This window comes from Nesoenas mayeri (assembly GCF_963082525.1).
Source record: "Nesoenas mayeri genome assembly, chromosome: Z".
In the NCBI taxonomy this organism is placed as follows: Eukaryota; Metazoa; Chordata; class Aves; order Columbiformes; family Columbidae; genus Nesoenas; species Nesoenas mayeri.
Window position 1 is genome coordinate 74,836,934 of NC_137542.1, and position 60,948 is coordinate 74,897,881.

General features: G+C 41.5%; 1 protein-coding gene across 1 annotated transcript; it reads left to right on the plus strand.

Annotated features, from left to right (window-relative positions):
• The first annotated feature begins 9,605 nt into the window (after nt 1–9,605).
• Nucleotides 9,606–54,790, plus strand: ARK2N (arkadia (RNF111) N-terminal like PKA signaling regulator 2N). The gene is made up of 5 exons (XM_080363147.1): nt 9,606–9,772; nt 24,848–25,664; nt 43,573–43,755; nt 48,215–48,341; nt 52,830–54,790. The coding sequence occupies exons 2-5, from the start codon at nt 24,941–24,943 to the stop codon at nt 53,017–53,019; spliced, it is 1,224 nt and encodes a 407-aa protein (XP_080219273.1). The 5' UTR covers nt 9,606–9,772; nt 24,848–24,940; the 3' UTR covers nt 53,020–54,790.
• Nucleotides 54,791–60,948: the final 6,158 nt, after the last annotated feature.

Genomic DNA, 60,948 nt, shown 5'->3' on the forward strand with positions numbered 1-60,948 from the left:
TCCTCACTGTGTAACCTTCTTCACCTTGTTTCTTTTACCATGATGAGTGAGAACTGATGAACATCCAGAGACTCTGTTGAGACTCTGCCTCATCTTCCACACTCTGGAGGGAGTCGCTGTTTAGGTTCAGGGTTTTAAACTGAGATGTTAGGAAAGGGTTAGTTGCCTTAGTTTCACAGCTATTTATCTTGATTTCGTTCTGGGCTAGAAATTAAGATGGCAAAAGCGAGTGGAAAAGACATTTTGTACACATGAGCTAAACTGGCTAAGGGGAAACTACCTCACAGGTAACTGATGTGAAATCAAGAGCAGGGATGACTATAGGTACAGCAACTGCTTACCAAAAAAAAACCCATCAAAACAAGGCGATGGAATAGTCTGAATCTGTGAAGAGCAAGAGCATAATTTGATCTTTCCTATTGAGATAGGGGAGGGAAATCATAGCCTTGACAGGCATCAGAACATAGCCGAGCAGACATCAGAGAACAATTCAACAAGAAAGCCATTGTCAGGCACTGGAGGTCATGACCTGACAATTAAGGAATCTTAATCACTGGAGGCTTTTCAGAACAGATCAGAAATGCTTTGCTTAAGTATTTATAATGCGAGGGAGCGTTGATCGTGCTTTGGGATAGGAAGACGGATTAGATGAGAGTCTGTGGATGGAACCAGCGCTGCCTTTCAAGGATAGCCTCAAGGATTACTCAGACAACATTAGATTAAGGCTTTTTATCGTCTGCGTGTAACCATGACTCAAGGCCTGGGAGAACCTGGGGCCGTGGCTCTCCCTCAGCACCGCATTGTCATGCAACATCACCCTGGTTGTGAAACCTGGGGGTTCTTGTCCCTCTGCACCCATCGAGCAGCTGCACGGCTCCCTGTAACCGCATCTGCTGCGTCCCGTTCCTCGGCAGAGAGCCGGGACGCAGACAGCGGCGGGGCCGGGCTCCGACTCCAGAGCCGTACAAAGATCGCCACGTGTCGCCCCCCAGCCCTGGAAACGCGAGGAGGTAAAAACGCGCAGCAGCTGCGCACGAGCCGTGTGCCGCAGCTGAACCATCCGCGCCACGCGCGGCGTAAATCAGCGGCCAGTTGTCGGGCCCGACAGTTCAGCTTTTGATGGAAATGAGGAAAGCTGAATAAATGAGATGGATGCAGCCAGTGGAGCGCCTGTAAGATTTCTCAGCTCTTCAGTTACGCATTTGTGCAGGCAGAGCGGAGGTGTCCTTCCTCCCCACTGATGGTGACCTCAGTAATGTTTATAAATATGTAGAGGGTGAGTGACACACAGAATCCCAGAATGTCAGGGGTTGAAGGCCCCTGGAAAGCTCATCCAGTGCAATCCCCCCATGGAGCAGGAACACCCAGATGAGGTTACACAGGAAGGTGTCCAGGCGGGTTGGAATGTCTGCACAGAAGGAGACTCCACAGCCCCCCTGGGCAGCCTGGGCCAGGCTCTGCCACCCTCACCGGGAACAAGTTTCTTCTCAGATTTAAGTGGAACTTCCTGTGTTCCAGTTTATACCCACTGCTCCTTGTCCTACCATTGGTTGTCACCGAGAAGAGCCTGGCTCCATCCTCCTGACACTCACCCTTTACATATTGATAACCATGAGGCCACCCCTCAGTCTCCTCCAAATATATAAAAGGTGAGTGTCATGAGGATGGAGCCAGGCTCTCCGTGACAACCAATTATAGGACAAGGAGTAGTGGGTACAAACTGGAACACAGGAGGTTCCATTTAAATTTGAGAAGAAACTTCTTCATGGTGAGGGTGTCAGAGCCTGGCCCAGGCTGCCCAGGGGGGTTGTGGAGTCTCCTTCTGTGCAGACATTCCAACCCGCCTGGACACCTTCCTGTGTAACCTCATCTGGGTGTTCCTGCTCCATGGGGGGATTGCACTGCATGAGCTTTCCAGGTCCCTTCCAATCCCTGACATTCTGGGATTCTATGTTTTGGGGAGCTCCAGCTTTTCCAGCGCAGGGATGGGGATTGACAACTCGCAGAGATCCTGATGACACAGGAGTGCGCCAGCCCAAGCACTTGGCTGAGAAAACGTTTGGTTTTGGCTTCACCCCCTGGCCTGGCAGCTGCTGAGTGTTTCCTGGGGGGTCACGGCGGGTGGTGAGGACCTGCGGCGGCTCGGACCAGCTGGACCCCTCGGCTGTTGTGTATTATGAAATAATCGAACAACTGAGAATGACACAAATGCCTGGTGAGGTCTCCACCGCTTCAGCCTCACTTCAGATTACATCAGCTGCTCCGCTCTGGGCTCCCAGCCTGGTTTTTGGAGACACTCGTCTATTGACACCTGTGAGCTGAGCGCAGTTGTGCTCGCTGGGAGCTCGATTCCTCCCCCTGGAAAATGTGAGGATCCAAATTCCACCTGAGAGAGGAAAACAGTAAAGAATTATGCACTAGACATGAAAAACAGTGTTCAGCCTCAAGTGTGAACTTGTTAAAGTTTTAACACAGTGATACACTGTTCTAATCAGGCCAACATGCAAAACAATAATTGCTTGAGAAAAAGTTAATCCCCAGATTAGCTAAGTGATAGCTAAGTGATCTTTCGAGGTACCTTCCAACTCCTGACATCCTGTGATTCTGTGGTTTATTACATATAAATAATTCAGTTACTAAAACTAGAAAAATAAAAATAAAATCCTAGAGAAATACAGAATATAAGAGACAAAATTAAAGCTACTGAGCTGAAATACGTATCTATTTACTTAAAATACATGGGATCAAAGATGTGGATAGAATCTCTTGTCTATATGTCTATACTACAGAAATACTCACCGCTTTAGAAACTTCTTTCATTTTCTTATACACTCACTTCATTAAAAAAATTCGGTAGCAGGCTGGAAGGATTTCTGCTTCTTCAATTCAGAAATATTTATTCTGGAAAAAAAAAAGATAACCACAAGCACATAAGCAGAGGCTTTAACAATAAGTGTGTGTTTAAAGTAAAACTTACGGTTCCTTCTGTCTTCACTGGGTACCAACTGCGTGCGAGGATCACAGAACCCCAGATTGTGAGGGGCTGGAAGGGACCTGGAAAGCTCATCTAGTGCAACCCCCCCATGGAGCAGGAACACCCAGATGAGGTTACACAGGAAGGTGTCCAGGCGGGTTGGAATGTCTGCACAGAAGGAGACTCCACAACCTCCCTGGGCAGCCTGGGCCAGGCTCTGCCACCCTCACCCCCAACAAGTTTCTTCTCATATTTAAATGCAACCTCCTGTGTTTCAGTTTGAATCCATTGCCCCTTGTCCTATCATTGGTTGTCACCTAGAAGAGCCTGGCTCCATCCTCCTGACTCTCACCCTTTATATATCTGTAAACATGAATGAGTCCCCCCTCAGTGTCCTCTTGTCCAGCTCCAGAGCCCCAGCTCCCTCAGCCTTTCCTCACACGGGAGATGCTCCACTCCCTGCAGCATCTTGGTGGCTGCGCTGGACTCTCTCCAGCAGTTCCCTGTCCTGCTGGAACTGAGGGGCCACAACTGGACACAAGATTCCAGGTGTGGTCTCCCCAGGGCAGAGCAGAGGGGCAGGAGAACCTCTCGGACCTACTGACCACCCCCTTCTAACCCACCCCAGGTACCATTGGCTTCCTGGCCACAAGGGCCCAGTGCTGGCTCATGGTCACCCTGCTGTCCCCAAGACCCCCAGGTCCCTTTCCCCTACGCTGCTCTCCAATAGGTCGTTTCCCAACTTACACTGAACCTGGGGTTTTTTCTGCCCAGATTCAAGACTCTACACTTGCCCTTGTTGTATTGTTAAGTTTTTCCCCGCCCAACTCTCCAGCCTGCCCAGGTCTCTGATGGCAGCACAGCTTCCAGTGTCAGCCACTCCTCCCAGCTTGGTGTCACCAGCAAACTTGCTGACAGTCACTCTATTCCCTCGTCCAAATAATTGATGAATATATTGAATAATACTAGCCGTAGCACTGCCCCTGAGGCACTGCACTAGATCCAGGCCTCAACTGGACTCTGCCCCATTGACCACGACTCTCTGGCTTCTTCCGTTCAGCCAGTTCACATTCCACCTCACTACCCGATCATCCAGTCCACACTTCCTCAGTTTAGCAGCGAGGATGCTGTGGGAGACTCTGTCAAATGCTTTACTGAAATCAAGACAGACCACATCCACTGCTTTGCCATCATCTGTCCACCTGGTTATGTCCTCATAAAAGGCTGAGGTTGGTCAAGCATGACTTCCCCTTGGTGAAGCCATGTTGACTGCCTCTAATGACCCTCTTATCCCTGATATGCCTTGAGATGGCACCAAGGATAAGTTGTTCCATCAGCTTTCCAGGGATGGAGGTGAGGCTGACTGGTCTATAGTTACCCAGGTCCTCCTTGTTGCCCTTTTTGAAGACTGGAGTGACATTTGCTTTCCTCCACTCCTCAGGCACCTCTTCTGTTTCCCAAGACTTGGCAAAGATGATGGAGAGTGACCAGCAATGACCTCAGCCAGCTCCCTCAGCACCTGCGGGTGCATCCCATCCAGACCCATGGATTTATGGATGTCCAGATGGCTTAATTGCTCCCTAACCCAGTCCTCATCAACCGAGGCAAACTCCTCCATTGTCCTGACTTCCTCTGGGGGTGGGTGAATCCCTGGGTGTCCTGCTCACCTTCTGGCCACCACTGGTGGCTGTGGAGGAGCTGGGGTGGCTTCGAGAAGGAGTGGGAGTGCAGCAAGGGGGCGGCTTGACTGGGTTTCAGCCTCGCATTTGCGATTTCGGATGCTTGGCAGCCCAGCCTGGAAACTGGGTGTTGTTTAAATGTCGCTGGGAAGGTGAAGTTTCTATATATTCCTCCTGCAGGGGGTGCTTGGTAATGTTCCTATAGACGCTGCTGTCGGGGAGGGGCTTTGAAAAGTCGTTTTCCTGCTCTGGAGCTGGAAACTGTGGCCTGGGGCTGGGGCAGAGATGGGAGCAGGGATGGAGTAGCCAAGAGCTGGGTGAGGTAGCCAAGCCTAGAAGCACTTAGGAGCCAAAATGCTCTCACAACCAGTTTTTATTTTGGGACAGGAGCGTGGATCAGGGTCGCTCCGACCATCTGCTCCAGCGCAGATGCCCATTTCTCAACCGCATTTCTCCGTGGCCGAGTTCTTATCACTCCCTCATGGAGGTAACTAACGCCGAAATCATCTCACTCTTGGCAAAAGCGGTCGAAGAATGATAAAACGGAGCCAAAGGAGAGTAGAAGAGGCGCTGGGTTGTACTCCCTAAATTCCTGGAGCCAGCACCACCTCTTGCCTTTCCTCCTCCCTTCCTAATCTTTCAGCCCATCTCCCTGAAAACTCAGAATGAGTCCCCTGGTATTTCTCCTAATCTGGCGTTTAAAATCTCAGGCAATAAAGCTTTCACCACTTCCCTTAGGGAGACAATTTTCCAGCCTACAGTTCTCCATTCAACAGCTTTCCACCCTGATTCTCAGCTTAAACATGCCCTCCCTTAATTCCACCCCATTAAAATCATGAACATATCACCAGCCTTATCCCTTTGTGCCACTTCATTCAAATATTTACAGATCACTGATGTCTCCCTGCTTAGTTTACTAATTCTGTTGTACCTATGATCGTCAGAATTTCTTGGTTTTTGTCTTTCGTAATGCTTCTAGCCTAACAATTCCTTCAGTCGTGGCTCTTCGAGCTCCTTCCCATTTATCGGTCTCCTTGCAAACCGAAGGCAGATGCTCGCCGCCCTCGCCTGTGCCGTGATGCTTTTCTGTACGCCGTCCAAAACCTCGTTGCCTGTTCCTAACGCCTGTGCAACCACGTGCCGTCCTCCGGGTGTCTTCCAGGAGCCGTTCCTCCAAATCACATCCTTCCCTGAAAATACCGATTCTGCGTTATTTTCCCCGAAGCAGCCGGGCCAGGTTGTGGGGGTTGTTTTTAGTTGTTGGGGGAGGCTTGAGGGAAATCAGAGCTGGTTCTGGATCGCAGGCCCAGCCGTCCCACACAGGGCAGGTTTTATCTTTTCTCAAGCACAGATTTGTGTTCGCACCCTGTTTGTGCCCGCACCCTGTTTGTGCCCACTTGTGGATGCACCGGCGAGGCTGCTGCTCTCGCAAAGGAAGTGTTTTTAAATGTTTGGTGACAAGTATCTTGGTTTTAAAAGAGAATCGTGAATTCTTGAATATGTATCTCTACACATACCCGAATCTCTCTCTTACTTCTCCTCAATATGATAAATTCTCCTGAGAATCACAGAATCCCAGAATGTCAGGGGTTGGAAGGGCCCTGGAAAGCTCATCCAGTGCAATCCCCCCATGGAGCAGGAACACCCAGATGAGGTTACACAGGAAGGTGTCCAGGCGGGTTGGAATGTCTGCAGAGAAGGAGACTCCACAACCCCCCTGGGCAGCCTGGGCCAGGCTCTGCCACCCTCACTGAGAAGTTTCTTCTCATATTTAAGTGGAACCTCTTGTGTTCCAGTTGGTACCCATTGCCCCTTGTCCTATCATTGGTTGTCACCCAGAAGAGCCTGGCTCCATCCTCCTGACACTCACCCTTTACATATTGATAACCATGAATAAGGTCACCCCTCAGTCTCCTCCTCTCCAAATATATAAAAGTGAGTGTCATGAGGATGAAGCCAGGCTCTTTGTGACAACCAGTGATCGGACAAGGGGTTATGAGTGCAAACTGGAACATAGGAGGTTCCATTCAAATATAATGTAATTGGTTGTCACCGAGAAGAGCCTGGCTCCATCCTCCTGACACTCACCCTTTATATATCTGTAAACATGAATGAGTCCCCCCTCAGTGTCCTCTTGTCCAGCTCCAGAGCCCCAGCTCCCTCAGCCTTTCCTCACATGGGAGATGCTCCACTCCCTTCAGCATCTTGGTGGCTGCGCTGGACTCTCTCCAGCAGTTCCCTGTCCTGCTGGAACTGAGGGGCCACAACTGGACACAAGATTCCAGGTGTGGTCTCCCCAGGGCAGAGCAGAGGGGCAGGAGAACCTCTCGGACCTACTGACCACCCCCTTCTAACCCACCCCAGGTCCCATTGGCTTCCTGGCCACAAGGGCCCAGTGCTGGCTCATGGTCACCCTGCTGTCCCCAGAACCCCCAGGTCCCTTTCCCCTACGCTGCTCTCTAACAGCTCATTCCCCAACTTACACTGGAACCCGGGGTTTTTTCTGCCCAGAATCAAGACTACACTTGCCTTTGTTCAATTTCATTGAATTTTTCCCCACCCAACTCTCCAGCCTGTCCAGGTCTCTGGATGGCAGCACAACCTTCTTGCAGAAGCCACAAACAGTTATTAAGAAGCTCAAAAAGGAATAAATGCAGGGCAGAGATATTCAGAAAATGGTTCGAATCCAGCACGAGAGCATGCAGAGAATTCGAGTGAAAATGCGGGCAGCAGAAGTGAGGGCTTCTTGTGTGTTTGTACCTGGTGCAATAAATGAAGAGGAACAGGGCTGGTCTCTAACAGATCGTTCCCCAACTTATACTGGAGCCTGGGGTTGTTCCTACCCAGATGCAAGACTCTACACTTGATGTGATGTCTGTCTTTGTTTCCCAAGTCCACATACGTGATTTTGGGGGAGGGGTGGTTAGATGCCTACACACATTTCTGTCCTATCAAGCCTATAACTGATTCTGCACCACGAGCAGTGGCAGCGGAGGAGCAAGACCACCCAAGGGTGCCTCTGCTGTATGACGAGTGTTTAACACTTATATTTCCCAGGCATTTGTAGGCCCTGATCAGGATTTAGGGACTGCGCTGAAACGTGTATTAGAATGCGCAGCTGCACATATTAGAATTGCAGAGCACCACCTACGATTTCTTGTGCAGCACACACACCCCGGGGCTGCAAAGCTAAACGCTCTGATTAAGAAACATTGAAAGAGTGTTTAATGTATGCATTATAACGTCACCCTAATTGCTCACCGGGCCTCTCGCACCCAGCCCGCAGGTCTCTGATCAACGTGCGGAGGAGACGCCATTGAGCCCTAGCGTTAACACAACTTTGCCACTAACCCATGAGCCTCATCTGGAAAATCAGGCCACCGATCCAGAGTAAAAGCTAAAAAGGGAAATGGGAAGGGCCAAGTTATTAACTTCATATATATTCAGAGCTTGAAACAATTTCACAGAATGGATTTCAGAGCCTCTTGACATCTGCACAGGTTTTACCACCCAATTCAAGAGCTGCAAAGCAAACCCTCACTTTGGAACTCCAAAACATGAATGCTATGGATGTGTCCCACCAATTAGATGGATTACTGAACTCCCCAAACATGTGCTGGGGCAGCCCCAGACATTTCAAAGCACAACTTTTACTCTAGTTGCTTATAGCAAAGAATAACCAGTCTGGGAGGTCATAAAATATGCTGTATGTTGTATTTCCTGGTACTTTGGGGTCTCAGAGTGTTTCGTTAGAATACATATTTCTCTTCCAGACTCCAAGGGATACAAACACACATTATATACCCCAGCCTGCTGCAAAACGAGTCAAAGAGAAGCAAAGGGATGTTCTCAAGAATGTCAGGAACTGGTGGAAGATGCAACAATGCAAAGCAGATTCTATAGCTCTCAGGTCTTCTCTTAGATTTTTGGAATATACTTAAGCTCAAAGGAAGTGTCCTCACTTGGTTGGTTCAAATGTCAGGGAATTGAACTCCGCTTAATATTGTGAATTTCCTCGTTTCACTGACAGAATTTGTATTCTTATTTTTATTAGGAGAATCTTATTCTCTTTTCTTTGTTGTATTGATTCATAGGAGAGGTCAGCCATACCTTGGTCATGAGCACATTCTAGCCCCTGAGCACTGTCATTTTAAAGCTGCCACACTGGGAACTTTTGCCACTTTGCTTGCGTTATTCTTCATCTAAACTACACACTGTATGGTTAAATTAGTAATAACCATAGCAAATGAAATCTATTGCTAGCAAATAGTTATATTTCCACAGAATCCCAGAATGTCAGGGGTTGGAAGGACCTGGAAAGCTCATCCAGTGCAATCCCCCCATGGAGCAGGAACACCCGGGTGAGGTTACACAGGAAGGTGTCCAGGCGGGTTGGAATGTCTGCACAGAAGGAGACTCCACAACCCCCTGGGCAGCCTGGGCCAGGCTTTGACACCCTCACCATGAAGAAGTTTCTTCTCAAATTTAAGTGGAACCTTTTGTTTTCCAGTTTGTACCCATTGCCCCTTGTCCTGTCACTGGTTGTCACCGAGAAGAGCCTGGCTCCATCCTCCTGACACTCACCCTTTATATATCTGTAACCATGAATGAGTTCCCCCTCAGTGTCCTCTTGTCCAGCTCCAGAGCCCCAGCTCCCTCAGCCTTTCCTCACACGGGAGATGCTCCACTCCCTGCAGCATCTTTGTTGCCCTAATGATAACCATTAATGAGGTCAACACAGTGACTCTTCCAGGTTCCTTGTTCTGAACCACTTGTAATCACACAGAAGCGGCACAAACTGGGTTAAGTCGTTGTTTTGTAACTTGAGGTGTTCCCATCCAGAGCCAGACTCCCCCCGCTGCCGCACCGCCCCCTCAGGGTGGCGCTGCCGAGTGGCGGAGCGCTGCCGCTCTGCGCCGCCGCTCGTCTGCTCCGGAGGGGCGGAAGTGACGGCACAGCAGCGGAGCCCCGCGGCCTCCGGTGACATTTTCTCTGGCGTCGGGGTCCGGAGCGGCGGGGACGGGGCAGCGTCGCGGCGGACACCCGGCTCCTCCCGGCTGCCCATGCCCCAGCTGCTGCTCCCCGCGGGGGAGGCCAGGAGGGGCGCAGCGTCGCTCAGGTGAGGGCTCCGCAGGGCCGGGCCTCAGCCCGTGGCCGTTACCCCGCCGGGGGCGGGCGGGACTGAGGGGAACGCGGGGCCCGGGGGGGGTTTGTCCCAACTCGGCGGGTCAAACCTTTGCCACAGCGCCTTCTGTTCTTCTGTAATATACCGTGGGGCCGCCCTAGAGAAAAACCCTCGAAAAACAAGGCATGTAACGCTAGTTTTATGCTGCTTCAGCGGTTTTTTTTTTTCCTTCTTAATTCTTTACCTTGGGCGATGTGGGGATATGTATTTTATGTGGGAAAAAAGTTTGTAGGAAACAATTATTTCCTTATCAATCTATTTCAGATATAGATTCCTGGTACTTTGGCTACCTTTCCCCCTAAATTAACTTGTAAGTACAGGTATCAGTATACATACAGGTATCAGTACATATTTTGGGAACAGACTGTGTTTTACCTTAAGGATTCATAGTCCTGTAGGAAACAATTACTTTACAAATATAATAGGCTCAGGCAGGACCTCTCAGCAAAGCAGTTTTTTTAATAACGATATAGCAACTCTGGGTGTTCTACCTGGAGGTGGGCACATGTAATAGGGCAAAAAGCCCCCGCTTATATCCCCCCAAAATCCTGGCTGCAGTTTCCCTCCCCAGTTCCACATTGGTTGGGTACTGCAGGGTTTACAGACCACCCGACGCTGCCTCGATTCATATACAATACCCTTCCCCTTATCAATCTATTTAAAATATGGATTCCTTGTTCTTTGGCTACCCTTCCCCCGAAATTAGCTTGTAAATACAGGTATCAGTATGCATACAGGTATCAGTATATATTCCGGGAAGAGACTGTTTTTCACATCAATGATTCATAGTCCGATGTCTCTGGGGTCAGGCGACAGGTCCTCAGTTATGTGAAAACAACAGTTCTTCGTTAAACGTTCTTTACAAGTTCAAGTTGTTCGATGCTTATCTGGCCTGAGTTCCCCTTGAGCTCTGACATCTAATGTGTTGCAGATGTGGCTTTGAGTGGCACCGGCATCCGAGGAAAATATAACATTTAACTGCGCTACTTGTTCTTCTTTAAAAGGGGAAAAGCAGGCTGAGCAGACTTGTAATATTTTAACTGTTTCCCCCCATTCTGGTATTGTAACTTTCTTTTCATTGAGGTTGTCAAACAACTACTTAAAAAGGCTGCTTTTTGAAAGACTTGGTGCTTTGTTTTGAGGTTATCATTGTGTAGTTGGTCGGGAGAGCTTCCACCTTTTAGGACTGTCTAATTCCATTTATGTCTTAGTTTATTAATAGTGGAACTAGGCTACTTCTATTAAAGTTTGTGGGTACCTTTATAAGTCCTTAACTGCAACAACTTAGTTAAACAAGGTCTTGGCTGTAACTAGTTACATACTTTATACTAGCACAAAGTACCTATCAGCATTTCAAAGACTGTATGTAGAGATGCTGTGACATAAGTGTAAATCCTTTTTATTTGGGGGTGGGTGTTTTTTTTTTTTTTTAAATGGGAATTTTAGCTTTTAAAAATGAATGAGAAGCAAATCTTTGAACCCTTGAGCATCTCTTTAAAAACGTAAAATTTATCTTAATTCCCCTGCCCACCCTCCAAATAGGTTCTGTTTACGACTTCTCTGGTACTTGTCATTCGCAAGACCAAATAAAAGTTTAACTTACAGGCAAATACGAGCCTTTTTCCAGTTTTGAAGCCAAAATGTTACGTGCTAACAGTAATAGCTTTCCCCTTAGAAGAGCAAACATGTTAAATGTAAATCGTTTCTCTTAAAGTATCCTACATTGCTTAAATCTATTAAAAAAACGTAATGTTTGACCTTGAGGTGGAAACTGGGCACGGTGCTCTATTGAGGTCTCATCGTGTGGTGCTCCTGCCCTAGTTACCACCTGTAATTGCTGTTTCTGTGATAGGAGAGCTGACAGGCAGGCAGTCACACCAGTGCAGCTTCCCCATTGACTTTGTGAACAGGTTTGTAACAAGCTCTGAGGAGAACAGTAAGTTGCTTGTCATGTGTTTGCTAAACACAAACATCTCCCCTATATACATGTACAGTAGAAAAACAGTGAGATAATGTCCAGAGAACTCAGCTGTCCAACAGCAATAATTTTTAAGCATTACTTACCGAGTATTTTTCACGTCTAGTGGTCTAGACGAGTCTTGTCCTGGCAAAAGACGCTCCAAATGGGGTGATTGTGTGACTACTAAAAGCTAATAATACTGCTTTCTGTGTTTCTGGTATACCAGTAACACAGGTGTCTTGTCTAAGGGATTAGGAGGAGGGACAGTGACGATGATGGAAGGTAGTACGTGAGTTTGGACAGCTGGTATTTGTGCTCAAGTATGAGGATAACAGTTCTGACTCATTTTGAAACACTTGAATTTTTAATTATAACATGTCAACTATTTCTGTTTGCTCTTCAGCCTAATTGCTAGTTGGCATCATGAAGAGTTGCGATGAGAAATTCCTGAGAAATCAGGAAGAGGAAAAGACTGTGGTCTTACACGTTCAAGCATACGATGTGTATTGCAGGTCAGCTTGGCCATCTCTGCTTGTGCTCTGTAAGCACGCGAAGGCTGCCTGCTCCGTAGAAATTAAAGTGCACAAACAAGTTGGGAAATGAGTGGATGCATTAAACGAGGTACTGCGAAGGGAGAAGAAAAGGGAAGGAACCTGAAGGCAACCACAAGGCAGTTGAGAGTGGTTGATGCTCTCACAAACCAAGCAGTGCTCCAGCTGATAAGAGAGAGGTAGGAAGGATGTTTGTGTGCGCTTGACAAATGGGCAGATCACACTGGCAGCTCACGGTGTGAAGGAGGTGGGGATTAATGAGGTAAGATAAGATCAGATGAGCAAGAAGTAAGTATAGAGAATAATGAGGGGCTTTGAACACTAAGCATTAGGTAGATAAGTTGGTGTAACTTGATCGGAGCAATGAGAAATAATTACCTTGGTTGTCCTGATCCCACTTCTCCTTGCTGAGTATTTACTTTTAAAATGCAGGCTTCTTTGCCTTACTTTGATTTTGTTCACTTTCTTCGCTATCTCTTGTATATTATCACACGAACTGCCTGCTCCACCAAGGATGTGTGTGCCATCTGTGACCCACACCTGTATATCAATGTCTCACTTATAAACATCTGCTAAGGAGGTGGGAGTTCCCATGTACCACACTGTGAAAGCGGCTGCAGACCGACCGTTCGCAACTGTCTGGTTAGCCTCTGACCGAAAGGTCACCACTAGATACGTTAAAGCTTTGGAAACTCTGCAAATCAGTAAACCTATATTTGATTTTCTATAACATTTCAAAGTTAGTGTGTTGGTGGTACTTCTTGACAGAATTTTGTCTATGGTCAGTCTCAGCTTTTGTGTTTTTATCTGCAGTTGACTAATTACTTACAAAACCGTGAACATTGTCAGAAGCTGAGCAGCAGATTTAATAACACATTTACTAGATCAGAGTGAAAGATTTCATTAGCATTGTTGTAAGCATATAACTTGCACTCTGGAAAAGAAGTACCAAAACTTGAAAAATCTTTGTTCTCTTGAGCATTATTAGTTGCAATGGGGAACAAAAAATGAAGCAGCAGTAGAAGAGGGGGACAGGGTAGTGCTGGGAAAGAGCTCTGGGATGAAGTTGTATGATACAGTGCGTGTCCCTGTGCAGTTACACCTCTGAAGTAACCTGAGGTTTACATGGCAAGGAAACCACTTTTGTCTCAGTTTTCCAGTAGGAGAATCAAAATTCAGCACAGAACTGACCTTTAGCACTGTAACTTAGGGGCAGCTGAATCTGCGGAATCTGTGGCAGCAAATGTTATCCCAGGGAACTTAGTATAATTTTCGTGGTTATTTGTTTTGTCTTTCTGTCGCATCTCTGTTCCATGTTTTTGATGCATAGCACAGTTCTAGGTCTGCGACTTGAGGTCTGGACTGTAACATCTACAAATGTGCAGTTCTGAGCAAAAAGAAAACTGGATCAAAGAGACTGTAAATGAAAATGTGCATGTAGTTAAGTATTAGCTTCTGCAGTTGCCTTATCATAACAGAGTATGTCTCTGAGCTGGATCGGAGTGACTGATACCGTGTCACTTATTCAGTGTTACTGCTGGGAGTTGGAATTTAAATTTGTGATTGCCCTTTCCCACTGATTAGTGTTCGCTTTTCACATGTCTGATCAGCATGAACAGAGCCTGTACAATATAGCAATTTCTCCACAGATATTTCTGACTTTCTGCCGTTCTGACATACATGGATTACTCATTCAGGACTGAAAATGAGATGCTGCTCAGTCGCTGAGGTGTTGCTGTTTCACTGTTGCAGATGCATTACTGAACGTACAGAGAGGTCAAGTAACATGCCCGTGGTCATGTGGTGAATCAGCTTTGGATTTGGAATGATCCAACCCAATGTGCCTTTATATTTAATAAGGTATTTAGGGTTTTGTATCAATTTGACCACGTAACCTGTCTCTCAAATGCTCAGAAATTGATTCAAGTAGCAGAATAGTGTACAGGCTTCAGCCATATCAGACCTTGTGATATTTGATCCCCAAGAAGACAGCTTAAAAGCTGTTAGGACTCAGTCTGACAGCTTTTTAATCATAAGCAGAACAGGTGGTCACTTTTTAATTAAATACAAGTATTTAAGGCTCTTCCAAGCTAGCATTTTTGGGTCAATATGCTTGGATCATGAGTTTGACTTTGTAGTGAGACTCCTGCAGTGTCCTGCACAATGCTCTTCTGCTTTGATGCTTCAGAGTTTCCTGGAAATGAGCAGGCAGAGCCCAACCATGATTGGATAAGTGTTGTCCTTGCTATGTTTCTGCTGTAGTGTCTTGTTCCTGAGTGCTTTGTCATTAGTCTTTCAAGACTTATTTTAGAGAACTCAGATTTCGCTTCTTTTCATCCAAAACGTGTAAAGACCAAGTGACTCACAGCAGCAGAGCCAGGAATAACTGAGAGCTAGACTTTAAAATACCAGTTGTCTGTGCTATGATGCAGTTGGTACCATTTCAGTAATTTGTTTCTCATTGGGAATATCACATTTCCATGGTTCCAGTTTGAAGTTGGCACTCTGTGTTCCAATAGCGTCGTTGAACTTTCTGAAGTAAAAAACCAACTTGATATCCATGTGAGATTATAACAGTACTGTTCTCTGGTACGGTGACTTTTGCAGAAGCTGGTGATGTCCCGACTCCTCGACTTAGTCTCCGAGTTCTTGCTCTCTGGGAATTCCAATTCTTGCTAAAGAGAGCGAGCTCCAAATAACCTGACAAAAGCAGAATTTTATGGAAGGAGAAAAGAATTATAGATAAAAAGTAGGTCAGGAGGCTGTCTGCTGATTCCTTGTACTTGTGGTTGGAAATACAGTACAAGATAAGGGGGTTTTCAAGACTGTCTCTTAATGAAGTTGGATGTAACACTGCTAGCCTGGGGCCTCATCATGGTTTGGAAATTATCATGGGGGAGGGAATGGGCTCGTGGGTAGCAGAGCCCATGAGCCGATTCTGATAAATACAGTTTGAGTTGACAATAGCTATGGTTCCTCCGGAACTGGTAATACCTTTTCATCAGCACTATGCAGAACCTGTGAGGAGTTTAAAAAAACAGCAAAAAAACCCCTCCCAACCAAACATTTATTTAAGTATTGTTTTTAAAAAGCCTTTAAAGTGAAGTTATGTTTTCCATGGTTACAGCTACTGATACTAGTAAGCCATCTCAAAGGCAGTTCATGGGCTCACTGCCATAAAGAAAACCCAGAAAGTGTTGAATACTGTGAAACTAAGCTGGGGACATTTAGTGAATATCTTACCACAGTTAGCTAATTATTGAGGGCTTCTGGAGTTATAGGAGTTTATTTGAAGTGTATTTGATTACAGACACTTGATTTCCCTGCTTTGTTTTACAAGATCAAAATGTTTTTTCTACTTACTAACACCTGTAGTGGATTTCAGTGTTTATCTGTATGGAACTCTCGAGCTACAGCAATAACAACAACTCTGTTGGATGAACAGAATGAGATTGAACTAATACTCCAGACTTGATGCTTTTTTTTTTTTTAATTCTATCTACCCTTTTGCTGGGGAAATAGTTCATATTCTTTATGTCTGCTGTTGCTAACCATAAGTTTAAATCTAAAGAAGGCTCTGCTAGCTGAATGTCTTTTTCCTAAACCAGGAGCAATAACACAACAGATCTCTTTGGGGTAAATGGTGCTTTTATTTTAGGATAAGTAAGGTTTTTTGTGTTGTGTTTTCTCTTTTTTTATTTTTTTCCCCCCCTGTCAGCACTTGCATCCTGCTGATGAAAACTACCCTTTAATTTTCTTTTGCGCTTTTTATAGCTGGTAACTTGGTATCCCCTTAGATGCTGTTATTTAATTTCTGTAGTCAAATACATGCAAAGTCTTCATATGTTGTGGGAAAGATATGTCTGTTTCCTGGTTGGTCTGTTACCCTCTTGAAGTAGAGGTCAAATTTCTTCACCTCTGCTAACCGGGAGTAAGTATTGTAGGAAGTGTTTCATAGTAAAACCCGTGTTAGAGGCATTATTCACAACACACATGTAACGGGCTTTTTACCCAGTCAGTTCTGTATTTTGAAATACTCAAGGTAGCTTGTGTTCATTTGTAGACCCAGCCTGTGTTTACTTCCTACTGTTTTTCATTTGTTGTTTGTCAAAAGCTTATTCTAAGTTAACCCCGTCCTGTGCTGTCCTTTTTCTTTACCAGGCTTCGTTCTCCTTCCATTTACGGGCTGTGCCGCCGTCCCTCTACTTCTTGCCTGTGTCTATAGATGTTTGTCTATGACTTTGCCATCTTGTGAGACTTTAACATTTTGTTGCATCAGTTTCTCAGGAAATGTAAACTAGGGAGCAGAGTGTTAGGTTTTGTAAGGATACGTGCTCAAAAGTTAGCAGTGCGGTTCAGGGGCGTGGGTGAGAGGTTCGTGGTGAGAAGGTTGTGTCCAGTGAACCTGTTACTTACGGAGTCCTAATTAGGTCAGGACAGACCAACATCACGAGTGCTTCCTTCGTCAGGAGCACTTTGGACGTGTAAAGACTGCGGTATCGATTGTTAGCTGAAATCAATTGGCAGCTCTTGTTGCTGGTCAAAAATTGATCAAGGGTTCTGCATCAAGAACAGCCTGAAAGTGGTTGGTATCTTATGGTTACTAACATTTTCATAATTTGAATGCAATGTGACTTTGCCTTTAGTGGGTTGATACGATTTATTTTTCAGTAATATACCTACTGCAACTTTGTTCCAATAATTAGATTTTATACCACTAGCTTAATAATTAAAGAAGTAAATGAATAATATTAGTGGCTTGTGGATGAGGAAATGAATTGAGATCAGGGTTTTTTTGGCTTACAGCTACTTTCCGGCCTTTCTGTAGAATTTGAGCATGTCACCTCTTCTCTCTTCATCAGTTGGCCAGACCATAAAATACGTATGTTCCTGCCCTATGCCAGGGAGATACTGATTTAAAGCAAAGACACAGCACTGGTGTGGAATTTAAGTATTTGAAGCTTTAAAATATCTGGAGGTCTGTTTTGTTTATTTCCTATGGCAAAGATGCGTAAAAAGTTCTGATCATTAAATACTTATAAACTGTAGAGTCACTTAATATCTCTCAACTCATCCTTTAAGTGGCTGTCATAAATCCATACCACTTGGAGCGGAGAGATTTGAGGTCTTGGATAGCTGAAAGAGATGGGGAGATTGTAGCATGGGTTGAGTAGGCAGTGCTGTTACTGGAAAGGAACATTACACAGAACTTGACAAAACATCTCTCTTATCTGCTGAGAGTATCTCCCCTCCTGATGTCAAGGCTTGTGCAATTCTGGAGTGGTGTTTTTGCAAGATCGGGTGAACCATCCAATGCTCTCCCTAGCTCCAGGCCTGTTGTGTAAGATGCTCACCTGGCTCCGGACCCTGACCCTGGTCCCGTTCAGCCCGGTGATGAGGTGCACAGCTTTCCTCTGGGAGACTGAATTACAAAATAACTTGATGGGTGCTAGCTGGCCCAGCGGGTAGCAAAGTTCTACCTCTTTACAGTGGTGGTGGACTGCAGGATGGACTTCAAGGGCTACTGGTCTCCCACAGCACTCACTGCTGCTTCCACATTTCCAAATAATAGCCATAGCAAGGTAATTTTGTGCCTCTCCATGATGGACCGGCTTTGATTTTTGCAGGGGACAGGCTCAAACCCTTCCCAAATTAATACTGTAATACTGAGATGACTTTATGACTTCCAATTTAATTGCAGTTGTCCTGTTTTACCAATTGGAGCCACTAGCAGGTAACGGAATGTGTGGTTACTTTTAGGGTATTTCAGGTAACTGTTCTTAATAGAAAGAAAATCAGTGCTCTGAAGATTAGGATTGATTTGCTACTGTTATTTGCAATTTAAAATGCGGCTTTTCTGTGAGCATTGCTTTATTGAACATGGTAGAACAATAGACCAGCATTTCATAGGATCATGTCCTGTTTTGAAAGGGACCCATTCTATGATTCTACAATTCTTGATTTCTTGAGAAGTCTGTTTGTGTAAAATGGCATGAACCAGCGGAAGAAGCACACAATGCGTTTCCTTTTGAGTAACAGCAATGGATAGGTAAAGTGGGAAAATTTGTTAAACTCAGGAAAAGGTAGGACATCCACATGACTATCCTCAGTAGGTGTGTAGTAGGGTGATCTTCTGCAAGCCCATCTATGACCGAGAGAAAAAGAAATGAAGCATGGCATTGCTTCCTGGCATTGATTTCTGCCACTAGTTTTGTTGAAAAAATAATGAAAAATCTAAAAGTGAGCGGTGTGAAATTTTAGGAACAGGTAGTAATAAAAATATGTCCCCTCTAATTTTTAGAGTAGAGAGCATTGTAGACTTTAAATGACTGCGCACTTGAGAAAAATGGTTTCGCTATGAGAAACAAATGAGATTTTGGAAGGGTAAGTGCAGCCAACCTTGTGTGCCTTTATCTGTATGATAATGAATTTATTTTTCCAAGGACCATGTTGTTTTTGTTTGGGTTTTGTTTTTGCAGGATTCCAGTGCAGCTGGTGGATGTTTCTGGAAGCCTGTGTGCAGTCTTGTGAACTAACCCATAGCTGGTAGTTATCTTTCATTTGAAAGAGGCAGAATATGTGCATTAAGCATTATAATGCAAAAACCTGTATTGAAATGTAAAGTCTTGCTTCTTATTAATGACGAAAAATGTTGCTTTTCAAGGTTGCAAAGGATGCTCTGCAGACCTTTTAACACATACAGTTGTAGTTTTTATTTGGCCTTAGATAATTTGTATATGCAGCCTGTTGAGCTCTCAGTAGGAGCAGCCTATTTTTAACCTTCGTTTGTTTATGCAAAACCAGTTGAAACACAGTTTAATGTTTTCTTCTTTTGTTTGGCACTGTGATTCTCTTACCAGGTTTCTGTTCTTCAGAATTGCTACCAGGCCTGATTTATGAATCATCTGATAAAGAGCCAGCTCCACTCCCAGAAATGCGCCTTTAGGTAGAATTATATGCCAGTGCGTCAGCTTTAGGGCAACGTTTTCAAAGGAACACTATATAAATTACACAGTATCCATGTGGGGGTGGCTTAGTGTTATGAAAAATCTGCTCTGAAGCATCGTGCACACACATCCACACAGAGCTGAGTCAACTGTCTTGAGTTAAATCCAGTGCTGGTCACACTTCTGTTGTTTTAAGTGCATGGGTATGTGTGACACTTAAAAGAAAACAATAAAAGAATGTGTGGTATCTTGGGGAGGAGATAAACAAGTCCGAAGGACAGCAGTTGTGAAGTGCAGAAGACCTTGGTACTTCTGTTTTTGTCTGGATGCAGATTAGTTTTTGCTGATAAAATTCTCATTATTCGGATTGATTAGTTTTTAGTTACATAGACATTTTGTCATTGGGCATATCTGCGTTGCTTGTACTGGAATGTAACTGGTGAGTTTCTTGAATTAAGCATGTTGGCTTATGACGGAAAGATAGGTGATTTGAGAAGAAAAAGAAAAGCGTGCCCAACATGCAGATCCACCTACAGAGGTTTTTGGTGAAGCTTCAGAAGTGGCCAGAGTCATTAGCAGTTCACATCTTCAGAGTTATGTGGCTCTGTCACAAGAGGACATAGCTGGTCTTTGCCTGGGTGTTTACATTTTTTAAAAAAGCTGGTTTTCATGATTTCAGTGACTTTAGTTGTATACATTTGCCATTACCTCACATCTCTGATTTTTTCCATCTATGCTTGCTCACTTTTAAATGTGAGATAATGTAATCCACTGGTGATGGAAGTAATTGTTTGTTAATGTGAGCCACTATATTCTTCATTTCTGTGTAAATACAAAAACATATTCAGATATAGATGAAAATACTGACTTCCGTGACACTGGGGCTATAAGGTAGTACATGCTCTGTAAGGATCTCTGTGGTTAACAGTGTTCTATGAACAAGTAAATCCTGTGCAGCAGTGCAATTAAACTATTTGTTCATGTAAAAAAAAAAAAGAGCTTAAAGGAAGTTCTTGATGTTATTATCTGCAAAAATAGAGGTACTGTTTCTCATTTTTTAAATTACAGCTTGGGAATAAATGGGTAGTGGTGCGAGGAGGTATTGTTCAAGCTGTTTTCTTTCAGTGCGAAAATGCCATTAAAAGACAATGTTCTGCTAGATTGTTTTGTTTTCCTTTATCACCGTCTTATACTAGTTTAAATGAAAAGAAGTGGTCTGTTGGACTTGTGAGTAAGAGGAAATGTGTCAGTAATAAACTGAAGTGACTTTTAACAGCAGGCTTCCATGAAAAACTTAGTACTTCTGAAGTAAGAATCTGTTATAACCGCAGCTGCTGAGAAAATGAGCTGGTTTGCTTCATATAAGCTAGGCATTCTTTATCATTAATCAATTCAATAAGACCTAAAATGACAATGTACAATTAAGGTTAGGGTGTCATGGTGTTTATTAAAGTATTTCAGGCCTTATCTTTTGTTTGGGCAAAACTCATTTCCTTCTGACATTGCAGGATATACAATTATAAAGAAGAACTTTTACTGAGAGCACAACAAATAAAAATATTATGAAGGATGTATGTATGGCCAGTTATTGATTGATAAAGGGCATGCGTGCCACCTTCAATATAACTCTTTATGCAGTAGTATGTATTACTTAATAGCATATATTCCATTAAAGTTGTTCTTTAGGAAGCTGTATTTGAATTTAATTTTTTGCTTTTAATAAAGTTTTATCTTCAAAAATCTCTTCTCGAAGCAAACAGCGATGTGAAAGAGACATTCAGTACCCTCAGTTTGGCGATGAGACAAAGCAGCAGGTAGTTTTTAATCATGTTTGTTTTTTCCTGAAGGGATGGTTTGTTACTTGCCCTCCCTTCCCTCATATTCCCACCAAGTCTGGCAGAAAATTTCACTTATTCTCTAGTTTTGTTTTCTGCTGGCTTAGTGAAGTGAATGTACCCAGGAAAGGATGGGCCAGTTCTGGTAGAAAGGAAAGAATATGACTGCTCAGTCATGAGTGAGTGGTAAAAGAGTAGGGGGTAAAACCATTCCAGTTAATGGCAGTGAGCTGTTAGACTGGCTGGGCTGCCTCTGCTAATCTGACCTTCAAAATCCTTCTGGATTTCTTAATTACAGTGCAGTTTTCGTAGCGTACAAATTAGGTGCCTTTACAGATGAATTCACAAATTGAAAATATTTCCCAGATACATTTAAATATTTGATGGCTCCTACACACTGATGTTTTGCGTTTGTGGTTGGGAAAAAAAAATGATTTCTGTTGCAAAAATCCAGCACAGAAGTTTTTACAGAATTGTCTTTTAAAATCATCACTGCAGTATCTCTGCATCAGAAAAAGGAGAATGACATTTCTGAGCAATGTCTAATTAAGTATCCATCTGTACCTGTAAGCATCACTGCTTATTTTTCAGTGCTATGTTTTTCTCATTTAAGTAAGAAACTGGTCTTCCTGTAGCATCACCTTGAGATTACTTTTTCTAGTACAGTTATAAAGTGAGTGGCAAGAAAGGAGTGGGAGTTGTTCAGTGTGATCTTCCTCTCTCTGATTTATGAATTTCTCAAGTAGAACTGAAACAGTACGTTTTTTCTTTCTTTGAGAAAAGGCTTTGCAAGAACTGTCTGTATTCTTCCCTGCAGCAGAGTCTGTTGGAGTCACAACAGACTGAGATAAATATCAAGTTCTCTTTTATATGCATACTAATACTACGATTGTTGACTTTGTAAATAGCAAGTTCAGAGGACCTGAAGGGTACAAACCTCATCAGAGCAAGTGTCTTTGTACACAGAGAAACACACATCGGTGTGGACCAGATACATTTTGGTGAAGTTACCAGTCCCTATGCTGCTTCATCACTGAAAATATAATTCACTGGTTGCTGTGCGAGGGATCAGACTGGCGTGGTTTGAGTAGTTAAAGTAAGATCCTATTGAATAATAAAAAAATCTTCATAAGCTGTAGAACAGACTGTTAGTGAGGTGGTACTGTGTAGATGCAACATAATTATTTTTGGCTGATAGGGCAGAGAGATGGAAAGGCGAGTACAGGTGTTGTTATAGTCCCTTTGGGAGCTGAGAGGTGGGTAATGTTCCCAAGTAGGACGTTTGTGAACAAGTCTCTAGTTCTCTTTGTCTGCCCTTTAGCTTTGTGTCAAGCTCTGTTCTTTGTGCTCTCCAGGCTAAAGGGATGAATACTACAGAAGCTGTTCTGCAGTTATTAGAATTAATCATTAAATACATTTATTTTGGTCAGGCTAACATTCTTCTTGTAGGTGTCTGAGCAACCACATTTTTCCTTACATGTACATTTCAAAACTCTTAGAAAAGGTATTTTTCAAAGTGCATGGCCAGAGCAAAGCTGGGAGTTGCACTAGCTGGTGCAATACATATCCCACTGTGTATCAGTCATTTAATAGTCAAATCTGTATTTTACTTGCTTGTATGAGAGAACTATTTGATAATGTAGTTTTGCAGATGAAATATGTAGAAATATTGATCTTATTACAGTATTGGGATGTGTTTATGTTTCAGAACATGTGTATTCGTCATTTGGGTTTGTTGATGCCATGCCGTGGCCTTGGAAATAAATTTATTCTTACATTATATTTATTGCCTACATTAAATTACCATCTCCAAAAATTCTTCTAAGTTACTTTCAAGGGAGTATTACTCAGTGCAAGTATTGGAAAATATTTTTCTTTATATGTTCCTGTATTTTACAACATGTATTCTGCTTTTTTTCAAGTAAATATGCGGTTTACTGTTTTATTTGTGGAGTTTTGTTTGTTTGTTTGTTTTGGGGAGGGTGTTTGTATGTTTTTCTTTCACTTATTTGGCAGACCTAGAGTGGTCATCTCCACCTTTCTTTTATTATCTGATATTAACTAAGCTTTCTCTTATTAACTAGGGTTTCTCTTCTGTAAATATTTTCGTAATCCCCTTGCACTACTCAGCATTTAATTCATTAGCCTGAAGGAAGCATGAAGTCTATTTTAATATTCTTTAAAAATGAAGTTCTAAAGTGTTTTAAGGCAGATAGGACAACACTGAGCTTTTCACAGCACCTTTTAGGAGGAAGGCAGCCTAATTCTGTGCTGCAGATGGAGTCAGGGAAGCATTGTACAATTAAATATGTGCAATTACAGGCAGCTTGGGATGGATCAGGAAACTGAAGGAGGATTGTCAGGATACAGAAAAATCTCTCTGAACCACCCATGCTTTCTCAGGTTGCACAAGTACTAATTGTCCTCATTTGCAGAAATGTGTTTTCAAAAAACAGTATGTTAAGTCTCAACGCTACTTTTTCTTGTCTACACTTTTTTGTGGGGCTGCCATAAATTTATTGTTTACTATACTTTTATACCCAGAAATGATTTACTTCATACCATTTATCTGTAAGCAAATGTGATAATTAAAATATCTTTCTTTTGAATTCAAAGTGAAAATTTAACTGGAAGGCAGGGTGTGAATAATTAATATAAATAAAATTTCCCTGAAAGTGCTTCTGGTACTTTTGGGTTGATAACATGCAAGTTATCAATCAGATAAATAGCTTGGGCTTTGCATTTGCACTGAAGTGATGCAACTTATTAAATTATAACTTGAAGTGGAATTTAGGATATTGGTGTGGGTGGATACTGTTCGTTGCTTGCAGCAGTTACTGGGAACAAATCTGCCTTAAACACAGCTAATGCTTCTGAAGGCATTGCCTGTAGATGTCGTAAACCCGTGTCCTTGACCATTTCATATCGATTTGTGGCATTTCTTCTAAATACGTCTTTAGTATGAGATATTTGCTGGCAGCAATTCCACTGCTAAAGGAAGGTGTTTACTCTGTTGATGTTCAGCAGCCTGTTTTTTCAGATTTCTGCACAAAGCGACTGGATTTCTGCTGTGTCGTGTTGGTACTGTAAGTTTGCAAATTACCATAAAAACATGGTAATTTTATGAAGTTGAGGTCCTGTTCAGCTGAGAGTAGATTTCTCATAGATATGGAAACAGAACTATATTCTGGTGTGTCCAGGTAGATGACTACCGAGTCTGGGAATTTTCTGGCTGGCATTGTTCATAAAGGCAAAATTCTCCATTAAAATATGTTTAAAGTTCTAGGTGAAAAAGTTTAGCATATGTTGCTTACAATACATTGATTTACGTTTTATAAAGTAAGAGTTTAGAATTTTTTTTTTATTATTTTCTGATCTGTTTTGATTATTATAGTGAGGCGAACCATGTTTGATGTGATTCCTGTACCATCTTTCATGGGTGCGTGAAAGGAAGAATAGTGTGGTGTAACAGGAAAAAGTAAATGAAGAAAAGGCTGGAGGTGTCTGAAAGCCACAGAGATGAGGTTCTTAGGGACATGGAGGTTAATGGTTGGACTCAATAATCTTAAAGGTATTTTCCAACCAAAATGATTCAGTGATTCTGTGAATATGATACTGAACCATGCTGTCTGTAATTTAAATCATCAAGGTAATACTGTGAAGAACAGGACTTAGTTATTTGGGTAAATGATTCTTACTGTTCTGTTCTTGTGCAGGCTGCTACGTTGCTGAAGTCTGTGTCTAGTTCACCCCATCTTCCAGACCACGTGCTCCATGCTTTGAGACCAGGAGGATCTTGGTGTTCTGAAATGAAGATGGAGGCAGTGGGAAAAACAGAAGAACTTGTTGATTCAGAAGTTCCGCCAAAGACTTCTGAAAAGCAAGAGGTGGCTCCTGATGAAGATGGGCCAATAGAACTGGAGACACAAACCCAGAAGGACAGCGTGGCCGCCGCAGCGGACTCTGCGGTCCTCTCCTCCATGCCTTGCTTACTGATGGAACTGAGGCGAGACTCCTCGGAGTCTCAGCTGGCGTCTACAGAGAGCGATAAGCCAACGGGTGGTCGAGTTTACGAGAGTGACTCTTCTAATCATTGCATGCTTTCCCCTTCTTCCAGCGGGCATTTGGCTGACTCAGACACGTTGTCTTCCACAGAAGAGAATGAGCCCTGTCAAGCTGAAGCTGCTGTAGAAGGTGACCCTTCTGTGGTGTCTGGGGCTGTGGTGGGGAGGAAATCCAGGCGATCCAGGTCCGAAAGCGAAACTTCAACAATGGCTGCAAAGAAAAACCGACAGTCTATTGATAAGCAGAATGGCCGAGTTACCAAGGTAAAAGGTCACCGAAGCCAAAAACACAAAGAAAGAATCCGGCTCTTAAGACAGAAACGGGAGGCAGCTGCTCGCAAGAAATACAACCTGCTGCAGGACAGCAGTACCAGTGATAGTGACCTGACGTGTGACTCGAGCACGAGTTCATCAGATGATGATGAAGAGGTTTCAGGGAGCAGCAAGACAATCACTGCAGAGATACCAGGTAGAGGATGTTTTTTAAACTGAACTGTAACACATCTGACATCGTTTCTCAGCTGTCATGCTAATTTAAATGAGTGACACTTGAGAAAAACCAGGAGAACTGCAGCTCTGTGTAAATTTGAGGACTGCAGTGTATTAACAAGACATGGGCAAATCTTAAAAATCTGTTCTGAGGTTTCAGTGCACTTTTGCACACCAACAAAGCATAGAAATGGTGAATTGGCGGAAGCACTATCCTTGAGTTCTGGAATTTTCAGATCTTTTCCTTTGTAAGCCTATATGAACTATCAGTGCTGTCAAATCCCATTAGATGGTGATAATCTAATAAACACATTCTTAAGATAAGTGGCCAGCTTTGCTTTAATATTTTAAGAGCACAACTCGGCAGCTGTGTTAGAAATAACCTGGCAACCCTCCTGCCCATGTTACAGTAAGGCCCTGTTATTATTGCACTTATGCTGTGCTTGCAGCTCTATGTTTCAATGCATGACAAACCTACTTAGCCTTATTGTAAGTTCATGCAGATTGCAGCTGGTCACCTATTTTAGGACATAAATATGAATATGTTTACGCAGGTGCCCAAGCTATATTCACACTTAATTTTTCAACATTTTAGGCAAAAGCTGTTACCATTTTCCTGTGTCATAGGATCTATAATTTCTACACTTAAAATTTTCTGACACATCCATTGTAAGATTGGGGGAAGTAAATTATAGGGGCCTTCTAATTATTTTATTAGGAAAAGAAAGACTAATTCTTAAAGTTTTTTGTCTGCTGAGTCTTTGTTATTTTATTAGCCAAAGTGCCGTGGACAGGGTTTTATGTGAATTATTCTTGCAGCATATTATACCATAGAACCATCATCATATGGCAATCAAAAATAAAATCACATAAAAATAAACTTTTTGGCTTGCCAATTTTTACTGGGTTACATGCCTTTTTTCCTCTTGTGCTAAAAGATTTTTTTTTCCTAGATATAAGTATCAGCTTACATAGGGCCAGAACTTTTAAAGGAAAACTGCAATAATTAGTCATAACTTGCTGAATGAATGTCTGATAGATTAATTATTTAAAATATTTGCAGCAGAATAACTGTTTTAACCGACTTGATTATAGTGAATGATTCTTTCACTATGAGAACTGGCATTTTTCCCACATATGGCTAGGAAGCAGGTTGCCCAAAGGAAGTTAATGTTTTTTATTAGAAGGTCTAGGAAAGGCATAGTTTTAAGATTATTGTGTAGTAAACTTCTAATAGAGATCTAAAATTATTTTTACCAGTTTAGTAGTTAGTTGGACTTATAGCTTTCATAGTTTTGTGCCTGTTTATTTACTATATTTACACTTTGCTGGGCAATTGAAGCCTGATTTGAAGCCTGTCAAAGAAGACTATTTCATTGAGTTTTGGGACAGGTTCCTCCCCACTCCAAAAAAACCTCAAAACACACACACACAAGAGGTCCCCAAGGTTCTGTTATTTAAGTTGTAAAAGTACCTTGTGACCTGGAAAGGCACCACATGCTGTTTTCAGATCTGCCAAGATTTATGGCTTCTATTGCGGAGACGCGAAACCACTCTGGGGTACTTTTTGTGTGTCATTAGGCTCTTTCTGTGTTTGAGCTCAGCCTTAACTGTGAGATGCATCTAGTGAAAAGGTCCCATTGTAGTATATGGAACAACTTGATGACTTAATGATGAACACACCAAGGCCCGATTTTGTCTGCGATGCAAGATGTGGGAGTGCAAAAACCATCCTGGGGAACAATGCCCTTTATTCTTATTTCATAGCAAGTATCATCTGCTTGACACTGAATCACACTTAAGACATCAAAAGTTTTGGAACGAGGTGCGATGCGTACCTGCCACATTGCGGTTTTCCTTTAAACAGAAACGACTTTGGTTTGTGGGAAACAGTCTCCAAGTGCAAAAGAAAAATATTCTCTACAGAGATAAGGACGAGGTTGGCCAAAAGTGCATCTTGTGCTACTTGTGGGTTACTGAAACATTGTGGTCTTAACAGATGCAGTGGAGCTCTGAGTCTGAGCAGGACTCCCCGCTCTCCATCGAAGCAGAAGGTTCACATGCCATCTGCGATCCCTCTTCTTGGAACTGGCAAAGTGCATAACTACATATATATATATGTATATATTTATTTATTTTTTTAACTGGAAAGCCATTTTAGCGCACTTAGCATTACACTGTGAATGTCCTCAAAATTTAGGGAATGAACACATAGCTGGAAAATAATACAGGGTATCAAGAAGTATTACTGGGAATTTCAGGCCACGCGTGTCCTTTGCACACAGTCAAAAATGAAGAGAAGACTTCAGGTTTAACTTGATACTTGAGTGTCAAGAAACTACAATGCACCTGTCAGAAGGACATAAGCATGAAAAAACTTCTTCCTTTTGAAAAAAGTCTGTGCATATTGATGAAAAAGACTTTTGGTAAACCGGATTCCCCTTAGTCCGACTGTACTGGGACACTTCAGCTGTAGTGTTGGTTACTGTCTAAATGTAGCTTATTATTGTGGCTGATTTTCAGCTATCTGCTGTCTGAAAAAGAGCTTTGCCAACAGAGATGCTCTAAAATTTTTAGTTACAGTTAATTTAATGTGGCCTTCATATACAAGGGCTATACATACTCTGGATATTCAACTTATGTTGACACACGTAGTTTTACAAGACAGTTGATTTGTCTGTGGTCTGAAAATTTAAGTGCCACATTTTAAAATAAGCAGTTTTTCACTTTGTGTAACTAAAACTCTTGCTTTTCTTCTCAGCAAGGACTGAAGAGTAAAGAGTTGAGACCTTACTGGTAATACTTCAGTATGAATATTGTGAGCTCAGTAGGAGCTAAACACAATACAGTAGGTTATTCTGAATACATGATGTTGATTTATACTTGAAAATACAGGTTCAATCTAAACTTTATGGATGCTACCAATAATATTTTCACCAACTTGAGCAATCATAGTCTTGGCTCTTTAATTCAGGGAATGCCATGATTTTTGAATTATGGTAGATGGGCAGCAATTTCTTATCCTTTAATGACTGAGCCTGTCTGTTGGCATTTAGGATTTTGCCATTCTTGAACAAACACTGGATAATATTCACAGCATAAGAGCGTGATCTTTGAGTCCTGAAATAGGTTCTGGTAGACCTGCTGCTGTGAAAAGTTCTTCCTTTGTGCAAATTAACTCTCAATTAAATTGGCATGAAAGCAAGTCTGGGGATCAGTGTTTATTTCTGTATAAACAATTCTATTTGGAAGAAGGAAGAGGGTTTTAAAAATTCAAATATAATACGAAAAAAACTAGCATTTTAGCACCATTGAGCTTTTTAGAACTCAGAAAAATCTAAATTGAATTAGGAGTGACTCATGTTTTAGGCTTTCAAAAAGATATTTTAAAAAGTTGCAGTATTGATGTAAAAATAAAAATAAAAATAGGTGTCACAGCTCACATTTAAAAAAAGAAAAGGGTTTTTAATATGTAGAAGTCCAAAGAGAGGGGAACAATGTGCATGAGGGCCTCCCAGCCAGGTTACTTTCTCCTAAGATTGTGCGTAGACCATGTATGAAGCATCTTGAAAGGGATGAATTTGGTTGAAGTAACTCAGAATCGCAATTGTATAAGAATGGAGGTAGAGGGAAAGTTAAGAGTGAATTTCAGTAGTTTACTTATTTGGAAATGTTGGATAGTATAATGATACGGAGGAATCCACTATTGCTAATTAAAATGAAGTTGTGACATGTCTTCCTAAATTGTTACGTTGTCAGACTTCTTAAATTAAAGAGACAGCATTGGGGAATTTCTTTGATGCTTTTCTACATGAGATATCATCCTGAAAATAAGATGTACTTCTTGGATTCTGACCCCTTTTGTGATTGCAAATTTCTTCTTGTAGTCTGGCTTCAAAAACTATAGACCTGTAGGTTTATAGATAGCAAAAGGACCAGTTAGATAAATGGTAGCTTTTTAATATAATAAAAATGCATTTTTAGACGCGATTAATTTTTTTAACACTTAAGGCCAGCAGTAAAGATTGAATAAGCCATGTTATAAGAACTGCAGGGGAAGCCTCTGAACCATCAATTTGCTGCTACTGTAAATTGTAGATACACTATGAATGATGCCTTTTAAAAATAGTATTGCAGGGTAGTACATATTTCAATACATATTCACTTCAGTTTACAAAACGGTTTTGTTAACTGTGACCATGCTAGTTCATTCGTAGCTTTAAAACCCTAGTTAGATTATGTCTCACGTCTTGCCATCAATAGTTTTTATTTAAATTGCAATTAAACCTTACTCAACATTATTTAAAAGGTGTCGGATGGTAAGCCCATGGAAATGAGAAGGACTGAGGTTTAGTTACTTGATCTAGGGATAAGATCCCTGACTAATGACAGATAAAGAGAATCATATTGGACATTATATGAGCAGAAGGAATGTCTTTTTCAGGGAGGAAAAAGACATTGAATGTATAAAAGGAACCATGTTTTAGGAAAAAGATAGCATTAATTTTAGTTAAAATGCAGTTGGATGGATGTAAGTTAGTTGCTATAAAATAATTCATTTTTGAGCAGAGGATCTGAATACTGAATTTCCAGCCTGTCTGATAGGTAAGCGGACAGGAGAGAGTACTTAAAAAGTAGGATTTTAATAGCAAGGTTTTGGCCCCAATGGGTAGCATTGCTACTGCTCAGAAATAAGAATAATCCTAGGCTTTGTTTTGCTGTTACAGAAGGACTTAGCTGTACCTCATTTAAATAGCTCCTGAAAATAACGTACTGTTTAAGTAATACTGTAATTTCATGTACACAGTGGAATCCCTATAAAGATTTAGTGCCTTATGTTCTTATTAGTAAATATTTGCTTAGGTTGTGCAGTGATTTCTCTCATTCTTAGGATATTTTCTACCATACTTAAGCCAGAGGATCCCACAAGTTTCATGTTTACATATTAAATTTGTCAGATTCTGTATCTGCTTTGTGTAGTTTAATGTGATGCTTCTCTTGTTTGAATTAGGCAACGTTTGTGTGTTCAGAGGATGTGCACACGTGGTTTGTTATGACTCAGGTACAGGGCCTTGTTTCATGGGGTTTTATTGTTTCCTAGAGGATTCCTGAGTGAACTCTAGGCTTAAAAATACAGATCACACTGCCTTTTCATATTGATATCTAAAGATAATGAGGAGGCCGCTTTTTCTTGCTGCTGAAGTTTTTCCTGATAATCCCAAAGCCAGTCAATTTTGGTAGATGGAAAGAAGGGGAACCATTTCCTCCCATCTGTGCCCTGTCTGTTTTGTGCCTTGGCTAGAAGTGGGGCTAGAAATGCGTTTGTTGTTGGTGTGAGGTTGATCGCTCCTGCATGTCGTGTGGATTCCCCTTGTGATGGATCCGTGTCCGTCAGACATTCCGGAGGGTGTTTTCACCTCATGTGTTAGCGCAGCATTCACGTTATCTCTTTGTGTGCATGTGTTGTGTATTCTCTTTGATGTTTAGTGTGTTTTCCAAAATCAGACCGAGAGCGGTAAGCTTTGGGCTTGGCTGCTTTAAGTGCTGCAATCACTATATCAGCCTTTATCTCTGTTATCTTGTGTGTGATTTTGTGTATACTTAAGAGTCTGTTACAAAAGGGGTCAAGTATCTAAGTAAAATGTGCATAATTACTAAGTTAAACAGTAATATTTTGGATTGCAACTTGAACTAGACATGTTTTTGTGTAATGTTTTTGACACCTTCAGTTGAATCCAAAACAGGAATTGCAAGGCAATTGGACTAATTTGGTTTATTTATTAAAAGAAAAAAACACAACAAACCTTTGTGACATAATTGTCTGAGGATTCTAGAAGAAGACGCCAAAATTTCTCTTATAATCTTAATGAGTGCAAAATGTTATATTTTTTTGGACAGCAATACTGTTGGTTAATATTTGCTAATCCCTCCCCCATTGTCATACCCAAGGGACTCAATTAGAAAAGTTTGTTTTCCTGAGTTAACATGCCTTAATAAACAATATTATGTTCTCACTTAACAATGTCTTATCAAATGGCCTCAATGTCTTTAAAGCTGGCTTCAGTCGTGCTGGGGCATCTGGAGGAGCGACCAGGGAAATTCCAGGATTGCTTGACAGGGGCACCGTGTGGGATAGGAACTGCATAGGCAATGTCCTGGAAGAGGCCATGAACTGCTTTGCCGAGATGCAGAGGCAGACAGAGGAGAAATTCCGCATGTGGATAGAAAAGCTAACCCGTCTTGACACGGACGAAGAAAGCAAGCAACAACTGGAGCCCAGGGAACCTAAAATTCAACTAGTTGGCCAAAGAATCCCCCCTACCACACAGTCAGGGGCTTTCATACAGATGCCTGATAGCCAAGTACTTCCACAGCAGTCGTTTAATTCTTACGTGGGATATAAAAATGTCGATGCTGCGCTAGAGTTTCCAGCGACTTTCAATAACAATTTTCCACCTGTCTTTCCAGAGAACGGGAATATTGCAGAGCCTGATCTGAATCAATCACAAACTTAAAACAAACAAACAAACAAAAAAGTCCGATCTTTGCAATCTTGATGTTACTTTGGATTATGCTAAAACAAACGTTTGCTTTTCTCTTTGTGTATGCTTGTTTTGCTTTTCCTCTTTTGGGCTTTATTACCATCGATTTTAAGTTTTTTTTGTTTAATTTATAGAGAATATATACGTAGTTTTAAAAAACCCACATTGTACCCCTGTGCATGTGCCAGCACACCCATACAGACACCTTTAAAGGTGTGAGGGGAAACCACACTGAGCCTCCATCACCAACCTTGGAAAAGTATAACTTAGAATCCTTGTTTAGATACCCCAAAATCAGTACAGCTATGTTTGTTATAATAGGAACATTCAGAGCATTTATCCAAATGCTCTTTTTGCATGTTAAAACATTTATATTAGGAAGTAAGTTTTATATTTAAAGATGTAAAACACCCTAGAGAAGCAGATTAGGTACAGACTCATAACATTTCCTTAACTCTGTTTACTCCAAAGTTTTACAGCTTCAACATGTCACACGTCATTTTTTTTTATTCTTCCTTTTTAGGCAGAAGTAATAAATACCCTAAAGATTTAGCTATATATAACAAATGTGTGCAACTGGTTGGGGTTTTTTTTGTCTCCCATTTAGTAGTTAGTTTTCTGTCCAGAGTTTTTATTATTGTCACTGCTGTGTTGCACATGGCATATTTATGGAGGCAGCTGTCTTATATTGTGCGCACAAATACACACGTGTATATATATATATATATATGTATGTGTGTGTGTTCAGTTTGGGTGGAAGTCACCTCTAATTTTAGGTGTCATTTGCTGTGGATCTCCTTCTGAATCAAAGGGAAGAGATAAGCACCTACAAGAGGACACCTCCTGGCAGCGTCTTTCTCTTCCATTAATTGTCTAAACCTCCCACATAAACAATTTAGAATAGATAATTTTTGGCTAAAGTCAGGTGAGGTGAATCACACCCAACTGCGTGTGCCTGCATGACCCATGCACGGAAAATACTGCTGCTTTATTCTGTATATACGACCAAACTGCATCCTTCATGCTGGAATAAACATGGTTATGTCAGTCCTAAGATAAGCAGCCATGTGCAGATGGTTTGAGCCTTGGCACAGGCATTTAAAATAAGGCTCGACAGCCAGATTAGTAAACACTGTGGTGGTCTGAAGGTGTGGGCTGCTGGTCTGGGTCAGACAGCAAGAGCTTCTTCTGAACCACGTCTGAATGCCACTGAAATAATTATTTACTTGTGATGGGGAATGCCAGAACTTTAGGTTCATTTAAATATTACAATAACTTGCTATTGTGTGGATTTTTTTTATACTGATAGCCTGAATAGGCAGCCTTGAAACTGTGATGTTTAAAGTAGGATTAATTTTAACTATATATTAGAAATCTCTATTTAATTCTTATTATTATCACTACAGACAGGGATTTTTTGGTCATCTCTCCATTAAAGCCTTTCTTCCTATGAAGTAACTCTCCATAGCTACCAAAAACATATTTATCATCAGTTGGAACTTGCTAAAAGTTTCTAAAGCAAATTAAATGAAAATTCTCATTATGGAAGTTGAAGGTTTTTGCATAGAGATAGCTTAAGTAAAGAGAAATCTATATGTCTCCTTTCGGTCTGTTGTTTTGCTTTTAAAACCTAATTATGTTAGTGTAATTACTTTTCTTCCTGTTGGAAGTAACCGCTGTATCTTCTATAGATCTGATTTTCTTTTTCTCCCTGCAGTCAGTGGGAGTTTTTCCATCAATTTATGTGGGGTTTGGATCAAACCTCTAACAGGAACTCAAGAAATCCCTTTTGTTTTCAGTATAATACTAACACTGGTGTTTTAACATTATTCTTGGCACTGACTTCTTTTTTTTTTAACCATATGTGATGCCTTCATTAAAAAATGAGGTTAGAGAGCTGTGTTATTCTCACAGTCACTGTTTGAAAGACTATGCAGGAGATAATTTTTAAGTACTGGAATAAAATCTTTACAGATCACCTTCATGCATAATTTTGATACAAAGCTTTTGATATGAACTTGTAAGAAAACCCCCTCATCTGAAATTGCGTGCATTTTTAATGTAACTGTAGGTAAAAGTGAAACTAGTTATGTTGGATTGTAATTTAATAAACTTGTCCTCATTTGTTTAAAATTTAGGATCCTTCAGGGAAGATTTGCTGATATTAAAAAAATCAAATAATTCTGGCGTTGATAGTTTTGATATATACATACATATATATATATATATGCCTTTATGACAATGATAAGAGCAGCATAACATAAAGCATGACAACTTTACAAGTCTTCCCGTGCATGCAGAAGCAGCTTTTTGCAGTGACTGGTTTCTTTTAATGTGTAAGAGTCACTTAACTCAGTACATCTGTAAGCATGGCCTTAACCTTTTTTTAAAATAAAATAGCGTTAAATAAAATAGCAATTAGGTATTTCAAAACAAGTTGCGCAAGGGGATGAGCTGAACTTAATTATCTCTCAGACTGAAACAGACTTTTACATATCGATCTCATAAATAGATAATTACTTCGTTAGGGATTTCTGCCAGCCTGCAGGTGTCTCGGCTAGGTGATCTATTTAAAGAAATAAAAACACTGAAATAATTCAGTGTATTAATAGATAAAAATTTGGGGTTTGTTACTATGGGCAAAAACTAACCACTTTTACATGTTTTTATCCATTGACCCTCATTGTTTTTTTTCACTTCAAGTAGTTATGAATGTGAAAGAACAAGCAGAGAACTATAGCAGTTGAGCATGAAGACTTTAAAGCTGTGCTCTTTCTAGGATAAAAGTATTCCAAGGCACCAAGAAGGCTGAGGGAATAGTTTATATTAGATATCATTTCAATTTAATTTCCTTGCAAAAACTACCTAGTGTTAAGAACACCTGTGCAAGACCAATGGCTGTGAATGGTTTTGTAAATGGTAAATACTGTTTTGTGTGTTCGCTCTTTTAACTTGCTGCAAACCTGGAACCAGATATTCAGCCGTCATAAATCAGCTCCTTTGAAATGAAAAGTGTGCATTGATTTACACGGTTGAATATCGGGTCCAATAGCTTGTTTTCTGAGTGAAGAAACACGTTTTTCCTTCTAGTAGCTGAGAAGGGAACCCCAACATTCTGGTTTTGAGTGTAATATATATAACCTGCCTGCTGAAGGATTTGTCAGGCTGTGCAATTAAACAGGAGCATCTCTCCTAATGCTCTGTATTGTGAATTTGCAAGATGCAGAGCACTGAAGAAACCAGCCTTCAGGTCGCAAAACTAGTCATGAGTTTGTATTTTAAATACATATGCAGCAGCCTTTGGCATCTCTTTCAGAAAATGTATTCCTAACGTGTAATTTCAGATTTACTTTTTGTCCTCCTGGAAATATTTTTGCTGTATTATACAGCTGTGGTTAAATTTGTAATGATTTCTGTTTTAAGCTCTTATAGTCAAAGGGCTTTGACTAGAGACTTTCTGGGATTTAAAATTTCTTCAGCTGAAATTTTAACATAAATTTTAATCTCATCCATTCTGTATTTCATTTAAAGCAGCCTGCCCTAATTTAAGACTATTTTAAGACTGTCAGAAGGAAACTCTTCTGCTTTCCAACCCAGAGTTAATCTTCAATGTATGTTTATTCTCACATCTCAACAAATTACTTCAAATTTAACAACAGAGGAGAAACCAGTAGGAGTTTTGCACAGACATGGAGAATCACAGAGGATAATTCAGAGTTTAATTGCCCTAAGTTCTATACTTTCAAATGGAGTAAAGCAAAATTCTAGTTTCTTTAAAGGATTTTACTTATGTTTTTGAAAGAGCAAATGCATCAAATCAGCTGGTGTAATTCCAATGGAGACACTGCCAGTAATAAACCAGCTGGCCTATGTAAATGTCTATATTGCCATTTTTAATATCAAATTATATGTTTTCAGCGTGGCAGCTGTTTGCATGGGAGTAACTGAACACCCATGCGACTGCAGAGTCAGGATTTAGCAGCAGGTGAAACACAGCTACTTTATTAGCATTTTTTTGTGCAAATACTAAATAAATAAGACTTTATGCGGCTTAATCGCCAAACTGACAATTCAGTAAATGAAGAAATTAAGATATCTGCTCCAGGAGTTGCACCCTATGTAGGAGCCCTTGGAAGCAAAGGAGCTTTAGGGTACAGTGTATTTTTGCAGGCTGTTTTTTTCACAGGCGTTTGTGCTGCTTTTTCCTCCCTCGAGTGGGGTTTGGTAAGAAAGATCTGTAGGAAATTCACAGAATCGCAGAATGTGAGGAGTTGAAGGGCCCTGGAAAGCTCACCCAGTGCAATCCCCCATGGAGCAGGAACACCCAGATGAGGTTACACAGGAAGGTGTCCAGGCGGGTTGGAATGTCTGCACAGAAGGAGACTCCACAACCTCCCTGGGCAGCCTGGGCCAGGCTCTGACACCCTCACCATGAACAAGTTTCTTCTCATATTTAAGTGGAACATCCTGTGTTCCAGTTTGAACCCATTGCCCCTTGTCCTATTACTGGTTGTCACCCAGAAGAGCCTGGCTCCATCCTCCTGACACTCACCCTTTATATATCTGTAAACATGAATGAGGTCACCCCTCAGTGTCCTCTTGTCCAGCTCCAGAGCCCCAGCTCCCTCAGCCTTTCCTCACACGGGAGATGCTCCACTCCCTTAAATTCTACCCTTTATACATCATTTGATCTGAGGGTTTGGGGTTTCTGCTTCACATGTTTCTAACAAGACACCTGCATTTTTCAGATTTTGCTTGGGAATGAAAAAAAGAGGTAATACACAACATAAAACAGATTCTACTAAAGGCAGCGAAACTTTATTCCGTGTTTCTATTGCAAAAAAAATAACTGAACAGGGGAAAAATAACCCTTTCAGATACACTGCTCTTCAGTGTTATTTTTAACAGTATTAGGACGAAATTCAGGCAGAAGTTTAAATCTTTATTTTTTTAAGTTCACAGTGTCTTTTAGTGTTTTTGCAGGATTGTTGGGTTATTTTATCTGAGCTGCTAGAGTTAAGACTGGAGGACCCATCTTAACTTCAATGAAACGAGATTATATTTGGCAGTTATTCTACAAACTGAAATGTATTTATTAACACTGTTTTCTCTTGTTAATATATTTTGTCTTTTCCTGTATCCACATACTGTAAACCTCCTTTTTTTATTTAAAAGTAATATTTCAAGGGCATCGAGAAATTGAATTCTACCCCCATTAAAACCAGTAGAAAACTTCTGCTAATTTCAATGGGGGCTAGCATTTAACCTCATTAAAAATTGAGCCAATTCTGCAGGTTTTGGTCAGAGAATCCTTCGGGAGACTTTAATCTTTGCCTGATTAGCGTGTGTAAATCAGGTGAATTGAGGCTCTGCACTGTGACTCCTGCAGGTACATTTGGAAGCACCAAAACAGACGCGCTGTGTAATTTGTGCTGTAGGAGCTGGAATGTTCAGGCTGGTTGACAGAGATGGGCAGTACCTTGCAAAACGCGAAGCCAGAAATCGGTCTTTTCTCACAAATTTTATTAGCTTTGCGGTACAAAATGAAGGCACATGGAAAATGGGATTATTGTTTTAGGAGCGGTTGTTTTCTGGGGTGCGCGGGGTGCGTTTTTGCCCGCCTTTTCCTGATTCAAGTTGTATTTACATAGGGATTTTTTTTAACTGTCATAGCTATGTCAGAGTAGAGTGCGATGATTTCCAAAACCCTCCTGATGCACTTTTGCATGTAAAACTGGGTAAGAGATCTGGCTGATGTATCTGGCTAATATATCTGCTTCCGTAATTGATCAATTATTAGATGGTATCAGGGAAAATAAATCTATCATGAGATATGAAGTGCACACCACACCCTGATACTTCAGTCCACAGCCACGTTCCATGTGCCTTTGCCTAACGCACAATGAAAAAGACTTTATTGTGTCTCTAAATTGGTGAAACAAATCCAAGATATTTTCCATCTAGTCATCCAAAAGCCTGAAAGAATGAATGTTGATCGGCAAGACTTGAATTTTTGAGATCTCTTTTTGTGTGATATATTGAAAACGATCCAGTCTGAGAGCATTTGATCATGTTGTTTTGATTTTATTATTGTGATTAAAAAAAAAAGACAAAAGCTTTACTGTGTGAAATGAAGGAAAATGTGAGGAAGGTGGATTCATGCATAACTTTCTGTTCACTTTATGATTTTAGAGAGAATGTTGTTACACTACTATTGGTTTTTTTTATTGTATTGACAATGTATTCTTTGTCTAACCCTGTAAATTTTGAAATGTAACTACTGTAACCTGGAATAAATAAATCAATATAAATAGTAATGAAGCATTTCATGTTGCTAAAAACATAAAAAAGCAAATATCTCCTGCCACCCATCCCCCTTTGGGAATTGTTTTAGGGTTCAGCCAGTTTATGCCATTTGAACTTCACATACTTTATGGATCGTATTTTAAATAATATCAGGCTTGTATTGTTTATCTAAAGCAAAAAGACTGTCACTTCAGCCCATAGTGTTGTATATGAAGCCTTTCTGTTCGGATCAAAGTTACTGACCAGTGTGCATCCTGTAAAACTTTTGGCAAGTCCCTTGAGATGAATCCTCTAAGTTTTGGCACATAAAACTTGATTATTTTGATCACTGTAGTGATCATCTGCTCTTAAAAAGTCCACTCTGCGTTTTGCCGAATCTCGAAGTAAACAGAGTTATCTCTTAAATATAAGTGCCAAAGGTGAATGAGGATGTTCTCAGATGTTCTGCTTTTAAATGTCTCAGTATTCTCTTTTGTCATATAAAAATAAATGCCATTTAATTCAGAGCACTGAGACCGAGATAAAGCAGTGCCTGTGTTCGGGGTGTCTCCTTGGGCTGGCAAGCACCTGGGTGCCTCTGTCTGTTGCCTTTTGCATGTTTCACGAAAGCATTCCTAAACACTATTTTTAAACTCTCCAATAGTTTAACAGTTAAAAATAGCTCAGTAATTTGAGGGGAGCGTTGTTTTCTGCAAAGCCGAGCTCATCTGCTTGTTAGCCTTGAGCAAGCTGCAAATCTCTGCTTGCCTCAGTTTCCCCCATAGGCAAAAGGAGGTTAATAACTACCTCGGAGCTCTTTGAGGTCCACAAATGGAAAGCTTTTTGGAAGAATAAAGTGCTGTAATTATAATTATTATTATTATTGTACCTGTTCTGTGCGTTCTAAAGCTTAGAGTCGTAAGGTTCCACTTCTCATTGCAAGGACACTGATGACTCCAGAGGGCGATTCAGACCACTAAAAGTAGGCTTTTAATTCTGGAATTCAATCAGGGTAGTCCTCCAGAGGTTTTAGTCTTTTCCCACTACCTGGGTAGAGAAAATACAGCAGAATTAAAGTCCCATCCCTAAGGCTGGAATTTGTCTTGCTGGACTTCAGCAATGTAAAAGGTGCCTTGTCTTAGGGGCTGTTTCAGCTCCTTCAGTTCCCTGGGGAAGGAGGAGGAGATGATGCTCCAAGCTGCAGCTTCTAGGCTGGGAATACTTGGCCCTGAAGTTCTTTGGCTGCAGTAGGAGGGAGTTTAGGTCTACGTGCCTAGATTTAAGAAATCTAATGACAAATAATGACTTACAGGACTAAATACATTATATTTTTTGCTTCCTGCGTTAAAGTACTGCTGCGCATTGATGCGCAGCTGTTTCAGTGCGAGTGTACGGTGCTTCTTATAGGAAAAATGCTTTTAACTTCCGCGTGAAGTGTTACGTTTGATTCCCTCTTTTTGCTTGTGCTGCCATTATAATGGATTAAGGGATGAGTTTGGATCTTGTAGCACAATTTAGACCACTGAAAGTTGAGATGTGCCTCTGTGAGAGGCATGGGAATGGCTGGCAGATAAGAAATTATTGAATTTTCTGTGCTGAAAGCTTAAAAATTGACACGTGCAGACCTGAATTTTTGTGCATGTGTCTTCTGATTCAGTCGTCCTTAGCGAAATTAGTTTTGATGAGCTCTGTAAATTAAGAGAGAACTGGACGCTTGGAAATGCTGCCCCCGTGATGACCTCTGCCTCTGAATTATTTAAAAAAATAAACAAAAAAAGCAGTCTGTCCCCTATTAACGTTAAATGTCAACAGCTGTATTTTGCTCCTGGTACTTATTAACTTTCAGCCATGTCCTTTTCAAGCGTTCATTGTTTTAGAAATGAGTTAAAGCTTATCACCAGGGAAATTTAAGTCTTCCAGCCAGCTTGGCTTCTCAAAAGATCTGATATTTTTCCTTAAATAAGTTGTTTAAATTTACTGAGCAGGGAACCTCCTAATCGTGCTACGTTAAATTTGTAGCATGGTGTGGTTGGTTTTGGTGTGTGTTTATCTGTTGAAATCCTGCCACAGTCAGTAATTTTGAGGAGTGGCTCCATCCCAAGCAAAATACAAGTTAGAGCTGTGGTTGTAGTTAATCCTTTTACCTCTTCAACCCAAAGGAGGTTCTGCTCTTATTTCTTAGCCAAAGCTAGTTTGTCCTTATTTCTTGCTACCGCACATTCACTTCGCATCACATCATCAGATGCTCATGTAGTTGGCTGGGAAAATATTACTTATTTCCAAATTTAACCCTTCCTGTCCCATCCTTGTAGCACTGAAAAGCAAATGGACTTTTGAGAAAGGGGGATTCTTAGAGAGTTTTTTAAATGTGCCTTCATTGAAACTTCGGTTTGTCTACAACTTATATATTGGTGGGTTGGTTGGTTGTTTTTAAACACACAAAGGCGTTTATTTCTTTTATACACATTGGGAATCCTAGGATTTGTTGCCATTCCTTGGGCCTCATTGGTCATTTACCGGTGACAGGTATGGATAACCCTGATGTCAGGGGCCAAATCTGATCCTGAAAGGCAAAAACAGGTCACTGCTGTGATTGCTTTGTAAATAAGCAGCTTGTTTTTTTTCTCCCAGATTGTTAAATTGGTGGCTGTTACACTGACAAATATAATTGCAGTATGTAAATTATATTGAAAATATTTTTGTCTGTTTGATGTATACTAAATTTAAGCTAAGTTATAAGGTGTGCTGTTTGGAAGTGTGGAAGATACAAGAGTGGAGCTACAGATAACAAGTTTATGCTTGTATTTCCTACTGATGAAGACTTTCACACAAGTTATTTCTATGGGTAGGTGATGAGAATATCACTCTGCATGTATATACATTTATTATACATTTTTGCATGATTATACATGTAGGAGTGGTACAATTTTGACTTGAGACTATTGGTGCCTATTGTCCAAATATAATTCTACTTGTGTAGACACATCTTATCTAAAATAAAATTTCGCTTCTGCTTTTGCAGATTTTAGTAAGAAGCGAGAGAAACAAAGATGTGAAGGAACAGTACACAGCTCCAGAAATTTTAGATAACCAATTGAAAAAATGGTCAAATAGTCAATATTGTACTTGACCCTCGTATCTTCTGCACTCGACTGTTTATTTTTATAGATCACATTATATATGTTCATGCTGAACTCTGATGATAAGACTGAAAGAAAACATGCCTGTCGTGATTCAGTCCAGCTGTAACTTCTGCATGTGATTTAATCATCGGCTTTTGCAAATAATTAACTGAGCATCACCCAGCTTAATTGTGAACTTGGTATTCCATTATTTTGTAATTGCCTTTTAAAAAGACAAGGATTGCCTTTCAGTTAATTATCGGGACTTCTTTTCCAGTCATAATCATCAGCGTTTCATGTTGTGAACGGTTTGGTCTTTAATACGTTGGCATTTAACTACTCATTTATTTTTGTTGAGTCTGTTTTAAGTTTGTAATACAACGTTGTTTTATGAAACTATTGTTTTGGAGGCAGGTCTGATTGGAAATACATTGTGAATTTCTTCATGCCTTGTTGCAAAACTGATCTCTAGTAATAAGCAATATGGTCACTCTTTTAACGAAGTGTGTTGCTAATCACAGAATAGGCATTTCTTAGAACAATGGGTAGAATGATGTTTCAGGCACCAAGTTATTAAAATAAAGGAAAATCAAAAAAAAAATCACCCTAAAATCCTCAGTAGAAATGGCTTTTCAGGCTAAATTTGATACTTCTAGTTCATTGCGTTCTTTCTGTCTTCAACAGGCACTTAACACTCCTAAAAGAAAGAAACCAGTCTTTCTTGAGAAGTATTTTCATTTAATTCTTGGTGACTCTTAAAGATTTCTTTAGTTGCTTTATACCTCTTGAGGTCCTATCTTCCTAAAAAAATATTAGTTTATGATTATTTTATATTATCCCATACAAATTATACCATCTACATATGACACCGTTAACAAAAATTCCTGCAGATGCTCAACCACCAGAACTGCTCTGGGATTAAGGAACCGCAGTAGCAAAAGCGCTGAGCTTTGGCTTCATGTTTTTCTGTTTCATCCTTGTTTTTATGGATGAACACTTGGCCCAAATAAAGTTTTGATTCTGCCATTTGGGGAGTGGGAATTCCAACCATTTTCACCCACTCTGAGTCAATAAGCGGTAGCTGCGGTGAGTTAAAAATGTGCATCTTTTCAGAATTACTACATTTATCCTTTCTCTCTGCTCCCACATTAATCTTTATCTTGAATTTTACTTTTTTTCTGTGCCTCCTAACAAAACAGAACAAAAAACAGCTTTTTGTTATTCTTCAATAATAGATTTCAGAATAACGTAAGCAAGTTTCTCTCGCTCTTCACTTTGGTGCCCAAGGTGCTTATGGTAATCATATTTAATTAAGAGCATGTTTGTTACTGCACATTATAGTTTTGTTTCTTGTTATTCTTCATCTTGAAAAAACAACACCAAAAACCATTGCCATTTGGAGAAATTCCCTTTTCCTTGACAGGTAAATGTTACATAGGGAAAGTTGCCTAATGTTAAATCTCTTGTCACTGGATCAGTTATATCAGAAAGTTAGTTTTATTCAATCAACCCTAAAGCGATGTGAGGTGTCACTTGAGTTTTGTAAAATTTTCTAGTTAAATATCTTGTCTGGCCAAATTTAATGTCCTGTAACCTACTATTTTCTATTTTAAGCTGAAGGTTTTATCCTTCTAAGACTAAATGTAATGTTGTCAGATATGGAGATGTTTGTTAATGTAAAAGATAGTACACAAATAACTGATACATTGATAAATGTGTTTTTCTTGCATTTGTGTTTTTTGTGTATGCAAAAGTTAAAATGTCTCTGCAATCTCAGACTGCGTTCCTTAAGTGAAGATTAATGATTTATATAATTTATAGTTCTTTAAGAGCTTCGTGTAGAGGATGGCATTAATCCGTAGATTATTTATACTTTTAAAGGTGTCTTTCACAGTATGCTGTCTCCTAATCGGTGTTTTCTCTTTCTGTCTTTCTGCAGATGGGCCCCCGGTTGTCGCTCATTACGATATATCAGACACAAATTCCGACCCAGAGGTGGTGAATGTGGACAATCTGTTGGCGGCTGCAGTAGTTCAAGAGCACAATAATTCCTTAGGAAAACAAGACCTGGGATCTGCGTGGAGATCCAGGGGGCTGCTAGAGGAGCTGAGTGGTGATACAGGTTTGTTTAAACACTTTTTCTCCAATGCTTATTCCAGCATCTCAGTCCATGTCCCTCCCTTTTTCTTGCTTTCAGTATTTTAGTGATTTATACAGCTTTAAAAGCTCCTTGTGCAGATTGTGCAATAAAACAGTATAGGTGCTCCTTAAAAAGGCTTGGCATTTATTCCATAATACAACTGATAAAAAACGGCAAAGATTTCAGCAGTGTATCTTTTGACACTAATTTTCTTAATTATTTTTTTCTCCTTCTTTTCCTTCTTATTACTTCTTGGAACTTAGGTCTGGGGTTGGTGTGGGGCTTTTGGTGTTGTTTTTTCTCATGTGTGTGTGGGGGGATGTGTTTGTTTGGTTTTATTTCTTTGTCTTTAATTTAATTCTAATTTTTATTCATTTTAATGAAAGTGGGCTAAGCTTGTAACTGAATAGTTGATCATGATGACCACCAGCTACTAAACTGATCACAATCTCATTTTAATTATCATAATTGTCTGTGTATGTCATCTTGGTCTCTTTTCTTTTGTCTTTTCATTTCTTTAAAATACAAGCATTGATTATTCCTGTACTCCATCTGCTTTTCTAATATACATTAGAAAATTAGACATACCAGCATCATGTAAAGATGAAAAGGTGCTGATAAGTGGGCTTAGCAGCACAGAAATTTCCTTCAAGAAAGCAAGAGCAGAAATACTGTGGAAGAATTCAGAGAAGTTCATGGAGCTCATAAAAACTGTTCAGTTTTGCTGAGTCCTTGCAACTTCGTTACTAACAAAGGAGTTAAACAGCACCAAATGCTGCAGCGCTCGGGGTGCAGAGAGCTGGTGGGAACATCAGCTCCATCCCATGGCCTTGTATGCCAACATACTGCCTTCCTTTCCACTCTTTTTTTTATTGTACACGTTAATATTTTCAGCTATGTAAGACACAGAGTCTCGCCTGCAGTGGAGCACAGCAGGTTTTTGCTTCATGCTGTCTTTTCCTACCACAAACCTGCATTGGAAGTGCCCTGGTAGCTCTGAGCTGCTTTTCAACGCCTATAAAGCTTAAATAAATACAATGATGTGGCTGATTTTGAAAGAGATGTCCCATTATCATGTAGTGGACAAGTCCATTATTTGAATGCGGGAATCTCCGTTGCGTTATTTTCACGGTGGTCTGTGGCTGGATGTTCTTCCAGCCTTTTTATCTCCAAGCTCACTGGTATTGTTTTCACTATAGCAGCTGACTGAAAGTGAGCTTTTTGACCCCTAACAAGCCTACTCCTTTATTAAATGATTTATTAAAACTGTTGGAACAGCTGAAATTATCTTTATGTAGCACTAATGGATTGGTACTTCAAAGGAGTGTAAGGAAATAAACTTTTCTTACCGAGCTTTCTTCCCCATCCCGCTTACGAGTAGAACGCTGTGGCGCAGGTAAAAATTCGTGTTCCTTTCTATATCCAAGGGGACTTGCAAGGAAGACGTTGCCAGGTAAAAAGAAAACTAGAAAACAAAAAAAAATCCATAATCCCTGGCCCTTTGGGAACGTGTCCAGACAAATCTGCTCCTGGTCTCACGGCCACGTCGATGTCTGAAAGGGTGAAATCTCTTTTTCTTCTGCGTACCCAGCGCCCTGCAGCCTCGGTGCACTTCTGACAGCACAACCGGCGGTACCGGCTTCTTCTTACCGTGCCAAGGGCTGTGTGTTTGGAAGGCAGAATTTTCAAATCTTGCGTTCACAAGTTTAATCTTCAGCCAGTACCTGGTTGAACAGGCATCAAATGATGTGTTCCCGTGGGAAAATAACAACATAAGCTTTATCGAAGGGAAAAATCTTAGTAGGACACACTATCACATCTTTGTGCGTGGGCAAATATTTTGGGCTGTTCCGCGAGCCCCGATGTTTTAGGGCAAACAAAACATCTCCTTTAGGCGTCATCCTAACGTGCAAAAAAATTAACAGTGTAGGCATGTTATTAGGCATTAAATTTGTATGGCCAGAGGCTGTAAATCTGTTTGTATGCTATAATCCTGATTTACACTCAGCTACTCTTGCAGTATTTACTCTGCTAATCATGGTTTCTCTACTGCTAATTGCCTTTTTGTTGTCTGAACTTAAAGCTATGGTAATTTACTGCTCTTTTGAGGCTTTCAGTTATACATCTGGGGATCATTTTGGGGCTGTTTAAGAGCTAATCTGTTTTCCCCCCCTGCCAGACATCACCTGGTTTAGTGAAGGGCGCAGAACAGTGGTGTTCAGCTGAACTGTAATGTTAGGAAAGCTCCACCCGGGCTGTTAATTTGCTTCAAGTTCAGCTGGCAAATAATACCTTTTGTTGTCTTGTGAGGTGGCAGCTCCTCCTTGGGAGGCAGCACACGGGTTTCCTTCCTCGCTAACCCTGATCAGATGTTGCACCAAGGGTCTTCGCTTTCCAAAAATTGAACATACAGGATGGACCCTGCCCCTCTATTTGCTTGCATCTTTTCCAGGTGCTTTAACCAGCCATTAGAGGGTTCCCCTGGACTTTTTTAGGGTTTAATTTCTTCTCTCTGTGTCTTCTTGGTCTACACGGGGTTAGAATCAGCTCTGCATATTCACACACCTTTGAAATTCTATGGGGCATTATTGCATCCTCCTCCTGTCATCTTTGAAGAGGTGTCCAGTCAAAGTAGATATATGACATGTATCTAATCCCAAATTTCTGCTCGACAAATGATTATTCACCTGTGTAATCTGAGTGAGTGGTTTCCAAGACACAGGTAATCTCACCTGCTTCGGGGCTGCCCAGCGTCCCCCAGGTTTCTATTAAACAGAGGCACAAGTGATTTTCCTTTTCCCTTCTTCCTTATCCCTTCTTCCTTTTCCCTTCTTCCTTTCCCCCTTCCTTTTCCTTTTTCCCTTTCCCCTTTCCTTTCCCTTTTCCCTTCCCCCTTCCTTTCCCCTTTCCTTTCCCCCTTCCTTTCTCCTTTCCTTTCCCTTTTCCTCTCCCCTTTCCTTTCCCTTTCCTTTTTTCCTTTCCCCTTTCCTTTCCCTTTTCCTTCCCCCTTCTTTTCCCCCTTCTTTTCCCCCTTCCTTTCCCCTTTTCTCTCCCCTTTCCTTTCCCTTTTCCTTTCGCCCTTTCCTTTCCCCGTTCCTTTCCCCCTTTCCTTTCCCCCTTCCTTTCCCTCTTTCCTTTCCCTCTTTCCTTTCCCCCTTCCTTTCCCCCTTCCTTTCCCCTTTCCTCTTCCCTTTCCTTTCCCTTTCCTTTTTTCCTTTCCCCTTTCCTTTTTTCCTTCCCCCTTCCTTTCCCCCTTCCTTTCCCCCTTCCTTTCCCCTTCCCTTTCCCCTTCCCTTTCCTCTACCCTTTCCCCTTTCCTTTCCCCTTTCCTCTCCCCTTTCCTTTCCCTTTCCTTTTTTCCTTTCCCCTTTCCTCTCCCCTTTCCTTTCCCTTTTCCTTTCCTCCTTCCTTTCCCCCTTCCTTTCCCCCTTCCTTTCCCCCTTCCTTTCCCCCTTCCTTTACCCCTTCCTTTCCCCCTTCCTTTACCCCTTCCTTTCCCCCTTCCTTTCCCCCTTCCTTTCCCCCTTCCTTTACCCCTTCCTTTCGTTACCCCCTTTTCTCCTTTTCCCCTTTTTCCCTTTTCCCCTTTTCCTTTCTTATTTACCTTTTTCTTTATTCTTCTTATTATTGAAATCTCGTTTTTAATTCATTTTCTAAAAACTTATTTTCTGTAAGACAAAAAAATAATTTTGGCTGGCTTGTGTTTTCCACACAAGTGATACTTAATAAGTCACGGCACAGCTTCACTAATTGCAGTGAACTATGTTCTTAGCAGTACTTGGCATAGAAGACCAATCTTGCCACACTGGTATTTATAGAGGACTTGTTCCCTGACAGACTGGTGAACTGGATAACACCGAGGAACTGTAAGGGAAAACAACCCTGCTGTATACGTAACTTACGAAAACCAGATCTTTTTCAAGTGTTTATATTATTGTTAGAGTAGATGTGTGAAGCAGCACAAGCAGAAACTGATGGGTTTGTTGGTTTCTTTTTAATTGACCCATTGTGTTTTTAACAAAAGCGTTTTGATTTTTGTTGGTGCATGTGATGTTTCTGTCCAGCTTTGTGTGCCACAGTGCCATTGAGTCCGATTTATTGACAGTGGGTTGTTTCTTTACTTCGAAGAGGTTCAGGCACAGTCTAACTCTTAGCATTGTAGAGTAACAGCTGGGAAGTGTAATTACATCAAGTGTTCTTGATGCAACAGGCAGGATTTGTGTGATAACACCATTGCTAGAGCTGCTGAGATTGAATAAATCCGGTGATCATCCTTTATCAGCTGATGAACTGGAAGTTGGATAAGTTGATCTAATAAGATTTTACAACCTTAGTGTTTCAGCCTTTTTTTTTGTTAGCTTGGAAGATTCATTTTCCAGCTGATTTCTGAGTTGTGTAAGCTGTTAAACATCGACTGTATTTGCTTTTTCCTCATCTGTAGGTCATTTGGATCCAGGCTTCCTTGCAGGTGACAAAACATCTTCTGGTAATGCCCAGATCAACGAAGAAATTAACATCGCCTCTTCTGATAGTGAAGTAGAGATTGTTGGAGTTCAGGAACACGCCAGGTATTAATTCCTTTTTCTCGCTTTTTCTGCTCCTAGTAGTACTTTCATTTTATCAGAATATCTCTATTGCTAAAATTAATAAAGAAAATAAAAGTGCTGACTTCCACTTCTGTAGTTATCCATCCATAACTGATGCCCAAAACATAACAAATGTTGCTCTGGTTTTAACTATTCTGCTGTGTGAATGTGTTTTTCTTCAGAACACCGTCAGCTTCTATTGTATTCAGATTCACCTTGTGATTCGGTATCAGACATTAACAAGAAAAACATATTTAGTATTAAAATACCAAATATTGCCATACCAAATTCAGATACATCACGAACCGTTGTTAGGAGTTCAGATTTTAAGGGCATAGTTTGTGAATATGCAAATGCATTAATAAAAATGTTAATGTGGGTTCTTGTTTCCTTTCAAAATATTCACTTATATTAAGGATTTAATCAGCTTCCAGATTATTTAATTAATCAGTAGCTGTGAAAATACCATCAGCTTTTCGATGGTTACTGTCATAAGGTAGCCTGTTTAGATTAAAACCCGGATCCTTTTGGATCTTGGTTCTAATTCAAGACACAAATTCAACCCCCCAAAGCAGACAGGGGTAATGAAGCCAGAGGTTTCTCTCAAGCTGCCCCTCTGTCCTTCAGCTGTTATTCTCCACTCTTCCTCTTTAGTCCATGATCTTTCATTGGCTTAAGGTATTTTTTTGGTGAGGAAAGGAAGAAGGAAGGTGCGTGGGACCCAGTTTCCCATCAGGGAAACTGCAGATCGTGTGGGCACAACCCAGTGCTGTTGCGTGTGAAAATATGAATTTTTAAGGTGCTGAAGGAAGAGAGATTTAGTCTTTGCTTTTAGAATAGCAGGAGTCCTTGCATGACTGACTCTTTTAGATACTAATTCCTTGGGAGGTCGCTCTCCTGGCTGTTTCTCCAGCAGACACAGGGTTTGGAGGATCTTTTTCCTAATGATAAGCAACGTGGACTTGTCCTCCACTACTGGTTTGTGTAAACCTTTCTATGGTTTACACATTAGGGAAAGCTAATGCTAATTTTCTCCCTGAAGATGACAAAAAGCAAGCTATAAATTATGCCCTAGAAATGATACCTCGCAGAAATAAAAGTGTTTATCCTCGAAGAAGCCATACAATAGCAAAACATTCAAACATGAGCTGAGGGAACATGCTTTCCAATCTGTAGCTACAGGAAGATACCATGTAAAGGCAACTAAAAGAGGAGGGGAAAAAAAGAGGAAGACTGTTTTATATGCATTCATGATTTAAAAAAATGGACAAAAATTTAAAAAACTGAAAAACGTGACTTGGTGTCCTAAGTAGATGCTAAGTAATATTCCAATGATGAGAAACACCAGTCTGGAAAACTACACTTTCTGTGCACACACAGCCCTCCTTTTTGGGGTCCCCTGTTCAAAAGCTTTCCATGCTGCTTGCCTCGATAATATTTACCATGTACAATAACGAAAATGTTAAGTAAATGCAGAGTTGCTTGTTTAAAATCAGTTTTAGTAGATATGGACCCAAATAATTTCAGCAAAGAGAGACATAAAGCATGGTTTTCTGCTTTCCTTTGTTCATGTAACCACGTTCCACCTCCCCATGACTCGTTCTCACTGGCCCCATTAAATATTCACGTGTTTCAGTTGTTCGAATCCTGTTGAGAATTTCATTTCTCTTGCAGGTCTAGGCTTGCAGTTGTGAAGTATTGATGGGCTTCTGGCAGGGTTTAGGTGTTTGATCAGTGTTTTTTTTCCATGCTTAGTTAGCGTGGTGTTTGGATTCAGTTATTTTTTATCGTGCTGTATATTCCGTGCCCTCGTTGGGCTGGTGTGAGTGATGGCACCTCAACGTTTGTCCATCATCTGTAGTTTTCCAGATTGGTGTTTCTCATCATTGGAATATTACTTAGCATCTACTTAGGACACCAAGTCACGTTTTTCAGATTTTTAAATTTTTGTCCATTTTTTTAAATCATGAATGCATATAAAACAGTCTTCCTCTTTTTTTCCCCTCCTCTTTTAGTTGCCTTTACATGGTATCTTCCTTTAGCTACAGATTGGAAAGCATGTTCCCTCAGCTCATGTTTGAATGTTTTGCTATTGTGTGGCTTCTTCGAGGATAAACACTTTTATTTCTGTGAGGTATCATTTCTAGGGGATAATTTATAGCTTGCTTTTTGTCATCTTCAGGGAGAAAATTAGCATTAGCTTTCCATAAGCATTGAGGACTGTTCTGTATCAGAACGATGGACCATAGTCCCTGAGACCAAACATTGTATTTAGCTTGCTTTGGCTATGAGCTTTCCTTGTTATGCTTAAAAATATTTAATCTGAAAAGAAAGCTGTAAGAAAAAAAATAAATGCCCTGCATTTGCTAGAGTCCTAGGCTTTTATTTCTAATTCTTTGTAGATGCGTACTTTAAGTATATATCTTCAAGACTGAGGTAGTAATAAAAAGTCATTCTGAACATCACATCCAAAGCTAAGCAGTGTATCTGAGAAGGAAATGAGGCATTTATATTCAGAGAAGGTAGAGCTCAGAGAATGAGATTTGTTTTAATTCTCTTTCGTGAAACTCTTTAACCATAGACGAGAGAGATGAGCATAACCAAAGTAGTTCTGGGGAGAAATAAATTACGCTACTTTGAAACAAATACAACGTGAATGTCAGGGATATTTGACCAGTGTAGAAAACCTGTACGGTACACATGCCTTCGTAATGAAAGAAACAAGAATAGGTACAAGAATAATAAACTCCTGAAATAGGCTTTGCGACAGATGTCTGCACGTGTGTGCAGCTTCGGCCACCGCCAGTGCTGTGAACAGCAAAACAGCTTCTGGAGCAGTGGGTATAGAGTTTTTCTTAGACTTGTGTAAGATTTACAGCTGGAAAGGTTGTGACCGTCTTAAAGAGTCCAGTAAATCCCTGTCATTGCTTCATCCTGTAACAGAATTAGTCTGCCTTGTATTTTCTTTCCTTTTTTCCTAATTATTATTAGCTTGTACTTAAATCGCCGCACACCTATTATGAATATAATAGGTAAAAATACAGGGCAAATAAGTAGATATGCACCTCACTTGAGCAGGGCACTTGACTGTGTGCTTATCTTTAAATACATGATTTAGTCTCGTTGACTATAATCACTGAAAGTTTAGATGTCTTGCTGAAGTGTGGCTGTACTGTTATCAGCGAGCACTTCCCAGCATGTTTGTGATTTTTATAGCTAAGAAGACCAAAGGAAAATCAAGCGTAATGGCTGTAATAATGTAATTACAAGATGGTTCTTGTAATTATTGTAATGAAACTATCATTTCATATGGAAAGATAGCTTTTTTTCTTTGTCTCATTTTTTTCTCCTTAAAAGTCCAGTGGGTAAAACTGCTCTCAGGAGGCTGCTTCTGAATAATGCATGGTACTACAAGTGGTGAGCAGAGTTCGTCTGTATCCTTGGGATCCATGCACATGTGTCGAGTCTCGCATCTGAGCAGGAACAACCCCAGGTTCCAGTATAAGTTGGGGAATGACCTATTAGAGAGCAGCTTAGGGGAAAGGGACCTGGGGGTCCTGGGGACAGCAGGGTGACCATGGGCCAGCACTGGACCCTTGTGGCCAGGAAGCCAATGGTACCTGGGGTGGGTTAGAAGGGGGTGGTCAGTAGGTCAGAGAGGTTCTCCTGCCCCTCTGCTCTGCCCTGGGGAGACCACACCTGGAATCTTGTGTCCAGTTGTGGCCCCTCAGTTCCAGCAGGACAGGGAACTGCTGCAGAGAGTCCAGCGCAGCCACCAAGATGCTGAAGGGAGTGGAGCATCTCCCGTGTGAGGAAAGGCTGAGGGAGCTGGGGCTCTGGAGCTGGACAAGAGGACACTGAGGGGTGACCTCATTAATGTTTACAGATCTATAAAGGGTGAGTGTCAGGAGGATGGAGCCAGGCTCTTCTCGGTGACAACCAGTGACAGGACAAGGAGCAATGAGTTCAAACTGGAACACAGGAGGTTCCACTTAAATATGAGAAGAAACTTGTTCCCGGTGAGGGTGGCAGAGCCTGGCCCAGGCTGCCCAGGGAGTTGTGGAGTCTCCTTCTCTGCAGACATTCCAACCCACCTGGACACCTTCCTGTGTAACCTCATCTGGGTGTTCCTGCTCCATGGGGGGATTGCACTGGATGAGCTTTCCAGGGCCCTTCCAACCCCTGACATTCTGGGATTCTGTGATATGGATATGTACATAAAAACGCATGCATTTTACACCCACTGGCAGAATTCAGTTCTTAAAAATAATTTAATCCACACCATCACCACCCTGAACTTCTAAGCTTAGTCTCTACTTTGTTACTGGGAATTTGAGATGTCACTGAGTCTACAAATGGAAAATAAACGAGGACATTTTGGAGAGGGACACGTTAACGAGACGCCGAAGTGACAAACCGCCCGGATTCAATAGCTGCTTTAATCCCTTTGTGCGTTTTCTGTCGCCGCAGGTGCGTGCATCCCAGGGGCGGTGTGATCCAGAGCGTGTCCTCCTGGAAGCACGGCGCGGGCTCCCAGTACATCAACGCCCAGCAAACCCAACCATGGACAGCTGTGACCCCCCAGCAGAACTGGTCCTCGCCCCCAGAAGTCGTAGACCTCACTTTGGATGAGGACACCAGGCGCAAATATCTACTGTAACGCGGTGTCGCTGTCTGTCTGTCCCCATCCCTTTCCCCTCCCTTGGTGGCACACGTTGTTAAAGCTTCAGCTTTGGAAGCCCGGTTCCTGGCGTTGCAAAATTCAAACTCATTAAGCTTTTCACTTCCGTAAGAATGTAATATAATTTCACTATCATTTCAAGTGTTTTTGCCTTCTCCAAGGAGGATTCCTCCCAGAGTTAAACCCCAAATTTAAAACACATCTACAGTCACTAACTTGTGTGTGTGTCAATCTGAAGAAACAACTGTGTGCAAACTTACGTCCTCCCACCCTTTCCCACCTCCAACTTCAGGACGTTTTTAATTTATCAGCATATTGATTTTTATTAGTAGACATTAGTGTTTTGCTGTGTGAGCATCAGTGATTTTGAGAAATGCTGTGTCCTCACTGATTTCAGTGGAACTTGGGGGTATTCAACACTTCTGAAAATTGGGCCAAGAGTTTTTATGCTCAAGCTGATTTGGTTGCGTTACCAGCAGGAGGGACTGTCTAATACAAACGGCCCATAACATATGCACTGAACAGCTTTTAATTAAAGTTTTTGTTTTCCATATAATTTATAGTTTACACTCTTTTCAGTGCTGAGTCTTCTCTCTACTTGACTACTGTGTTTCACTGAACATTTCCCAGAGCTTGTTACTGTTTAAAATAGTCATAGTAGTGACTTACTAGCAGCAGATTACTGCAAAAGCACAAGAAAGTGAGATAAAATAAAAAGGCCCAGCATCCCTCTCCTTTTTAAATACAGCCGAACTTTTTTACCTGTATCCAAGTCTTGCCTGGAGTCGCAGAAGGAGAGGAACGAAACATTTTGCTCGTAGTCGTTGTCTCTACTGTTGCTTATTTGCTTCATTCACATCTCGAAAACATCTCAAAAACAAAAGAAAACAAACCGAAACAACTTGCAGAGCCCAGTCTGGCAAAGCACTTCAGCAAACGCGCGATGTTCTGTCGCTGAAACTCACGGGGCCATTCAAGTGCTTAAAACTGTAAAACTGTCCTCAAAGATGTTGCAGGATCAGGGACTAGGGTTGTGATCTGTTTTTATTTTTATTTTTCTTTAAAAAATTAAAACTAGATCCGCACCGCTTTCCCGGCTTTAGGTCATGTCTCGTATTCTCGTTTTAGAATTGTTTTTAGGGTTATGATCCAGCAAACACTTTCAGCCAGAATATTTACCAAAATCCAGCAGGACTACTTGCTTTAGCCAGCCGTAGTTTCTGTAGCGTATATGGAAGTTCCTGCCCCTCATCTGTCATTCTGAGCCTTTCTCAAGGCAAAAACCAAAGATTAGACTTTAGCAAGATGGTATTCACTTTAAATGTCTATTGTGCTATTAAAATATTCCTTTGTATTCAAAATGTTTCTAGTGGGAATTTTGTACAGCTCTGTCGCCAGATTTTTCCCCATTTAAGGCCGAGCAGGAGGTAGTCAGGACATGGGAAGTTCTGTTTTCTCTCTGTGTTGAGCGGTTTCTAAATTTATTCGGCTTCCAGTAATTTTATCTGTGGGCAAAAGTAGATTAAAATTGCCTATATTGTCACATAACTTGAAAAAACAAAGCACAGCAGCGTTGGTGTAGTTAGTAACAATCAGCTTTTCCTTTAACGAGCAGATCGGTTCTGACCGTGCTTCAAGGAACAACTAGGTAAGGGATTAACGTTCCAATTTCAAGCTTTCTAAAACACGTAACATCAGCGCATTGCATGGCCAGAAAAGTGTACGTGGTGCTTATAGTGACTGATTTATCTCCGGGGGGGCGGGAGGGAGGGAGCAGCGCACGCACTGGGAAAAGCCCCTATAGCATCTATACCAGTAGCGCCTGCCCGTCTTTTCTCCTGGTGTTTAAACCACGCAGCTCGAGCCGTCGTTTCAGCGGGATGCAAAGGTAATTTTGGGACGGTGGTTTGGTGTGGCTGCTTTTTTTTGTCCTGTTTCACAAAGTCTCTTTTTTTTCTTTTGTTATTTTAAAGAACAGTTTTGAAGAAGAAGCTGCAGGGACCCATTTGTAGTCCTTCCATGAAAAAAAAAATGCAAACCAACTATCTCGTTTTTCAGTTTGTATATGATGTGACTTCCATGTATATATGAAAACGACTGCGTCCTAACCGAACTTCCTCCAATTGTGCACTGTGTTTGTTTAAATGATTCATGTATTGTAGTCTGAACCAGGTTTTCTTTTATTTAAAACACTACGTATTTTATCTTAACAAACTCGAAAGGGTAGTGGTCTGAAAACCGCAATCACTGGATAGCTAGGAAGCGTTCTTATTTCTTTTTGTATTTTTAAATTTTTGGTTTTCCTTGTTTTTTTTTTAAATAGAGCAAAAGGTGCCTGGACAGTTTTGCTCTTCTCAGCAGGAAAGAGAAATGTTAGCCATTGTATGGCCAAGAACCAATGCACTTGGGGCCTGATGCAGAACCCACCGGAGCCGATGCTTCGGTGTGCATTGGATCGAGCCCCTCATGGTTTAGCAGTTCCTGAATTGCTGGGGTGTGAACTTGGAATCTTCTGTAGTGAAGACAAATCATTGCTTAGAATATAAATGTCGAAAACGTGCGACTTTAGTTAACAAATTCTATTCTTCTCGACACTCGTTATTTAGTTCTCGTTTTTTTTCCATCTAGTATTTAATGGTCTTTGGAGAAAAAAATAATAATAAAACAGAGTGTTATATATATATATAAATATATATATTTTTGGTGCAAGATGAGACCTTCTGTTTTTTGAAACAAGTCTGTAGCATAAAGGTTAAACTATTTTAAGACAAAATAAAATAGAGTGTATTATTTAAACAATATCACTTTGTTCGGGATCGTTTTTTTCCACTTTGATTCAGCCTGCTGTATCTCACATCTCCCAAATAAAGCCTTAAGCTCTCGGAATGAGCTACAACCGCCCAATTTCAGCACCACTCCTGCCGTAAAGTGTTTAATTTAGAATGTCCAGGATGTAAATGTGATTTGCTGACACAGAAGCTTTTATCTCCCAGGCTGGGGTGGAATGGTGGCTCCTCCCTGCACTGCTGGTGGGGACGTGGGTGCAGGGGAGGAGCAGCCACTGCCCATCACATTCTGCACAATCACAGAATCATTTTGGTTGGAAAAGACCCCCAAGATCATCGAGTCCAACCATAACCCACCCCCAGCACTACCCCATGTCCCTGAGAACCTCATCTGTGTGTATTTTCAACCCCTCCAGGGCTGGTGACTCCAGCACTGCCCTGGGCAGCCTGTTCCAATGCCCCACAGCCCTTTGGGGAAGAAATTGTTCCTAATAAAAAGAAGGACGGTAAGTACACCTGCACTGTGCTAAACTGAGGGTCCTACTGCTTGCCTTCTTATAGCCAATATAGAAATAATTATAATATCCATTAGGTTTCCAGCCACTTAGGGGAATTTGCTGTAGGTCTGATGTTTTTACCATGCGAGAAGGCTCTCAGTGTTGTGAACAAGAAGAGCCATTTACCCGCATATTCTACATGTCGAGATGGATGTTGAGGGTGCGGCGAGCTGGCCCTTCAGCCCCACCGAGTTCTTGGCTTCTGTGGAGCTGGAAAACACACGTTCAGTGGTGGTTGTGGAGGTGGACGCCACACTTGGGTTTTATTCCGTGTCTGTCCCACGGGGGAGAGCAGCGCTGTGAGTTCGGTGCGGATGTTCGTGCTCAGAACAGGACCCGCTTTCCTTCACCTGGCAGCAAAAGCAACGTGCTTTCCGACTGTTGTTTTAGGGGATGATCTATTGATGATCTATTGATTACGGCAGCATCACAAAAACAAATTGAAAGTGCACTTACAGGACTAAAGCTGGGCAAATTAACCTAAAACTAAAACACAGGGCCCTCGTGCTACTGAACTGTTTTTAGGAATAGATTGACACGGACAGATTAGAGAAATAACCAGGTAAGCTATGGCAAACATTCCGGCAGTTTTCTGTGCCAACTGCGGTTAAACAATTACATGGCTTTTTGGGATTTTTAGGGCGCTGGAGAACTTTTATCCCTGCATATGCTTGGGACATGGCTCACAATCACTCCTTTGCTGTTATATACTTCTGAAATGTGCACATCAGTGTGCTGCTCGTACAGAGTTACATTTAAGGGTGTTGCGTAGGCCATGGGGAAAGATAAAACAGGGTCCGTGCACCTTGAATACTGAGCAGGTCGATTATATCGGCCCCTGCCCAGTCTAAGGGGCGGCAATATACACACACTGCTGTGGATACAGGACTAACTAAATGGAATTATTCACACCAATCGATTGTGAAGTGGTACTACAGACTATTAAATTCATATAGTAACTCCAGACACTGTACCCAGACTTATTTTACATCTTTTGCTTATATCCGATTCTCAAGATGTTGCATTTCAGGTATCTTCAATAAATAGAGGAGACAGCACCGGGACAGTGTTACTGGTGTCGAGAACGCAACATCGCACTGAAGTTCAGTCTGAACAAGCACAAGCCACCGCTTTCCGATCTGTGTTGGTCACGGCTGTAAAAGCTGCTTCGATTTTGAAGGCACGTGCTGCTTCAACATAACTGATGAACCAGCCAGCGTGGAACGCGACATTTAACATCTTCAGGACTTAATGCATCAAATGAAACAATCTGCTGATAATGCCCGGCTGAATAACTCATTTAACTCCTTGACAAGGTGAGTGGGATACCTGATTTAAAGCATTATTGTACAGATGTGTTTGTTCCTTTTTTCTGTGTGTGTTTATTGTGCGCCTCTGTCAAGTGCTCTATGCTACAGCTCGCAAGCCCAAATTAACATCTCCAGCTTTGCCAGCCCAGCAGAAACGTCTCTTGGGCAAGGGGGTGGAATGTGTGGGAACAGCGCAAAAATGGAGGAGAATTGTAAATACGCTCAAGCAACTGCAGCTGTGGTGGAGAAAAACAGATATATCACAAGTATAACCTCCGCGTTCAGATAACGGGCCTGTGGAAAAGTCGTGAAGGCGCCTTATCATCCGCCCTTGAGATTCCCGCAGGCAAAGATCAAAGCAGTGTTGCAAAGCGCAGAATTAGTGCAGGAGTGATTTTCCCTTGTTCCTAACGGGGTAGCCTGTCCAGCACACTCTGCCAAAACCAGCATGTTTAGTCTTTTTGTTGTGCAGATTGCTCTAAGATGAAGGTACAATAGATCATCCTGTCGCTGCTGAAAGTACATCATGTCCTGGCAGGGCCAAAGGGGAGTGGAAAGTATTATCAGTGGGCGACCTTGTTCAGACGGTCATCGACCACGAGGATTTTCAATCTAATGCCTCATCCAGTTGTGGTTTTGTTGACTCTGACAGTATCACGCGTGTTACTTGCGATCGTTTTATCTGGTACACATCTAGGCAAAGACTCCCTGTTCGGCATGAGAAATTCCCAACAGTGCAATCAATAATGACATTTTATATTACCCACGCTATTCACTTAACACAAGTTTGCATGCATGTTAACATTGTATAGAGATAATATTAATTTAACACTTAAACCAAGCAATTTATCCACCAATCGGACTCTCTACTGCTGACCTACAATACGCCACGTATTTATGAGGCAGAGGCACGAGGTAACCGTGCTGCCCCTCCATGAGAGAATAAAGTGGGTTGACCAAAGCCAAGTGGGCATGCATGCACATGATTAAAGAAACGTGCATTTGATAGTTGGAGTTATATCCCTTATAATATGCCTAACAATCACACCACATTTTATCATGCAGAATTCCAAGTTCTTCACGAACTTTCATCCTCTGGAACACTCTCATGTTGGTGGCCACGCTGTCACATCCAAACCTCTGCTCGCACAACGCATTTGCTATCCTGGGTGAAGATGCCAGAGTCCAGCACCGGTCAGGATTTAAGATCCTGAAAGTGGATTTCTGTGGCAGATCAGGTATTTCTTTGTAATCAAATGCGAGATTAAAAACCCTTCCCTTATGTGTTGCCAAGAATGAATGTCCCCATGTTGTGCAGAAATCACCCATGTACTTGTCCCTCCATTTCAAACCACAGTGTTGATCTCTGTGGTCCATGTCAGCATATGAAGATGACTCTTTCAGGAAAAGGAAACCACTAGGAGGAGATGCATTTTTGGCATCAGGCACAGAGGAAATCCAAGAGCCATTGGAAAAGCCTTCAAGTGTTTCTATTCCGAGGGAATGGCAGGAAAATGCACCAGGGGAGGTTCATAGAATCACAGAATCGACTGGGCTGGAAAAGACCTCAGAGATCATCCAGTCCAACCCTTGGTCCAACTCCAGTCCATTGACTAGATCATGGGACTAAGTGCCATGTCCAGTCTCAGTTTACAAACCGCCAGGGCCGGCGAGTCCAGCACCTCCCTTCCAATCCCAAACATACTGTGATGCTGTGATACTGTGATATGCGGAATGGAAAGCTCGGAATGTCTCCCGCAGCACCCAGTGCACCCCTCGTGGCTCAGGACGCTTCACTTTCAGGTAGGAGCCACTTGGCTCTGTGGGAATTGTCATTTCTGGGGCGACATGAGAACCTGGCAAAAAAACTACCCAAACTGGTTTGATACTTTTTTTACTGTTTTCCCCAGTGAATTCATTGCAATGCAGGTTAATTTGTGGCTGAAAGTTTAGTTTGTCTGCCTTACAATGGGAACTGGAAGGGTTTTATGAAGTGGATTAGTCCCCCAGCTCCCTGGAGAATCTGTAAATGATGCTCTTTGCTGAGGGCATCACCTCCTGTCGCTGAAATACAACTTGTTTTTCCCTCTCCCTTTTAGGGTCGTCATCTGTGTCTTCCTCTCCAGAGCATCACAGGGATTCAGTTTCCCTCCTACCTGCAAGGGAAAGGAGCAGAATGCGCGCAAAATGCAAACTTGCGACAGAAGAAACTATAGGTTTGCTCCATAACTTTGGTCTTTGGAGCAAAAAACAGGTGAACGCCCTCCTTTTATTGAAATTAACACCAGATGAGGATCCAGCCCCTCCGGGTCTATATATTGATGTCTAACCTGATGACCACGTGTTGCTGGTCAGCTCAGGGGACACGTGGCCTGCACCATGTAACAGAACGTACAGATCCAGCCATGGTTGGTGTGGACAAGAATCAGAATCACGGAATGGTTGGGGTTGAAGGGACTTCTGGAGATCATCTACTCCAAGCCACCTGCTCAAGCAGGGTCACCAGAGCAGGTCACACAGGCGGGTTTGAATGTCTCAGAGAAGGAGACTCCACAACCTCTCTGGGCAGCCTGGACCAGGCTCTGACACCTCAAATGAAAGAAGTTTCTCCTCATATTCAGATGGAACCTCCTGTGCTTCAGCCTGTGTCCATTGCTTCTCATCCCATTACTGGGCACCACTGAACAGAGTCTGGTCCATCCTCTTGACACCTACCCTTGAGATATTTGTAAACACTGATGAGATCCCCTCTCAGCTTCTCTTCTCCAGCTGAACAGCCCCAGCTCTCTCAGTGTCTCCTCATCACAAAGATGCTCCAGACCCCTCAGCATCTTTGTGTCCCTCCGCTGGACTGCTGCACCAGGGAGTTTGTAATAAGTATAAATGCATTCCTTACAACTACTCATTCATAAATGCTCCTTGGAAATGATCACAGAATGGTTTGGGTTGAAAGGAACCTTCAAGGGTCAGCCGGTCCAACCCCTGCCATGAGCAGGGACACGGACACCCAGATCCTCCCCATTGCTTCTCTTGTTGTGTGTCTGCCTTAAACTTGACATTATCGAACTCCAAGGTCACATCGTGTCCATCACTCCAGCTCATCGACCTCATCCATGTCTTCCAGCACTGGCAGTTCTGCTACACAACCCTGCATGTCCCTACACAACTCTATTTGACAAAGCCACTCATAAAAATAGTGACATTCCATTGCCTCCTTGGACGTGCATCTTTACTAATGTTACTGCCAGCAGACTT

Bases quoted from the DNA above. Each gene is read 5' to 3' on its own strand.
- ARK2N (XM_080363147.1), top strand. From the start codon at position 24,941: ATGAAGATGGAGGCAGTGGGAAAAACAGAAGAACTTGTTGATTCAGAA. The intron at 25,665-43,572 runs GTAGAGGATGTT...GTCTTTCTGCAG, and splicing joins AATCACTGCAGAGATACCAG to ATGGGCCCCCGGTTGTCGCT. The intron at 43,756-48,214 runs GTTTGTTTAAAC...CCTCATCTGTAG, and splicing joins GGAGCTGAGTGGTGATACAG to GTCATTTGGATCCAGGCTTC.